Genomic DNA, 60,948 nt, shown 5'->3' on the forward strand with positions numbered 1-60,948 from the left:
ATTGTAGCTCGCAGATACAAAAATGGTAGAGAGTAAAGGATCTGACTGACAGACGATAGCACAAAATACATACAACTAAATAGGTAGTAAAATAGAGAAAATAAAACTGATAGGTACATAATACATTAGATAATTAGGATATACCAAGTTTATAACATTACGAGATTACAAAGGTGTAATAGCCAATAGGTACCTAAATAATATAGAACATATATAAAACGGAAAAAACTGTAATTTCAAAGAAGGAAATTATTATTTTTGTGTATTGATACGATTATAATAAGAGTATTCAGTATACAATTAAATATAGTAGAAAAAGAGAGTAAAATCGCCGATATCATATAAATGTCGTGTATGCTATCGTAAGTGATCAATTATTATCGTTAGTTGAATTCCGATAATATATATATTTTTTTTAATTGTATATATACCCTCGGAAACATAGGCCATTAGGCTTAAAGTGACTCGATAATATTATTTGCAATGGTTGTGCATTCATTTGAATAATATTTGAATTTCTTTTTTACGAGTTGGGACTTTAATTGTAAATAATTATAAATATAATATTATATACCTCTATATAAGTCTGATTTTTTTTAACCATTATTATGTAATTTTTCTGAATACAAATTATCACATTTGCTTTTATATTATTTATTATAAATAAATTATTATATTATTATATATTTAAAAAAAAAAATTTACACTTATTCAAACGTAAATACTGTAAATTATAGATGTAAATAATGTAATTTTCATTGTGCCCAATGGCCGATGTCACCGAGGCCCGAGGGCTTATTCTTAATAAAAAAAAAAAAATTATATATTATTTTCATGGGTATTATTTCCACGGGTATTTTTTCTATTGGGTATTATTTCTACCGGGTATTATTTCCACGGGTATTCTTTCCACGGGTATTTTTTCCATGGTTATTTTTTCCAATTACCGAATATAGATAGATTGTAGATTTATTTCAATAAAATAAAAATAATAAATAATTGTCTAAATTTCTTAAATATTATCTAACATAATACCACACTTCGTAACTTGGAACTTTTGGACAGTTATTTTATTAAAATATTGTTTATCTTTAATTTAAGAAAATAATTGTTTTAAATTTCTGTACTTGTGTAGTAAAATTACTATAAAAAAATCTCTTCTAAATAAGAAAGTGATTATTGAATGTTGTATACCAAATGTTTTTATTACCTATTAATATATGGTTTAAAATTATTATGATAATGACTTCAAGGATTCATTTATACAATTTTTTTGGAAAATTTTTAAGTAAAAAAAATGTTGATAAGAAGAAATTACTAAAATATAATCCATTGCCATTTATCCTTTTAAGTATCGAGAATTAAAATAATAACATTTGTAATTAATTGGAAAAATAAGACTATAATACCAATCGTATGACGTATACACATTTATATTGGTAAATTAGTAATTATTATAAAAATTAATATGTAACAATTCTATTCTTAATGTTATATAATATTTACTTACATCTTAATTAATGATTTTAATTAACCTTACTCAAAAAACATTGTTTATAACTGTCCAAATTATACTTATACACTATTTAAATAAATGTTGGTGAAATTAGAGAATAGGTACCTGTGGATTATTTTTTTTCTGTCTGTAATATCTTATGTAAATGTAATGAAGTTATTTCTTATCAAAAAGTAAAGTAATTAAATTGTATTATAATTGTATTCAACAAACCAGTAGAGATAGTAACTTACCCAATAATGCTATTAGACATTCTTATATTATAGAATATTTTAATAGTCAGATATTCTATTGTATCTGCTATTATGTATTTAATAGAAAAATTAAATGTATTTAAATATATTCAACAATCAAGTCCAATCGTAGAAATATTTTTTGGAGGACTTAAAAATAGTTGTATCTCTCTCATATATGATCAGATCATGGGATTTAAATAATTAAGTATTTGTATTATACTATAATGTATATCATCCAAGGCAAGGAGCCACAAATACATTGTATCCCTTATATAGATGGCTTTAATGTCAATGGATAGCATAAAAATTAATAGGCGCAGAGAAGATAAAACTGGTTATGTGGTTTTATATGTATTCTAATAATAAAATAGATACCTTAACATCTTATATTTAAATTTCAGGATTATATTTTATATTTTAATGAAATGATTTTAAAAAAAAATACAGATAATGGTTTTTTATGATTCAAATTTTTATTAGTTATTTAAGATGTTTTAAGTAAATCAAAATCATTTTCGATCTTAAATTTTGTTGAAAGCAGCAATGTCAACACTTTGTATCTAAAAACAAAATAAGAATAGTTGTAGAAATAATACATAATGTTACTGTTATACTATAAAAATATTAGTGATGTTGCAAAGAAACCCTAATTTTTGAGATCAATAAATCTGAACCAAACATTTTTAATTTAGTCCATTTTCTATTTGGAATAAAAAAAACGTCAATAAAAACAACCAGCTTTTGTAGTGCTGTGGTCAGATACTTTTCTCATAAACACTAGCGTGCGAGGCAAGGTTACAAAACAAAGTCATGCCCAAACACAAAAGTCTGCAATTTTTAACATTTCTTATTCCAAATAGAGTATAAATCAAACTTTAAATGTTTTATTTAAACCAAAACTAAATTGATTTTTTTTAATATTATTATGTTTTATTCATAAATTGAACTATTAAAATTTAATATCTAAGATCTAACCAAAATAGAATTTCAAAAATTCAAGCTTAAATGAGTTTAAAGTAAATTTTACATTTTACAACCAACTAATGATTAAATAAAACGTTGAGTGACTTTATTGCCAAAAAGTCAACAATGGCAATGCTTTCATGACCAGTGTGGTGGTAAATTTGTTGTTTATGTAACAAATTATGTAAGCATTAAAAACCAAAAAGCACCCAACGTGTTATTTAATAAGACAAAAATAATAGCAGAACAAATAATTTATTATCATTCTTAAAAAAATTGAGTGTAGAAATTAAATTATTTAGTTTAAATTTTGAACTAAATTATCATATGTTATTAGTTTTATTAGTTAATATATTTTATTTTAGAAACAAAATAAAACATCAAAAGTGAATATTAGTTCAAAAACAAACAGTTCATAACATCACTAATAATAATTGAAACATATATTATATCGTGAATTATGATTCAATTTACCAAATCATAATTTATATAATATAAGACTTTTAGCATATTACGTACATAATCTTCAATTTCTTGTAATGTCTCTTGCAACCAATCAATTGATACTTTTTCATCTTCAACAACACAACTGATCTGAAGCTTATGTATCCCATAAGCTAATGGAACCAGTTTAGCTGAAATAATAAATGTAATTTGAAGTTTCAGGTCTTATAAAAAAAAAAATTGAATTTTTTATCATATTATTAGCAACTTCAACAATGTTTAATGCATTATTATTTTTGAGCTTATGCATTAATTATCATAATTTAAATAATACAAGAAAATATAATATATTAACATTTACTAACAAATTCATATACTCCAATTTATATATTTAATCCATAGGAAAAATATTAACTATTTTTTTTCTATTATTCTTTTGACAGAAACGATTGAATTTTAGTTAATAGTTTCAACCAAATTCTGAAACATTATTTATAATTTTTTTCAGATATAATGTTACAACAACTCCTTATCCTTCACCAAGGAGGCAAGTAAGGTAAAATAGTCCCTAATTTTAAACTTTTAAATTTTACAAATTAAGTTTTCTTTATTTAAATTTAAATTTATTTAGTTATGGCTAATATAATAATTTTTTATAAATTATAGCTGAATAATTAAATTATTAAAGTGATGAAAAAACAAAGTTATACACATGGGAAAGTTTGTATTATTAAGATACAAAGTGCACATAAATGTCTCAATTCAGTTTTAGTGGTATTAATCTATTTGGTGTTTTAATAATTATGGTAGTTGTGTGTAAATTGGTCCCACTGCTAGTAAGTCAAAAACAAATAATAATCTTTTGATTAACATGATTAAATACAATAAAATAAAAGCAAATGATTTTTGAAGAGAAAAGAAATCTTAGAAATAGTGATTGATAAAAATGTATACAAAAATAAACTAATCTATATTTAACTTACATGCTCCCCATAGTAAGCCGTCAGTTGTGACTTGACGTACTGCCTTTTCTAATTCTTTCATATCAGTTTCATCATCCCATGGTTTAACATCCAATATAATATTTGACTTAGCGATAAGAGTTGGCTCTAAACATTTTTAAAAATATAATACTATAAGTATAAGAAGTTCTAGAATCAATAAATATATACTAGATGTATATATGCTTACTCTTAGATTTTCGAGCAGAATATTCAGCTACCCTCTGGGCTTTAAGTTTGGCTGCCTCTTCAGATTCTTCCTAAAAGTAATATTTATAAAATATTTATCATATAATTATCACACAAAATAGACGGCAAAATCATAAAGTTATATCATTATTCAAAATTAATATTACCAGGATTAAGCTTAAGCCTAGCCCTGAATATAGATTTAAAACAACATACTATTATCTCTTGAAGTGACATAAGTTACAGTAAACTTCTATCAACATATTTAATTAACTATACTCTATTAAGTGTGAGAGGATTTTTTTGAAATAACTTTTTCCCAAAAATCAGACTTTTAGAATAGAATAGAACACTATAGTAAATTAAGCTAATTTATTTTATATAAGTATCATAATTTTGTCTACCTGTTAGTGAATTTCAAAAGCTATATAATTGAATTTGAAAGAATTTTTGAAAAGGAATCCTATTATAACTTTTTTCAAACAATATAAAAAATCTTCAAATTAAGTTTTTATGAAACTTAAACTATTAATTTAAATAAATATATGATTTCAAAATCAGACTAAATCACAAAACATTCCAGACAATATTATTTTACAACCTGAATATAATTAACACGTAAAATCGAAAAATAAGTCTTTAAAATAATTAATGTAAAAATATTTACTTCAGATTCTGATCCAAACAAATCAACATCATCATCTTCCTTGTCATTTTTTTTAGGTGTTTCTTTTTCTTCCGGTTTAGGAGACTGTGCTGCTTTTTTGGTTTCCAATGATGCAACACGAGCTTCTAACTGTACCATAAGACTTTGTAATTGTTCAATATCTTAGTGCAAAAAAAATGTTATGTCAATAATATAAATCTCATAAAATGTAATTATATTATATTTTAAATACCTTGATTCAATGAGCTTGAATTACTTGATGAATTCTAAAACATAAATCAGTTATGATGATGTATTAGTATGAATAGAAAACAATAACACTAAATTAGGAGAGGTAAAATTTGTGAGTATTATACTGGCGCTATATATAGTTTCTTCACCTTAAAGACAAGTGTAAGAAGGTAAATACCAGACTCCATTTGTAAGGCCACTCCATTTAATTAACATATCTAACTAATAAATATCAAAATCGTTCTATACAAATCTCTTCTTCAACCAATATGAACATATGGCATCATAATCTAGAGCTATGCAAAAATTCAAATAAAAGAACTGCACAAGCTTACCAAAACATCAATAAACGTCTAATCACTGGTACACCCGAGTTTTTTTTTAAATTTCAACCTAAAATCATCGTTCATAAAAAATAAACAGCTGCAATCTTCTATTTTTCCACTTTATGCTAATAGGATAATTCTAACAAACTAATCAGCAAATAAGCTTTACTAACATTTCCCGGTAATTCAATTAGATGCCTCAAAAAGGAACTTGTGCCGCGTTTAAAAAATATCAAGATGTGTCACAAATGTGTGATTTCTTCCTTATATGTATATCAATTTGTCAACTATTTGTATATTATTAATATTACTTATTGTACAAAATTTATATTGTACTTTTTCAAAATAAAGTCGAATTTAAAAAAAAAAGTGTAAACACCTTATATCCCTATTGTGTACATCTCTCCACTCCATTAGTTACCAGCTATCCAGTACAAAATTACAATTGATGATATTAAGACATTAGATTACAATTGTTTTTATTAAGATAACTACTTCTATTAAAGTATTTAATATTGATTCACATACTATCCCAATTCCCCAAAACTACTAATAAAATATTAAGGTTACTAAATTGTTTTTAAATGAGTCATAATTACTTGCTCTATACTAAAATACATTTAGAAATTGCATTTTTTTCTGAATGTCCGAAAACATTGGTTTCCAAGCAAAAAGTTAATTTCATACACCAAAGAATTAAAAAATGTAACTTTTATTTTGCATTTTTAAGACTTTAATGCATTTTTAGAGCATTTTTTGAAATTTCTAGTGCATTTTGTGGTTTTTAAGTCATTTTTTCAACACTTTTTCCACATTCATTCTAAAAAAAAATTAAAATACCTACCTAAATGTGTATTATGTTACGAAATTATGAAATTATTGTTGACACGTGTAGACACAAAATATATACATAAAAGTTACAACAGATTATTACCTACATTAAGATAAAGATAAGAAACGATAAACTATTTATCTAAAGTTAATTAATTAAGGTTGTATTGTATTTAAATATTTTTTATTAGATTTTTCATAATAATGTGTTTTTTTATAAGTTTTGAATACAAAATTTTGTTTTTATTGAATAAAAACCCATTTTTAAAGTTTTTTAGGGCATTTTTTTAGTGCATTTTTTGATATTAAGTCATAAAATCGTATTTTTTTAAGGCATTTTTCTTGTTTTTTAGAGCATTTAAATCCGTTCCCTACTTATGAGTATATTTTCCTAACTAATTTTAATTTTAATATTATTAGAAGCTGGTTTTATGCATTTAGGGACTTATGTTGTACCAAGTTAATCCAGAATTTTCGTTTGAAGTTCTACAATAAGTAAATAGAAATTAGATTTAATTTAAGAAATACTCACAGTTGAAGGTTTTCCTTCCAACGCACTAACACGAATTTCCAACTTTTGAAAAGCATTTTTCAAATCAGAGATAGCTATAACATAATTTAATAAAAATTATAAATTATAAAAAATGCATATATTTATGTATACAATTAAATTGTGATAAATTACCATTTATTGTATTGGAACTTTCAATATCTCTTGAACAAATTGCAGATGATTCACAATTATCAATCTAAAATAATAATAATAATTTTTAGTAATTTTTATTTAAAAATTTAATTTATAAGCCATTTAAAATTGATTATGAGAGATTTCATCCAATGATATTTGTCTGAACATTCTTTACACAATATTTTAAACAAACACTTTAGTAATTTTAATAAGTAAATTATTTAAAAATGTGTTCTTATTTTTAACTACTAAAAGTTAATTACACTTCTCACTTAATTTTTATTGAAGATATTTTTAATTAAATATTATACTTCAGCACATGTGTCATTTTAACTCCTAAATAAAACCAATATTTATACAAGGCATATTATAAGGATCAAAAATTATGTTGTTAAACATTTTTGTAATACTCAAAAATATTCAGAATCAAAAATTTAAACAAAATCTCTCTCAAAAGCTAAATTAAAATCTTCTACAAAATAATACAATATGAAAATGATAAATATATGATATATATATATTCCAATATGTTAGTTTGGCCATATGTATTAAGTATGAATAGTTCATATATTTTTAACGAGTTTGTCTTACATTTAGAACTTTCTCGCGTAAAATTTGACGAGCCTTTTCAATTTCAGCTAACAGCACTTTCTTGCCAGGGGCCATACAACTGGTTTTCTATTAAAATAAAACCAATATTCTACTACATATAAAGTAATTAAAGTAGCATTAACTTATTATAAAGTAATAGGTGCTAATATTTAACTACATTATATCTCTATGTTTTAATTATAAATATGATCTACTATTTCTACTCTTGTAACATAAAATGTATATATAAAAAAAAAAATAACGTAAAGCAATAAAATTAAATGGATAACTTTAATTTAAGCATTATAGCAATTATTTGAAATTTAGCAAGTATTACAACTAATCAACGAATATTTACAACCCCAAAAATAAAACTAACATAATAATAGAAACTTTATTTATTTTAACAACTAATTTAACTAGACAAACTCGACATAACTTTACATATCATTATACACTTGATATTTGAAGATTTTTTAACAAGCATATCATTATTATTATATTAGTGATTAGTTTGTATCATATAATACTGGTATTCATCTCTAGAATTTCATTAATTGCCAAATTTTAACTGTATGAAATGTTGTACTTTAAAGTATTTACTATTTATTTATTATGTTTATTATTACTTGATTTTATTACTTATTACTACAGATTTAAAATAAAACAAGGAATTTTAAAAAGACAAGTTTCAGAATTAATTTGAAAGTTTAAGAAACTACCAAAAGGCCAAAATTATTTTCATTTCTTGGAAAAATAATTTTTCTTTGAATATCAAAATTATAAAATGTTTATAATATAACGGAGTGAAAAGTGTTGGTACACTCATTCTTGTTCCCTTGGTTAGAGGGAATGTACCTTTTGGGAATTTGCTGTCTTCAGATACAAAAACAATTATTAAAGAAAACAAACCGAAACACAAAATAATGTTGGTAATAACATAGTTTATTTTTAGAATAGTGTAATATAATAATTTAAATTGTTTAAAAATAATAATAGTCTACGCTTTTGCCATCCATAAAAAGTTTGCAGGTTTTTTTTTGAAAGACAAAAAACTTTCTGTAGAAAGTATAACTAATATTATAAGTGGAGATCAGAATTATAAACGCTTAAAAAATTTGAAATATGATGCAAACAGGCTGATTAAAAATTACAAAATATGCACAAAAACCTTTAAAGCATGAGGTTTATAATAAGCAGAGCTTGGATTTTATAGCATTTGCTAATTATTATAGGATAATGATAAAAATAGCTGAGTGAGCTATAAATTTGTTTTATACATCACAGAATCTAAATATGAAATTATATAGTGCTATTTATTTTGCTAATTTTCATTAAATAATGTTTTATTTTGAATTTTCTTGAATGTAGTTTATTTTAATTATATTTTGTTTGAATCCATCGGAAAAATGTAAATAAACACATTTTTGTTCATATTAAAATTTATTATAATGTAACCCAACAAATTAGTTTATCAAATAGTAAACAATTATAACTCTCAAGAAATTGTTCTATTCTTATGTATATATTTTGTGTAATAAATTCTGTCATATTATATTTGTACATATATTTTTTTAAATTGTTAACAGAATACATTTTTACTGTTGCTATTTTTCATGTTTTTAGTGCATATTATAGTGCGTATATTAAGATTATTTAGGAGTTAGGTGATACTATAATAAATATTTTAGTTGTTTATAGTGCTATAAAATCTGAACCTTGATAATCAGCATTAAATATTTGTACCAAATTAAAAAAAAAATTAATTAACAATTTTTTTTTATATCTATGCAACACATATATATTTTAAAGTAAGCTTTATACAAAATAGATATTATTTTCACATTTCAAACATTTTTCTGTGATAATTTTAAATTGTTGATCAACAAATGCAAATTAAATTTATCTATGAAATCAGCTAGATTTGTATCACTCATATTCTAAAGCCTTGTGATCAATGGATACACCCAGCAGGAACATGCTTGTGTCTTTAATAAATTATATTATTCCAGGGATTAATAACAACTAGCCTATCACACTATCAGACTTAAAGCATTCATTTAATCTTTTTTTTTCAATGAGATGAGACTTTTATTACACAAATATTAAAATGTGATATTTGATCTCCAGGAGTTAGTACAGTGATTCCCAACGTGGGCGCTACCACCCCCTTGTGGGCATCTTTTATTCTGAAGGGGGTGTTTTTATGAGGGGGCGCTCATCTATTAGCGAATTCGAAATCAAATTATATAATTATTAATTATTAGTAGGTATTTAAATTTAAAATTAACTAAATTGTAGCGTTAAAATGTTAAATGATATTTTGTCTTAAATTAAATACCTTATTCAATTATACATTATATCAAATTTAATACATGTATTAAAAAAAATGTTATATGTTATGTTTTACACACTATACAGAGTAACAATTTATAGTGTTTATAGTATGTAGACATATCAATAATGGAAAGTTAAATTTAAAAAAATTACAAATTTTTAACAATATTATATACAAAAAAAATTCAAATAGGAATCTAATAGGTATGTATTAACAAAAGCTTATGCAATGGATTAATAACATCTGACAAAAAAATAATTACTATTTTGAAATTTGGCACGCATAACCATGTAGGCAATATTAACTTAATAATCACAAAGAAAGCGGAATGAGTTATGAAGAATACAGCAGAAGAAAATCACAATTTAGAATCTCGAAATTGTAACTCAATTAATTGCTCGTAGCAAAAATGTATTCCAAGCAATAAAGTAATCACAAAAAAAAAGATGTTACAGGCTCTGCAGTGTAACCAGACTACTAGATGCTCAGTGCCTTACTATGCCTTACTATGTATTTGAGAGCTCCATTAATAGACATGCAATTTTAAAACATGCACTTACTGATATTTTTGTAGCATGTGAATTAGCCCCACTAGTAATAGTTTTGTCCACCTTATTCTAAAAGTTAATTGTAATAACAGAATTAATTACAAGTCTTAACTTTAATATTAATTTATAAAATATTACAATGATGTATTAGAAATGGCAATATAAAAAATTAATTTAATATGTATATAGGGTAATTCACCAAGCATGCTCACCTCCTTTTTTCTTTAATAATGCAGTTATTCAAAATTTGATTTTTGGAATTTTTAAATATACTCTAAGACCATATTTTCAAATTCTAGAGATTTTTTGTACCACTTAAAGAGTGCCTTATGGCGATATAAACTTCTTTTTTTTCAAATGAGAACCCCCCCCCTTTCTTTAATCTAAATTATTTAGTGGATAATTTTTTGAGAATTTTGAATTATTGAAATTAAAATTCTAATAAGTAATTTTATAGTTATTTAACAGTGTTCCAAGGATAAAAGGTCCATGGTTTAGGCTTATAGTAGATTTGGAAATATTAGTCATGACTCATGAATATTAATCTATCAACATAAATATTTTGTAAAAATGACCCAATTATCATAAATAAAGTTCTGATAGTACATGTATTTTATACTTTTGTAAAATAATTTTAAAGGACTATTATCTATAGTACAAACAATTTAATAACTAAGAAACTATTCATTCAAATTTTAAATTAAGTACATCAACATTTAAAAAAAAATTATCTACTAAATAATTTATACAGTAAAAAAGATGGGTTCTCATTTAAAAAACAGAAGTTTGAAATGCCAAAGGGCATTCCTTTAAGTAGTACAAAAATTCTTAAGAATTTGAAAATATGGTCTTTGGGTATATTTAAAGATTCCAAAAATCAGATTTGAATAACTGCATTAAAGAAAAAAAGTGGGTGAGCATGTATGAGTGATGCATGAATCACCCAGTATATGACAATAGAATAAACATTAATATTTTAAAACAGCCAATTTAACATTTAAGTTCAAAAAGCATGATTTCAATACACAATTAAGGTTTTTATCAGTAGGATCTTCCAGTAAAGATAATCATAATAACTGTAACCAAAAATTATCCACCAATAAAATATTGATTAAAAATATAGTATGTAAAACAATATCCCAATATTAAAGAAATAGAATGAAAAAATCAATGCATTATAAGCGATTGGGTATAATATACAGTTATAATAGACAAATAGGTAGATGTGTTATATTAAGCAGAATATTAAAAAAAAAAACAGTTACCTTCGATAGTTTTTCATAATACACACGTTCTGCATCGGCATATTTTGATTTATCGAGCCATACTTTTTCTTGAGCTAAAATCTCCAACGACATTTTATCTAAAAAAATAGTCAAGTTTATAAGAAACATAACTGATGCAATAAAGTAAATATTTAAATAATTTATCATGTAATGGAGTTTATTTCTATAAAAAGATATCTTTTACCATTATAGCCGTGTTCAGATCTAAATATCAATTGGTGCCTTAAGTATTTTTAGGCCCTCTTCCTTATTTAGGCACAGTCCTAACATGGATATTTAAGTGAGTAAATTATTATGATTTATGAATGTGTAAGTATTAATTTAATTTCTTTAGATAAATGTATACTAATATATAATAATAATAATAAATACAAAAAAGTATGACATATGGCTACTACTTAAATTATTGTTAATTAGTTTATTAGCAAATTAAAATAAATATTTGAAGCTATTTTTTATTTGTAAATAGTAAAATTAATAATTCCAATTATTAATTTTGACCATTTCGAGTCACAAAGTCCCAAATTATCTCAACAATGGTCTGTACTCTGAACCTGCCAATAAAAAATGTTGAATGTTATATTATGTATTAACAAGGAACAATTTTATCATTAACAGTATTGTTGTACAGTAATACTGCATAATATTCTCAGTCTGAATAATACAAAACATACCAAATTGTATATTCAGAAAAATAAATTTTACTCAGTAATTTTTAGTATAAGAGTGAATACTGAAGTTACTTATTATAAAACTTGTACATACCTAAGAACATAATTCAAGGTCTACCAAATAAAGAATTTTTAAGATAAATTCATTTTTAATAAGTAATAACGATTTTAAAATTGTTATTATGTAGTTACTATTATTATTATATATACAGTAGAAGCCGATTATTAGAAACATAGATAATTGATACAATCGCGTAATTAAAACAAAATGTACCAGTATAGACCAACTGTATATTAGAACATTGAGAATAAATCAAATTATTGAAACATCACATCAGTTATTTGAAATTGGACAATTGGTCAGTTAACATATTATACACCGGCTATCCATGTAATAACCAATTTTGAGCAGCATTATTCATATAAAAATATGGTCATGGGAGTACTTGACGCAAAAAAACAAACTTTGATCGACAGATATTTTAAATAATATAGTAAATATATACATTTGTACATACTTTTTTAAATTATACAATATACATACATAGTTAAATATACATGCATACATTTCTTACGTATTAAAATAAAGCATACAATTTTTTATATAATTGGTCATTTGAACATATTATGGAACAAGGACATATTTTAGGAGTTAGTAAGATGGAGTATTGTATTAACATCCTCTTAATCAAAATTTTTTTTTTTTAATGAATTTGATTTAATAACTATTAACAATAGTTAAAATCTTAAAATACAGACAACGACACAGAGGCTTTACTTTTAGGCTCACAATATTACAAAATTTCAGAAGATGCCTAAACATTAGAGACCTCCTCCTCTCTGATCAAAAAACGATATTCTGTCATCTAATTATTAAATTTTCTACTCACTTTTGATGATTGATTTAAAAATTGAGATGAGGAAACTAAAAAAACTTGTTTTAGGTGAAAAAAAAATTGAATAAAAGGCTCAAGAGTCAAGACGACACGTTTTTGAAGCTAGAGAATTTAAAAAGAATGAACCTAGAAACGTCAACAACTGAAATGATTTTCTTATCAATAATTAGAACAGAAACTGTTTCTAAGTTCAGTATATAAAATTGTTATAATATAGCCGCAAGCCGCGCCGCCGCGATTTGGTTTAAACCATATTCATTAATAGATAATATAATATAAACATTATAAACTATAAAGTTATATTTCAAAGGATTTGAATTTTTGAACTAATAATTTTATTTTAAGTTATTAATTATAACTATTAACTAATATTTATGTGGTAGTTGGTAGGTTTGTGGTTTTTATCGATTGTAAAAAAGTGACTTACATTTAAAGTATAAATAAAATTGACTATTAAAATTGAGTTTCGAATTAACTCAAACTTGTATTATTAATGTTAACAAATTCTTAAGGTATGTTTATTACTCTTATATTATGTTATACTTTTAACTTGTAAATACCATCAGCAACCATAAAATAGATTTATCATTGAACTACCTAACACCATTTTAGTAGAAAGAATTTAAAAATTAATAAATTCACTTCCAACTGTTTAGATTAATTTGACATGGAACATAGATTTTCGACTTATGAAACTGTTAGTGCAAAAGCTTGCCCTATTTACATTAAATTGAAGTTTCAACAAGTTAAGCGAAGACAAGAAACTTTAGAAGTACAAAAACAGTAAGTTCAAAAGTTAATTTTACTAGCACATAATATTATAATTAGATTGTAACTATAGGTCCATAGCTAATAAGTACTAAATTAGGATACAGTAATCGAATGTGAGAATGCACTAACATTTATCTCAAATGTAGCATACTGCTCACTTACAAATTCTATAATATGGATACAAATCATTTTGCACTTCTCCATCAATAACCAACCGTTAATTCTATCCCAGCTTAATCAGCTGATAACAGATATTTAACCGTGCAAATTCGGTCAATTAAACTCCGGTTAACTTTAATCAGAGACTGTACAACTGGCCCTTAAAGTTGTTGATGTTAAGCCTAATTTTTTCTCAACTTCGTCGGGTGTCCCTCAAAGGAGTCATCTGTCGCCAATATTGTTTTTGTTATTTATAAACAACAACCTCCATTGTATGCTACATCACTGTCAATTTCTGTGTTTTGCTGTTGACATCAAGTTATATCTGCACACAACTACGCCAAGTGATTGCACAAAACTTTAATCCGACCTAAATCGGTTCTCAAATTAGTTCAACACTTCAGGTTTATCACTTAATTTTGATAAATGCAAAATTATGACCTTCACTAGATCCCGTTCTCCTATAATGTCCCCATACTTCATCAATAATGCAACTGTTATTTGTACTATGGACTATGTCATGGATCTTGGATTCAAGCTAAGCTGCAGTCTTGACCCAACTGCTCACATCAAGTACGTGTGTTGTAAAGCTTTGAAAACTCTTAGTATTGTCATCTGGTTAATAAAGAACTTTCGGCTTGAATCGTCATTAAAAACACTTTTCTGTGCGTTTGTGCGGCCCATTTTAGAATATGGAGCTGTATTATGGGACCCTCATACTGCAGATGATGCAAGGCAAATTGAGCGTGTTCAGCACCGATTCCTATGCTATGCGGCTAGGCATGTACTTAAGATACCTTGTGCACCTCATAATTATACACCGATTGCTACTCATCTAGGTATGGCCTCCTTGACCGAATCGCTGGTATTAAATTCCTTGCGGGTCTCTTAAAGAATAATATAGATTCTCCAGTCCTTCTCTCTCAAATCTCCATTAAAGTTCCATCCTGTTTCATCCCGCTCTAAGACCCTCTTCTATGTCTCGCATGCTACCACCAACTATATGGCTAATGAGCCTTTAAGACCCCTAATGTCGTTTGCTAATGCTGAGCCTTCCTTCAACGATTAACCAAATTTTTAATGTATATATTCAGCATAAGTTATTATTGTCATCTGATAAATGTATTTTATATTAATTTAAGCTGTATAAATTTAATTTACTTTTTTCTTATTGTAAAATTTCTGATATAAAAATATATATTGTAATATCAAAAGGGCTAAGCTTGTATAACTAATAAATTAATAAATAAATACACCCTATATTCCTATGTTTATTGATAAAATATAAAATATACATAGTATGTTATTAATTTAAATAATTTTTGAAGAGAATATCTTTTGAGCACTTCTTGAGCTAAAAATACCATACCCTAAGTTTATATAAATCTTATCATATTATTACATGACAAGAGTTAGAATTAAAATTTTTATTGGTGCAAAATGTTTGCAATTTTATTTTGTTAGTATGCAAGTTTATGAATTGTATATATTTAATATTTATTATAATTAAACTTTCCAAGTATGAATGGGTGCACAGATGTTAAAGATCAATACATATTCATGAAAAAAAAAAAAAAAAAACAAATAAGTAATAGTGTTAGGTTAAAATAGTAATACTAATACCATGATAAATAAATTATACTTATTATTAGGACTTGATATCAATGCTTTCGCATCTTTACTTTTGAAATGTCTTACATGATGCTTTCCTAGCTACAAATGTATTTTAAGACTTCAAGTGCTCCTGTCGTAACTACAAAACTTTTTTGAGGCATTTTTACATATTTCATTTGTTATGACTAAAATAATTGACTTCATACAAATATAAACATTGTATCACATATTATAAATTATTTTAATTTTGAACAAAGTAACATCAGATAATCTGGTTATCTCCTATCATCTCAGTTTATGTCAGTTTATACCTAATAATAATAATAATAAGCTTATTGGTAAATAATCATTGTAATTTCAAAATATTAAAGAAGCTCTTATTGTACAGTGTTCTACAAATGTTATTTGACTAATTTAATTTTTACCCATTTTTTTTTTAACGCAATTCTCAGGGATTTTAAATTGTATGCATTTTTTGAAAGGCTGTGTTTTAGATATTCTTAAGGCTTTTAAATCTGAGTCCTACTTTTATACTGACATGGCTAATGAAAATATTGTAGTTAATATATAGTTAATTTTATTTATATTATACTGTACTTATTCACTAAGCTTTAATAATTTAATAATTAATATTATGTGTAATATTTGGATAATTTAAAATACATTTACTATTTTAAACTTACTTTGAGTTCCAATGTTTAAATATTAAGCTCTCTTTAAATTTTCTGTCATTTGAATCATTTATAGGTCATTTATATCATTTGTTTACCCACTGTGACAATATAATTCATTTTATTGTTGACATTTAATATCCAAATTTAAACAATATTATCTCAGCATTGACTTCCGTGTTTTGTGGGATTTTTGTCTTGATAAAAACTTAAAAGATGAAAAATTTGCTATATTATTATTCTTTACCTGTTGCAATGAAGATTTTGTTATCTTAGACTTTAGTAGATATTATATTTCCAGTATTTCCACTCTTCCAGTCATGTTGGCTCAATGTTTGATACTAGTATATATATAGATTTGATAATTGGGAATTTTCCAATTCATCAGATAATACAATTTTCGTACAATAATATTATGTCAACATTGCGATTTGCTTTTTAATTTTTATTAGCTAACTGGTTATAGTGTATAATGACTACAGTGACTTTAACTTAATAATATTATAGTATGGTATACATTGTGAATTTTGATTCCCTACAGTGATAATAATTTATATTTTATGGTAGTTAGTACTTTAGTTTTAGTATAGTTAGTATCATAGTTGTTACTAATTTAATAGTATATGGCGTCTTTAGTTCTGTACTCTGTTTCTGTGTACTTATATAGTAGTTTAGTTCCAGTTATACTTACCTACTACATAGTCCCTGTTTTGTGATTACTAACTAACCACTTTTAGTAAATAAGTTATATTAATTTTAAATCTTCAAGAGTCTTCTATCGTAATATACTATATTCTATATCTATTTTTTCTACAACTGAATGTTTGAAAATCAATTAAAATGGGAACATCAATGTTGAAAAGTTTTATTGAAATCATTAATAAACTTGACTCAATTGTACTCATGTAAGTTTGTTACCTATTAATTAGTATTTAGAATGTACACAAATCGCATTTTGAATTTAGTTTGAACATCAAATTAGTTAATGGCGTTAATGCTAGTATAACGCCTGACTAAATTATGCACCTTTATAAAATGTAATATTTTATTTTAAAGGTTTATATAAATCAGTTCATTTCATTTCTTATCAAACTAAAATATTGTTTCACTAATTAATTGCTTACAAATGGTTTAAAATAAAAAAAAATAACTTATTTAACCAAAATAGACAATTTAAATTAAAAATTAAGGAAGTCTCTACTTTATAGTTTTTAGTTGTACCTTGTTATTGAACACCCTAGGTCTCTATAAAGTTTAAATGTTTAAAAATGACAAGCGTATTACCTATATTATTATATAGGTAATGTGACAAGTTTTAAGTCTCTTTAATAATTTACATTGTTTGAATTAAATAAAGTGACTTATATTGTATCATATTCCTTAACTTTTTATTTAATTTAAATATTCAATTTCGTAAAAATTCCGAGTGCAACAAACACATACTAAAAAACGTTGTGATGTTATCTATTATGGAATTTTTACAATGTAATTTTTGAATGAGGTGAGGTAATATTATCTATACATATTTTATTTAAGTATTTAAAGTAGGGGCGTCATTTGGGAGGTGGCAGGGTGTGCAGTTGCACCCCTTACTTTTAGAATGTTACAATTGGCATGCGCCTTGCTGAAGCCTAAAATAAAGCACGAGCCACGAATGCACAATTATTTATATGATTAAAATCAAATTGTAATAACTGGTCTATAATGTATAGAAATAATTGAAATCAGGATAATCCGATAATATACATATACGTATGTATATCTAATCTATTTTTATATGGCCTGGTGAAATTTCAAAATGGCCTGCTTGAAACATTGCACACCCGAAAAAAAAACCTGAAATGACGCCCCTGATTTAAAATATTATCTCTGGTTATCTCCATCTTAAATAGCTGTACCTTATTCTTGTCAATATGATACTATAGTTACTATGCTTAATATTATAATATAAAATACTAATTTAAGTTCTTAATAATAGCTAAAATTGTATTTAATTTAATAATTTTTAATATTATATTTTTTATTTATTTTAGAAAACGAGATCAACAAATTAATGAAAGAAGAAATATTAAAAATGATGCCGATAATACTTTTATGGTATGTTGTTTCATTCAAAATAAGTAGTACCTAACAAATTTATAATATTACCAACAGATAAAATGTCATATAAGACTAAAAGTATATTTATAGAATGTATAACTTTAAATTAAATTATAATATTATTGGTCTTACAACTAGACAAGATACAGTTTACAAAAATTCAAATTTATTTTTTAAGCACATGCCTAATTAAATTCTTATGAAATAGCCTTTCTAGTTCTCCTAGTATTAACATTTATAATTACAACACTAATTAAGTAAGTTAGATATAAACACTATAATTACAAAATACCTATTAAAGTCTTTTTCATTAATTATTATTATATATACTTGCTATAAAGAACTGTGTTAAATTATCATTTTAATTTTTGATATTTCACATACCATATTTTTCTTGAAAATTAAAATATTGAGAAAAAATGGTCGACATTTAATTACATATAACATTCTTTTCTAAACATTTGATGAAAGGTTAGATGGTAATACTAAAACTAACAGCATACAATTGAACAAACATTTGCTATATCGTATATTTGTAAGACAGGCACAATAAACGCATGTGTGATGTTCTCTTAAATCAATAACTGTAAAGTGTGTTATATTATTTTTTTTCTATATACCTAGTTAATATTCATTATTATACTTTTAAAGTATAACCTTATGATTACTGGTATTGTAACAAAATTATAAATATTATGGGACTATTTAATTTAGTTCATGTATAATATATCAAGTTATATATTTAATTATATCGATGGTTGCACAACAAATATTACAAAGAACATTAGAGTCTAAGCGACATTTTTGTTATTATTGGTTAGTGGAGATTTAAATGTACCATAATGTATCATTGGTACATCAGTGAAACCATTTCATGAGTTATCAAATTTTTAAATTTAGAAAACAAGTGACTGTTATAATATATTAAGTCTAAAAAACAGATTAAAGCGATATTTCTGGGGTCCAAACACAAATAGCATAAATTATTAAATTATATAAAAATAGTTTTTTCGCCTTCCTGAAAACCTTTATATATGTCTCTTATCCCCTTTTATCATGCAACTATCAATATGTTGGTGTTTAATTGAAAACATAATATAAAATTAATCATCACAGGAAATTGATGAAAGAAGAAATGAAACTGTGGTACCAATTAATGAAGCATATGAACTTGCAACATCTATGATGTATTCAGAATGGATGCTTGAAGTACCTGAAGACATTGATAGTTGGATTGCAGTGTTATGTCCAGAAGGAAAACGATGTTGTGTTATTGCTCAAGATGTGAGATTTACTTAACACATTTACCAAACATATAGTTACGAAAAAAATATGTAATTATTGTTTATTTTAATTTCAGAACAAAACAAAGACGGTTAACAAATTTGGAACTACTCTCAATTATTATTCATCATTGTTTCCTTATGGATGCCGTGCATCAAATAATTGTCCATCTCATCGTAAACGTACTGTTTTAGATTGTGTATATAGTTTCAAGTTAAAAAAATATTACATTTTGGACATTATTGAGTGGATGGGTGTACCTTATACAGATTTTGATGTATGTTAAAGTTTTTGGTAGTATTTATACCAAATAACAATGTTAAATACTTTTATTTTTATTTAGGCTGAATTCAGATTTTATTTTATACAAAGTAAACTTAGTGAAATACCAGGTATCAACGAAAAATCAACAACAAATTTTTACCCTTTTGAAGTAAAAATACTTAATATTTAAATATAATAAAATATAGTCTCAATAATTACAAGATTTTAAAATGTTTGTTTTAGCTGGCTCCGCGAATGGTTACTAGAGATCTATATCATCATATTTTGGAAAAAGGTCAATTTTTTCCAGATAATATTGAATTAGATGGTATTAACTTTTACTATCCAGAAAGTTTGTACACGCCAGGTGAAACCCCATTAATGCTTTGGTTGAAACCGTTCATGATACCTGATGTCTTACAAAAGCCTGTCAATGATCATTTATTACAATTACATAGACCACCCAATTATGTTGACATATTTAAGTACAGTCAAAGTTTGAAAAAGAAAAATAGAAAATTTAAGAAGAAGAAAAATGGTACTCCTAATTGTGATAAAATGGAAGTAGAAAATTTGGTTGAGGTTAGTTGTATATATTTATATTTTTTTAGTATTAAGAATGATTTTTATTGGTTAGAAAATAAAGTCTAATAAAATATCTTGATTAATACATCATTTAAAAAGTCCATAAATTGTTTGTTAAGAGGACGCCACACCTACATGTGTTGTCTCCGTCTTACAAATGCGTAACATAGCAAATTTACGCTTAGCCGTTTACATTTTATTCCATTAGCTTAAAAATTGGAGTGAATAGACTTATTATGAAACTTGATGGTAACAGGTAAGAACATTATCTGTGTTTTGTTGGAAATATTTTTATGTTATTTCAGTTTGAAGTTAGTTTTTTTGATGAGCATTTTTATTTTGCAATTTATGATATGCACATAACTCACTTATAAACTGAATAATCGTAGAAATACTTCCAAAAAAACACATAATTTTCTTACCAACAATGTAAACCTACCGCAGGCTAAGGACCTTATTTTTGAAGCCTTATTATCAATAAGAAAAAAAAATATATTCTTACCATCAAGTTTCATAATATGTCTATTAATTCAAATTTTTAAGCTAACAGAGTAAAACGTGAACTACTGAACGTAAATTTGCTATGCTACGCTTTTGTAAGACTGAGACATAAAATACGAGTGTGACATCCTCTTAAGAGGACGTCTCACCCGCATGTGTTGTCTCTGTCTTACAAGTACGTAACATTGCAAAAACTGTTTCGCACGAGAAAGAACCGAGAAAGCTACAGTTATAACTAAGAAACGAAATGTTTACCACATAAAAAAGAGAATTTTGTCTGTGCAATATTGTTTTTATTTTTTCGATATCAGAACTACAAAAAAAGTTATTCATGCTTAAAAAACACAAAATTAATATATTATAAAACAATAAGAATTTTTTTTGTATAAGTGATATCGAAAAAATAAAAACAATATTGCACAGACAAAATTCTCCTTTTTATGTAGTGAAAATTTTGTTTCTTAGTTATAACTGTATCTTTTTCGGTTGTTTCCCGCGCAAAACAGTTTTTGTAATGTTACGCACTTGTAAGACGGAGACAACACATACGGGTGTAACTTCCTCTTGTACATACATGTGTCATCTCTTTTTTACACATGTGTAATTTGGCATATACACCTATCAAATTTTTACTTAAGTTAATATAATTTATTATCTATAGTTATTATTGAAAAGAATATACTTATTATTGAATTTATAGTGAATAATATAAAACTTCTTAAGCAAAAAGTTTCATTTTGTATTTTAATTTTAAAACAAGATTTTAAGAATTTAAATCAATTAAATTTTTTCAAATTCATGTAACTTGTTTTAAAATTAAAATTTGAAAAAAACTGCTCTCTGCTTAAGCATAGCCTACATTATCAAAAAAATTGTTTAATAATAACATAATAAACTGTAGTAAGGATCTAGTATATTGCCATATATTAGGAAACACATTTGTTTGCAACATTTTCTTAAAAACTGATCATAGTCCTAGTTGTTATAAACTATATTTTTTGATCTAGAGAAAAAGTTTTTTTCAATATCACCATTACACACAATTACTGTTGTAAAATCCATTGTTTTTGTAGCGGGGTCTGTTTTTTTGAAAATCATGTATCTTTTTGTTACTGTAGTCTTCTTGGTTCTTTCATATTCCAAAACAGTTTTTCCATATAATTTCTCAATCTTACAACAACTCAATGGTACTGTTTTAATGACATACAACAAGTTACTTTTAATCAGTATTTATAATGTTTTAAAACACAAATTTGGGAATACTAAATACTAATTAAATGATGTTACTATTATTATTTTTTAAACAGGTAGAAATGGACAAAGATCCGGTTATTGATAATGAAATTTGTATGGAAAATTAACATTGATTTTGCTACAAATCATAGCCAAAGTAATGTGATATTATGCATGTTTAAAAATTGTTATTAAGTTATAATATAAAATAATAATACAGAAACCTATTTAATGATTAAAAATAATTGTTTACATTATTTTATTTACAAACCAAAATAAATGTATAAAATATATTCAGTTATTGATAATGAAATTTGTATGAAAAATTCACATTGATTTTGTTACAAATTCCAGCCAATATAATGTGGTCTTATGCATGTTTAAGAACTGTTATTAATTTCTAATGTAAAATAAATATAATAAAGGAAACTAATTAATGATTAAAAATTGTTTACATCATTTAATCTTGAAACCATTATAAATATATAAAATTATTATATTATGAAAAATACAACTATTTAGTACAGTGTTTCCTAATCAGTATCCCACGGCATATTGCTGTGCTGTGAAACCTCAATAGTTGTGCCTCAAAATATCATGATTAATAATAGGCTTACTTACAATTTCAATAATAAGTTAAAATATTTTAACAATTATCTTACTCTGATAATAAGGGTGTGCTTGTAAACTATTCAACTATATCACTTTAAGGAGAAACTTATAATGAAGACAAACCAGTCCCAAATTTCTTACTTGAACTAAATTTTATTAGCTAAAATAATCGTAATGTAATGTCTGTTTTTCCATATCAATAAATTTTATATTTTTAGTTAATTAAAATATTATTCTACAAGAGTTTTCTTTACCTAAATAAACACACCATTTTGAATTATTTGTTAGTAATTTACTGAAATGCAACTTTTTTAATTAATATGATGAAAACCTAATTCTAATATTAAAAAAAAAAAATTTCTCTGACATTTTATAAAAGTCAGTGTCAAGTATGCTACTGCTAAATATGGTTTAGGGCTAGTGTACCGTGAGAGAAAATGGTAGGGAAACGCTGATTTAGTACATATACTGACATAAAAAATAATATGGATGGTACTGCTCTGCTATAAAGTAGGTGTCAATTATCACTTGATAATGAGTAAGTCCTATAATGTATGTGAAAACATTTTGAATATCTATAAATAACTCAAAAATAGAAAATATATTGAAAATTATGCAATGTATAGAAAAATCTAGTTTAGACATTTTGCGAAAATTTCAAGTTATTCATTTTGTTTCATACGGTTACTAAATTTTCTGATTGTTTAGTTAAATCACCCTTATTTTTAATTCACATTAGTGACTCAAAGAAATCATGAATCAATCAACAATTATCTTTGAAACAATCATAGTTATCACATTTCTAATACAGTACTAACATAGATTAAGTATGAATAATGCATATTTGCATATTTGATGATTTTATAGTGCATCAGTCCTTGCTCAAGTAAGAATGAACCATATAAATCAATATTTTGATCTCATCACTAAATAACTTAAATTTTGTTAGTATTAAGTTGCAAGGATTACCTATTCCAAATAGTCCTGTCCATCATTTCAGGTGAAAATTATGGTATGACTATTTTTGCTCATACCTCAGGCAACTTAGAATTTGGCACTAGCTATATTGTCTTGCCAATTGTATAGTAGTCACTGGTCACAGATTAAAACATTAAATTACATGTAGCTATTGAGCTTACATTAAAAATTGAAGCATTTATGTAAGTTGTAAAAATATTTGAAATTTAAATCAATATTTTAAATATTATTTATTTTTACCCATTTGATGTGGGCATTTTTAGTATTATAATAATATGATGTTTTCTTGTTACCTAAATTCTAAGGTGTTGCTCATTTGTTTTTGTCTATTTCAATAACAGACAACAGTGGAATCATATTATATAGGTGCATTAGAGTAGATACCTAGTAGCAAGGATATAATTCATAAGTTAAACAGGTCATGTACTGGCATTTTAAAACACATAAGCTAGCTTCAAGATGTCCACTTCAAGATAACAGTCATTATATCAAGTTTTTAAATTGAATCCATTAATTCAATCAGAAAGAATCCTAAAAATAATAATTTTCTATCAAAAAATAAAGTTCATTTTCAGGATTAGATTTAGAAAAAATATAAATTTATATAAAATAATTTTTGCTCCTTGCAACATCACAGATTGAAAAATAAAAGTGTATAATCTGTTTCAATTAAAACTTATTTTATAATAATAAAATATAATTAAACAATAAATATATAGATGCATATTTCAATTAAAAAATAACTAGAATCATACAAAAAAAATTATTTATGAATTTTTACTTAATTAAGTTTCCTAATTAATAATAAAAATTATACATATTTATTTATACTACAAAACATACAAACAATATACTTTTTCTTAGTTTTGTTTTGATTTTGAACAAAATCTTCTCCACATTTTTTTCCCTGCATACCACACTATTACTGTTATAACTATTCTCATGATGACTACCAAAAACAAACCATCAATTAGTAGAAATTCATACCAAGTCAATTCGCCAGCAGCTGTTTTTAAGTGATGAGCTCCATTGTGGCGTATTACATATTCAATCCAGTAAACCGCTTTATTTATTGATTTTAATGGTTGATCACGAAAAGTCAGTGATAGTTCTGTTGCTTTTTTTTTAAACCTAAAAATATTGATTAATTTTTGTAGGTATTAAAATATTATTAGAGTTTAGATCTTAAATACTTACGATTTATCATTCAACATTTTGTGTAAAGCTATTTCAAATACATTTTCAGTAAATTCACTGTATTTAATACGTATTGCTGCACCTTTGTTATGCATTACTAACGAGTTATGTAACTGATCCCCAAACACTGATATAGCCAACATTGGTACTCCAAAGTATATAGCTTCTTCAGTACTATGTATGCCTCCGTGAGTAATAAATAGAACACAATTAAAATGGCCTAGAATATCAGCTTGTGGAAACCATTTTCTAACGATTATATTTGGCGGAAAATCTATTTTAGTATCTGATTCCCATTTAAATAATACTTTTTGCTTGATCTTACCCAGTTGTTTAATAAAAATGTCAAATTCATTTTTGGGTAGTTGTGTTAGATTGAGTATAGAACCAAAACTGAAATATACGACTCCTTCAGGAGCATTATTCATAATATCCAGGAGATCCTAATGAATAATTATAACCAATGACACAAATGTGATATAGACATGGCTAATATATACCTTCTAATAATATGTGAATAAAATTAATCAATTTACTTCTGGGAGTGTAGATGCAGGTTTGAGGTGCATTCCGGCTACATCTATGTATGAAGGAACAAGTGGCCTTGGTGTTCCAACAGAAAAGTGTGTGTTCATCAACGTCAGTGAAATATTTTTTAGCATGTTTTCCATTGACGGCCGTGTTTCCCAACCAGTATAGTTGAAATATTTATCCATTAAATCCCTCTGCTTTGGAAAATAGAAAAATGAACTCAAAGCTGTATGTATAAATGACAATATAGTATTTGTCAAACGTTCTATGAAGGACATATCGTCACAGAATCCAGAGTTGATATCTGGAATATATGATCCATCATACGGATTACGATGCCATTGTGCAACACCAGCATTCGGAATCGATGGGAATAATTGTACAACAGATGCATTGAATTTATGTCCAAGAGTTACAAAACACTCATGATAAAAGTTTTCAAATAAAACTAAATCAAAATGAAGTCCTTCTGAATGAATCAATTTCTGAACAGATGGTTTGTTTAATATTGTTTCTGTAAATGTTGGCCACATTAACCAAGATCTAAACGGAACTAAAATTGGTTTGAAATGTTTAGCTACACTGAATGGATTAAAACCTATTAAACAAATTGTAATTATTATTGTCAGCATAACTATAGGTTAGATCACAGTTTTAAGGATATTATTATTTAAATTATGGTTAGATATCATAGTAATACATTTATCTCTATTTATTACTTACCCATTACAAGATCTTCATCTTCAACGGGAATATGATGGTAAGATGACGGTGGATTTTTCATTGAGAATGGTGATAAAACAGTCACATTGTGGCCTCTTTCCGCTAACTCTTTGAGTAAAGGTTCAAACGCGCCATAATGGCTACGTGCTTTGCTGGGTAAAAAGGCTAGTATATCAGATGATAAACCACTATTCACTGATATTGAGATACAAATGATCAAAACTATCATGTTCATACTTAAAACTTCTCAAAAACTTGAAGTTTAGACAACAGTTTGAATAATACCTATAAAAAGGATAAAATAAAAGTAATGTTCTATAAAATGTCTATTATTTTTACTAAACTTCTTGCTATCATATAATATAATAATTAATATACTAAAGGTAGGTAGTACTTAACAATAATTCAGTATATTTATTAAATAATGCTTACATAAAAATATAATAGTTAGAAAAAATAATAAATACTAAATACCTTGTTATAATGTTGTACTCATTATTAAATGAAATATTATTACCACACAAACTTTGATGTAAAATTGTTAGATTTCACTAATTTAGTAATTTGTTTGATATAAGTAGGTGGTACAGTGAATAGTGATCGCTAGTGATCAGTCTGTTATAGTGTTATGTAACATAAACATAATATTATCTCATTCCAATATGATTATATATAATACCTATGGGTATTTAATGAAATTACAATTTAGAAGGTCATCTACTCATAATAAATAGTAAATACTGTGGTTATAAAACCTGCTATAAGAAAACAACAAGATTAGGCGCGATTGAAATATCATTCGATCAAAGTGCAAAATTTTGCAGAAATACAACATTATATTCATGAGAACTACCAACTAAATACTCATTGAGTAGATAGTTCATAACAGTAAGTTGTCATGAGTGTTCGGGTGTTCTAACTAATTACATATTGGACTTTTTGAGATACCGATTATAGTTGAGTATAATAAGTTCAGAATAACGTATGTACTACAAGTTTTTTATTTCGAATTGATATGGCATTTTTAAAACCACTTTAGTTTTTATTTATATTTATTTTATTATTTGTTAGTTTTATCACTTTCATCATGATATATTGCAATCACACATCTAGATATCATGCTTAAAACTACTGTCATCGAAGATGAATAATCTATTACTTGAATTCAGTGATCCACACACCTTTATTAAAAATGTGTATAATTAAAGGAGTTAGTGCAACGGCCGTTACAGTGACCTATCGGCCGCGTGTGGCGTGTACACGTTCTTAATACAATAGTTATTTTTATATTTTTTGTTTTTTAAAATGCGTTCGCCTGCAGGCGCCCGTACTGGCGTACTCCCCTTTCAATTGTATGTTCATTTATTAATTTCTACCTAATTTACTTGATTTTATTGTATGAAAAATATTTTTTAACACTGATTGGGCGCACTCGCGCACTAGTGAACAAAATAAAAACATTGTACTTCAAAGTCCAAGTAATACGACTGATTGAAGCGGTTTACTGTGAAAATACCGATTGTAAAAAACTGTAGAGCAGGATTTTATTTAAAAACGTAAAAGGCCTGATTTTCAATATTTTTATTAATTTAATTAAATAATTAATCGATAAAAGGTAAAAAAAAATTTTTTTTATTGGAATAAAAGGCTTCAACATCCCAGGTCATTCACCTAAAAAAAAAATTCTTAATTTATTATGCAAAATTGGACGATTGACATACGCTGTCAAAATCCGGCCGTCTTACACTCTCAACATTCTAGAAAAAATTATCCTTTACAATTTTTACTTATGGGTATTTGTATTGTAAAGCCCTTTAATAAATCGTATTACACTAGTACATGAAGTACAAAACCCAATAAATAAATAAAAATATTTGGTAAAAAAAAATATTTAATTACGCTCTGTTACATGCCGCATAACAACGACAGCCTTGAACGGTGTTCACAGTTTCACACCTCGCGCACAATAACAACAGCACCACTAGCAATAGGTCAAAACAGGTTTTCTACTGCCACATTACTACATTAATGCATTGTTTATAAATACTCTGATAAGGAAATAATTTTTAATATTTGTGATGAATATATTATTTAATTTTGATCGATTTTATATTATTATTTATTCGCATATTAATATATTATACCATTGATTATGAACAGTACGATTTATAATCAATGATATCACTCGGGTAACTATCCTACACAAATTTATAAGTTTTTTTTCGCAACCCTTATTGATTTTCGTAATACAAAAATTTCTCAAGAGTAAAATTTGCATGACCAAACTTTCAATTTACACACATTAGCAGAGACGTACTCAGGAGTTTTCTATGGGGGGGTTGAACATTTTGTTTTTTATCACTGGGACTTTGTCACCTTCTTTTTAAAAATATTCTTACTTACCTATCTAATCTTACAGTTCTTAACAGATAATGCATGCAATCGTTGTATATTGAATGTTGACATATGATTTAAAATAGATATAGGTATTGTGTTTATTTTTTCCCTAAAAAAAAATTTTTTTTTAGAAAATTGCACCTGTGAGTTATATTATATATAGGGGAGAGGTGGCCACAGTGAGACACTAAAAATTACTTTTTAAATATTGTTTTTGTTGTAAGTGATAACCCTTCAACAGCGTTACCTATGTTTTTATTCTAAATATTATTGGGCATTAAAAAACATATTAGTATATTCTAACATTTAACGAAATTTCAACCCAGAGAAATTTTTTTTTTAAATGTCGTAGTGTCTCACTGTGACCCAGCCTTGTACACATTGAGGCTACATAATATAAAACCTTTTAAATTTGTAGTTTATCCTTTATATTTAAACTTTTCATTTCACAACATTTATATAATATGATAAAACAATTAAAGAGAATTTTTTTAACAAATTTTAAAATAATTAATTGTGTTTTTGTACAATTAAAAAAATGTAGGTGTTCACTTTGTTTATTTCAATAGTTTTATGTTTAAATTTTAAAAATTAAATAAAAATCATAACCTAATATCACTTTATTATGATCACAATTTATTTCAACAGTCTTGTTTTAGAGTTAACTGATGTTGGGTACAGTGAGACAACAGTATTTATTTGTCTCACTGTATACCGATCTATTATTTTGCAGATTTTTTATTATTCTCGTATGAATATTTATGATAAACAATTGTGCATATAACTAAATTGTGCACAAGAAAAATTTAATTTATACATACTTTAAAATACGTAACTTTGAATAAAATTAGATACCAAAATTTTAAAAAACGAAGCTCACATTTTTCACGTTTTGATAACAAAAAATAACAATATTATGAAAAGATGATATAGTATAATTTTTGACCTGAACTTACTAATAGCACGGATATAGATACTAGTATTTTTAATGTGTTGGGAGGGGGTCATAGAAACATTAGAAACGTTAAACGTATACAATAGCTAGAGTTGACGGTATTCCTACAAGCTTAGGTACAAATAGAGGGGGAGCTAACCCCCTAATGTGAATTCAGCCCCTCACACCCGGATTTATTGTCGTATTGATATAGTTTTTTTGTCACGCCTGCACCGAAAGTTTGGTTTTCGACAACGGTTGAAGCGTTCGAAAGCGTCCTTTTTCCGTCCAGCGGGCGGTAAAGTGGAAATCCCCAAAGTGCCGGGCGGAAAAGAGGAAATACCCAAAAGTGCCGGGCGGAAAAGAGGAAATCCCCAAGAGTGCCGGGCGGAAAAGAGGAAATCCCCAAAAGTGCCGGGCGGAAAAGAAGAAATCCCCAAAAGTGCCGACCGCCGGGCGCGTATCCCCTGCACAACCAGAAATTAAAATATATACCTACCACGGTTCTTACAAAACATAAACTTTTGGTTACATCTTAAATGTATAGTATAACCTCCTTGCATGACGCATAAACATTTAAACATATTTAATTTGCACTGTTCCTAGATAAGTGCGTCGAACGATGCGTTAGTAAATGTCTTCCATGAAATTGTTTTTGTAGAATAGTCTATAATTGTTGCATAGATCCCTGCATAACCTTTTCCATGAACGCAGGGGCGTGACAAAAAATAGTATGTATGGCTCGCGCGGGAAGGCCATTTCAGTCTTGGGCGAAATGCGGCACACGACGCCCGCGACTGAAATGGCTCACTTCCCGCCCTTGCCACACAATATACTATTGTAAATAAAAAAAATAAGAATATGACTAGTAGAACTGAAGCTCCCCTATTGAAATTCCCTATTTGCGCCTATGCTTACTGGCTTACTACAAGTCTACAGAACACTTATATTATTATCATATAAAATAGTAACGTGTATATAAGGACAGGTCTAAAGGCATCTTCGGCACTTCCGCTTCCGTCATTGTTCTTCTCTGTCGTTAACCGCTAACGGAGGCGGCTGCAATTGTGTCGGGATTTCAGGCCCACGGTCATGACACACACCCGGGCCACGCCACCAGTGGTCAAAGTCCTGGTAGCTCTTGGCCGGCGCTCCATCGTCGTGTAGCATCGCGCACAGCCGACAGAAGAACTTTGTGTCGATAAACTCGCCGGAACCTTTCCACCGGAAGTACTCATTGTACAAGTCGTCGTCAGCGTCTAACCGCCACAAGTGCTCGGCCAGCAGTTTGGGAGATTCGTAGTCGTCCACGTGCAAATACGATCGGTCAGGTGCTAATCGCTTGTAGTCTTCACGACGAGCACCCATCACGACCGGCAGTACATTATACCTATATATACATTATAATTCGAAACGTTTATTAATTTCTTACCAATACTCAGTGGTCATTAGTATACGAAATAATATGTTCATGTTATTTAAAGTTAAAATTGTGTATTGATAATAAACAAAATCGATCAAAATATAATTTAAGAACACTTATAACGATTATATTATACCGATAGAACTATAAAAGTTATAAATTATTATAAATAAGCTAAATTATAATATAATAATTGTTTATTTAGTGTAAAAAAATTTTTTTTTAATTATATGGATCTATGTTTTTGGACTGGGTACAACTTTTTTCTAATCGACTTACACGAGGCCGGTTTCGTATAGTTTTGTTTATTACCATAGAACGACAATCGAAAATAAAAATAAAATTTATTTAAATACCATACGAAATTTAGCATCATATAATACTAGATATTTATCCACTCCACTAAACTGACTAAACCCAAAAAATATTTGTTATTTCTAAATTTTCTTTGCAAATAAGAAAAAATATCAAGTGGTATAGTACTTATAATATATTTGAACCATATTACATTTTTTAAATACGTATTAGGTGTATTTATATTTACTGAAGTCCGTTGACAAAAAACTTTTCAGTCACGTAATCGATACAATTTGAATTCTCGAAAGCCAAGTAAAATTTGTAGTCCTGGTCCAGTATTTGTAGAAATTTTTCTGATTCGATTTTTTTTAATTCATCACAGTCACCGTACACGTCTACAGATATATATTTATTCAACTCTCTAGCATACAATAGTTCCCTGTCATTATCAATGTTGCAATCTGAAATAATCATCGCCACTTGTTTTGTTTTATTTAGTGCGTAATTTCGATTAAATTGTTCAACCTGAGTCACTGACGGATTGTAATAAGCCCATCGTTGGAAAGGCGTAACGATATCACTATCATGTCGATATGTAGCAGTCCAATTAATTAATTCATGGCTAACGTTAAGATCTGTATAATACGCAGACTCCATAACGAATAAAATCCATACCTATGGAATGCACAAAAATGTTAAAAAAGTGAAAAGTAAAATTTATTTTTATTTTTTACCTAATTTACTATTTTTATGTTTTCCCTAATAAGGTAAGTACAGTAATTTTTAATGTTGAACTTCCCCTCCTAAGTATAATATAAATGTATTCTGTTTAAATGTTTGATCTTACTTGTTGATCGGTCTTTTTGTAACCGGGATGTGAGAATTCATTTCTGAATAAAATTGAATCTACATTCGAGCTTTTTGATTTGTCTGTAGTGATCGTGCATCTATTTACTGGACAATCTTTTGAAATGAATTCGTCTTGCCCGCTATTAACTACCCATTCATTAATATTGTTGTATAATAAAATTGACTTGATTGGTGCATTGTTATAATTGTAATGTGGTGGCACAAACATTAATTGTTCTTCCACGCGATCATCGCCGTCTATCTGTTCCTTAGGCCACACTTGTGAAAGTTTCGAACTAGATCTTGATGAGAACAATCGAGCGTTGGTTGGTTTTATAGTACCATCTAAAAAAAATAAATAGCTATGCATAATAAGTACATATACTATTACACAGTAAGGAATATTTTGTAATTTTTAAAAATTATGTGTACCATAAACTTAAGGGTGGAAATAGAATATTTATATATAATTATATTAATATACGTCATAGGCAATGCAATCATAACTATGAAATATAAAATATAAATTATATAATCATATAGATTATTCATTAAAGTAAGTACCTACTTATAAAAATTATAAATCACTTACAGCAGTATAAGGCACAAGTAATAATATTTTATACGGTAAAATTGTTATGAATTTATGAACTATTATTACCTTTGAAATACCATGGTAGAGGTGGGTTTGCAATTTCATTCCATTCGGTTTCTTTATAATAAGGAGTTACGGTTATAATTGGCTCCAAATAATATGTATGGCTCTGTTAATAATTTCGATTAATGTAATTTCATATTTTCAAATTTAAATTCGTCGACTAAAAAAAATAATTTAAAAACTAAAATTTTTATTATTTTGGATTATTTAGATTGTTTTTGTATACCTACATTGGCTACATTAAATTAATTAGTTTTGTTATAAAAAAAAATACAAAGTATCATACTTATTATTCATAATTTTCAATGTTTAATTATAAGCAATCAAGCGCAATAACCCGATACCTTTCAACATTGTTTAAATTTTCTTTATAATATTTTACATAAGATATATTATTTTTATTCCTAGTGATACTTAATTTTATTAAGTATTAAACGTTAATTTTTTTGTAATAAGTTTCTTAAATTGTTTCATGATTTTTAAAAATATTTTATAGAATTGCTACCTAACTAATTTAGATAGTATATGACCCTATACTCTATAGTGTACTAGTCTCTATAGTTTTAATATTAAACATCGATTAAAAAAAAACTTATGACCGTACACATGAGACACGACGGTACTTTTACAAGACTGACGTTTAAAAATCCCACTTTTCTTAATAATTGGGGGAGGGGGAAATTAGGCAAAAACGGTAATTTATACGCAAAACTAGTTTTGATTAAATGAAATTTTTTTTGTGTACTTATTCAAAAACAAACCTAGAAATATAGAAACATAAACAGTTTCCGAAATATTTATTTTAATCATTTTCCATACATGATAACATTTTCAATAACTGTTGATTATTTTTAAGTTAATTTTTTCCATGTCAAAAAGTTAGAAAATTGAACACGAGGTTCTCATCCATATGTTTTTATTATAAGAATGCAAAAAAAGTTTAGCATAAATTCAGAATAGTTTTAAATAAGTGGTTAAAGTTTGAATACTGATGTAATTGGATGTAAGTACACCCGTAAAGTAGATAGGTAATTATTTCTCCTCAAACGATTTACTTATTTTGTTATAAAATAACCGAAGACAACTGAAATTTTCATCAAATTTTGATAGTGTATTCTATATATAGTATGATTTTAAAATAGATATTAAAAAATGCGGGTAAGTCGTGGATGTCGCTCTGCTGTACAGTAGGTTACAAGAGGGTTACTGTAATGGATGGAATTAAATTTGAATCCAATGATATTCTATCATTGTATACCAAAAACGATTCAGATCGAAGACGGTTTATCTGTCTAGGATATATTATAGATTATTAAAAATTTTCCAATCTTAGATTTCAAAAGAAAATTTTTTATGAATTTCTAGTTTGAAATAATTTGCAAATTTTCGTGATTTTTACATATGTTGTCAAAATTCAAACTTTGAATGCTTGTAAATAAAAATTGTGAATACCTACGCATTTCTTTTATTTTTCAATTGCTATTATAAAAATATAATAGGAGCTATGTATTAAATTTTCAAATCTTAGATATAAAAGGAAAATTTTTTATGAATTTATTGCATAAAATAATTTATGAATTTTCGTAATTTTTACGTATGTTGTCAAAATTCAAACTTTAAATGCTTATAAAAAAAAATCGTGCCTACGTATTTTTAATATTTTTTAACTGATATTGTTACAAGTTGTTAGAAGCCTTGTATTAAATTTTCAAGCTTTTCTACCGAACAAATAATTTTTTATCGATATTTATAGAAAAACAAACTAAAAAAGTTGAAAAATTAAAATGTCAGTAAACAGCTCAAAACAAATCTAAATATTTTGAAAAGTTTATCAAATATATAAAATGCCTATATAAACATTCAGTGAAAATTTCAAGTATCTGCGGTCATTTGTTTTAGAGTTACACCAAAATAAGGAAATCGTTAAAAGTGAAAATCCAATGTAAAAGTTTAAATTTCAAATGCTCATAAAAATTTAATTTTTATTTCCGGTGGAATTTTTATTTGTGGTAAAGATTGAAAAACTTGTAAGGAATCTTGCATTAAATTTTCAAATCTTAGATTTAAAAAGAAAATTTTTTATGAATTTCTAGCTTAAAATAATTTGTGAATTTTCGTGATTTTTACGTATTTTGTCAAAATTCAAACTTTGAAAGCTTATAAAAAAACTATGAATTTCTTTTATATTTCAACTGCTATTGTAACAATATGTTAAGAGCCTTGTATTAAATTTTCAAGCTTTTCTGCCAAACAAATAAATTTTTATCGATAATAATTTTAAAAAAACTAATAATGATCGAAAATTTCAAATGCCTATGAATAGTTCAAAAAGTCGAAAATTTTTCGAAATTGCATGGTGGATAGAATATACTTATATAAACATTCGGTGAAAATTTCATGTATCTATGGTGATTTGTTTTAAAGTTACATCAAAAACCAAAATCGATTTTGTCGAAAAATGAGTGTGCGTAAAATTTCCCGTTTTCCCTTAATTTTTAGTTTGTTTTTCTCGATTATTTAGAAAAGTATTAAGAATATTTTACTTTTGACCTCCCACAGTACCAATACTAGATTCACTTTCTGATCGAACGAGGTACTGAAGTCAAAAATCGAAGCATTTTTACTGCCCCAAAACGTGATGGCAGACACACAAAAAAAAAACACACATCATGGTAAAATCAATACATTCATCGCTCCGCTCAGAATCTAAAAATATTAAAGATCAATGGGCATACATTTTGTAATACAAGCTTTTGAAGTTCAAATTTAGACAAAATCCGTGATAAATGACCAATAACAAATATTTACAAGATATTTGATAATAAAAATTTAATAAAAAGTTACTCATAAGTCATAAGAAATTCTTACTGAAACTAAAAAATATAATATTAAAATATACGCAATATTTCGGTGAAAATTAAATCAACCTTAACCTATACCGCTATACCATAATAATTATAGACTTATAGTAATAATAGTCATATAATACAAAATATCCTAGTTTGGTTATATGATAAAATAAAAATAAAATAAACAAATAATAGGTATAAATAACAATGAAATGAAATAAACAAATCCATTACACTATTACAGTGTTGTACTTGACACCTATGACAAAAATTATAGGTATACTTAAGCAAAGTGTTACACACTTGCCCACTTTTTTTTGGTTGACTTTCTCACTTATCCCAAAGAAATATTCAATGAACACGGTATTTAAATATCAAATATATTATTTTATTTTATACTATACATTTGTTACATATAATTTTTTTATTCAAATAAAGAAATATTTACAATATATTACCAAAAAAATTAAACAATAAAAATTTATAACTACCTGTTGATTGATATTATCCTGCATATTTGTTTTCAGTATATTGTGTGTATCTGGTCGCTCTAACTTCTCGAGATTATATTTTATTTTAATAAAAAAATACACCATATAGATACTATACAAAACCAAAATATATAATACAAGAATCAGTAAACAACGTAACTGTGAGTTTGTCATGATATTTTTTTCACTCGTCTTTTTTATAATGAATGTATTAAATATGTTTGATAACCATTGGCATAATATTAATAATACTAATAAGAGTTATATTTAATATGGTCAATTTAATTGTTAATTTTTATTATTTTAAATACTTTTAGAATTAAGTCTAATAATTTAGTTTTATTGTTTTGAAAATGCATAGCTAGAAAAATATGTTTATGCTCTTCAATAGAAAATAACTAACTACATATTATACATGGTTTTCAAACTATTCTTTTATGGAACAATGGATGTTTAAACAACTGCTTTGAAAATAGTTAAGGACAGGTGATTTTTACAAATATTATAGTTTATATAGGTACCTGCACTGTTTAATGTTAATATAATATAATATTTTCATTATAAAAATGTATATAATATTATGTTTACATACTATACTCCGCGCCACGAGAGAACGCATACGGCGCGGCGGCTGATCAAAACACGTATTTTTTCGCGCATCCCCATCACTTTACCAGCACGATCGCCACCCGTCGGAGCGCTTCGGAGCACAGCGATTTTTTCGGCAGGTGTATACACTGCGATTACAATAACAAACAATTTTTTCATCACGTCGTTAGTCGTTTAATTACTTGCGATTTTGATCGGAAAATATTATAATATATTCAATTAGGTCTTGATTTACTACAGCCTGTGCGTGTTGCTGTTGTACTACTTGAGCCGCTGTATGCAGTGACCAGTTATTGAATGGTGGGGAGATTTGGCCTCGAGACGTTCGAGCGCAAATGCGCAATCATTTGGATGCGCATGCGGCGTGCCGTATGCGTTCTCTCGTGGCGCGGAGTATATACATAGAACTTCTAGTTAAATGAATTATAAGCATAATTTTTCTTAAATTTTCTACAATGAAACACAAAAATTGAAAATTCCCCATCAAAGAGTGAAAGAATAAAATTTAAAAACCAGTTTCACGGTTGTTTATTTTTAAAATCTTTTTTTTTCTCGATAAAATCGCTTAAACAAAGATGCTTATCAGCGTATATATTTAAACATTATTGGTTACGAGATATTAAAAAAATTTAATACTATGCATTATGTTAGAGAATATTTTTTTTCCTGTTAGAACCGACAGCAGAGGAGGATCTGTTTGCACAATACTACTCCAATGTTAGAGAACATATTATAGTTGGTACCTACTTAAATAAAATGCATAAACATATTATAAAACATTAAATGCAAACTATGATATACCTAATTAATAAACCTAATACCTGAGTAATAACCTATATTGGCTATTATGCATAAAGGTACCTGCGTACATATCCTTAAACATGGACAATACATTTATGGTTATACTGTATAGCGTATTTTTTAATATTACCTATATACTAATATTATGTTAAGTAAAAACTAAAAACTGTAGTTTATAGAGAAAAATATGGGGCTTGGTCGAATGTATGAAATAACACGAATGACCTAAAATGATTTTATTTGTACCTCAAATCAATATTATCGACATTAATTATGAATAGTATACCTATTGATATTTCTTTAAAAAATGCACTCATCTAATAGGTATCACTCGCTTCACGTTCATTGGTTTTGAATTTTGTACAAATTATAATAATTATTAACTGTACATTTGCCATATTAGTTATATTGGTTAGAGTGTTAGAGATATGTTATTTATAAGTTAAGAACAAAAATAATAATTTAATAAATATTAACCAATATGTTTTTTCTTTATTAATCTAAAACATTGATATTTTTTCAGCTTTAAAGCTTTGTATGGACAGATTTTGGCCCACGATCACTGCAGAAAACCGGACAAGTCTGAGCAGAAACGCCGGGGCATCAAGGAATCTCCATTGCCGATTTAGAAACATTGTACACGAAAGACAACAAGAGGATTTGTGGTGGACTTTTGGACCAGGAAGCCGGGTAGTAATATGAGCCTGCATGTGGTTCTCGCGCGTTGGGTCACGACCACTGCGCAGTGCACTATACAATGTCAGGCCGGCTGTGGTCCATCCGACATTACTCTCGACGGAGCAAGATGAAGTGGTGCTCGACGGTGATAACTATTGCATTCAGCTGCAGCAGTAGTAGCAGCCACAGGAGTAGGGGCAGGAGTAACTAGAACTTAGAAGACGAGTCCAAAAACCAGCTTTTGCTGAAGGACCATGATCACAGAAATGCTGTCCACTTCCGTGAGACGACGTTAGTTCGTTAGTTCTGCAGTGGGTAGGCCGCAGGCGGTCGGTCGGGTGTTTCAGACTAGAAAGTTTGTCTACAGATCTAAGTGTTCTTCGACGTTGTTATATTGCCTATATAATATATTGTAATACTCTCAATCCATAATCCTGTATACTTATAATTTACTTATGTTGTTATTATATTTGGTATAATATTTCAGCCATTTCGACCAACACAAATTTTTTAATTTTTTAATAATAATGTTATCAAAAAGATAATGGATAACTATAGTTACGGTGAAAGACATAAGCGCCAAAATTAGATAAGAAAAAATAAAGTCGTATCGTACAAAAGCGCCAAAATCGTATCGTACGAAAGCGCCAAAATCCTAGGTACCTGTGTGCCACGGTTAATAAATGTTAAATAACAGATATTAAATTTAGAATTATATCGTTCAAAAACTCCAACTTTTAATCTTAATCATATCATCGACATTTAAAAGATCAATTTTATTTGGCTCATTGTTCCGTCCATATAGTAATTGATGTATTATTAAAATTACAAAGTGAAACATATTTATTTATGAATTCTACTCCTAACAATAAATTAAGGCCTAAAATACCAGCAAGAACGTCAAAACACCGGATTGGACACGACCCTCGACATCGCATTGGGACCCAATGCTGTGGAGAACAATAAGATGATCCTTTTTTTGAAGTCAACAGGTCTTTACAATTTAATTTAATGATTCACATTTGTTTTTTTCTTTCTTATATAAATACTTAGAAACCATACTGTTATAACTTATCTTTAATATTGTAATCCCCTTTAAAAAAAAAAAAAAATGTTGTAAAAATCTTAAACCATGTAAACATACCACAACTGTAACTAATGGCCATGTAGTTGCCGAGTTTTTATTTGATCAATAAAAAAAAAAAAAAATAAATTAAGGGTATCTCACGAAGAGTATATCTGTATAATTGTATATCATAATTTATTATTGACATTTTTTTATAAAATCGCAACCGTTTTATTAAATTTATATTTATTTGCATGTGTATTGTATATCATAATTTATTATTGACATTTTTTATTATAAAATCGCAACCGTTTTATTAAATTTATATTTATTTGCATTTATATTATAATTTATTATTGACATTTTTTTTAACATAATATAATTATTTAAAAGAGCAATTTTTAAATATCTACTTACATATACAATTTTAATTTTGGCCCAAATTATTTGTAATTTTTGCACCTTTGGCGCCTATTTCACATGTTAGGTATACAATATTATATTGGCGCTTATGTCCTACACATTTTGGCGCAAATGATAGGTCATTTTTGTGCCTTTGGCGCTTCTGTCATATAATAGCCTATAGTTACATAGTATTTTAATTTAGTAATGTACAATATAGGTAGGTACCTGCTTTACAGTTTAAATGAATAATTAAATAAATATTCATATTGATATATTATATAGGTAAATGGATGATAAATATAATAGTAATATAATTGGTATAAATATTCATATTAAACTATATTTTTTACAAGGCATTTGAAAATTTATCAATTTATAGTAAAAATTTGTTGAAAAAATGTCCACCCAGATATTATAATATAAGGATAAAATATGAGATTTACAAGTTTACAACCCTCTACCAATAAATAAATAAATATTGTCCCTAGTAGCGCCTATGGCCATGACTAAATCTTGTGCATAAATCGCTCTCGGTGATAATGGTTGTGGTACAGACGAGTAGATAACCTCAGAAACCCTTCTGGTTGTAAAAACGCGGCTGTTAATCTTTTTGGGCACCCGAACACTCGTTATTCGACTGGCAGTGGTTTAAGGCTTAAGCCATTTCGTCGAATGATCGCACACGTTCGATGGTCGCCACCAGTCGTTGATGTTCCTGTAGTGTTTGGTCGGCGTGCCGTCGTCGTGCAGCATCGCGCACAGTCGGCAAAAGAACTTCGTATCGATAAACTCGCCGGTGCCTTTCCACCGGAAGTACTCGTTGTATAGGTCGTCGTCGGCGTCCAACAGCCACAGATACTCGGCCAGCTGTTCTGGCGACTCGTAGTCGTCCACGTGCAAATACGACCGCCTAGGTGCTATCCGCTCGTAGTCTTCCCGGCGCCCACCCATCACGATTGGCAGAACGTTGTACCTGCAAATCGAAAAATTATTGCTGATTAATATTTTAGTTACCAACTATGACAGTTTTAGTATCCTTTGTAAATTACTAAATTACTAAATAAATTTTCTAGTAATAAACAAATTAAAGTAATAAATAATAATACAATTATTTATTATTATTTATTCGTATGATATGAAAATCAAAAATTAATTTTTTATCTAATAGTTACTTTGAAATATTTAATATTTTTAAAATAATAGGTAAGAATGTTATAAGCTTACTGAAGTCCATCGATGAAAAACTTTTCTGTCACATAATCGATACAGTTTGAACTCTCAAAAGCTAAATAGAATTTATAATCCCGGTCTAATATTTGTAAAAAGTTATCAGGTATGTTTGTTTTTAATCCTTCACATTGACCATAAATGTCAACAGACATATACTTCCCCAATTCTTTAGCATACAATAATCTTTTGTTGTCAGTATTACAATTAGAAACTACCATCGCAACCCGTTTCGTTTTATTTAGAGAATAATTCCTATTTAACCGTTCAACTCGAGTCACTGAAGTATCGAAATATGCCCATCGTCCATATGGTACAACAATGTCACTGTCATGTCGATATGTAGCTGTCCAGTTAATCATATCATTTATTCCTTCAAATCCCCAGTAATATGCTGACTGAAGGAAAAATAATATCCATATCTGTTAAGAACAGTCACATTTATTTAATCATAATTACGATAATTTTATTTTGTCACACCTACTTGTTTATTACTCTTTTTAACACCTGTTTCGAAAAAAGGATTCTCAAATTTGTCTCGAAATACAATTGCATCCATTAAAGAAATTAAATTTTTCTTAATTGAAATTGTACATCTATTCACTGGACAATCGTTTGAAAGAAATTCACTTTGACCTATATCAGCTACCATCCAATTAGTTAAACCGTTATATAGTAAAATATTTTTCATTGGTGCATTTTCATATTTATAATTGGGTGGTATGAACATTAGTTGTTCTTCTATACGGTCACCACCTTTTTTTTCTTCAGGCCACAATCGTGAACTTCTAACTCCAGTCGTAGGGTCTACCTTCGCTTGATTAGGCTCTTGTATTCCATCTAACAAAATCAGTTTCTTTATTTATGTTAATCAAATTTAGTTTTAAGATAATACGAAATATTTTTTTAGTTTGATCAAAATTAGGTAATATAATAATATATATCAAGGTACGCGGAGAAGTCATTTCGGCTGTTCTATGGAATGGTCGAACGCATCTTCTCATTTAAAGAAGAAGAGGAGTGAATCCGCCAGGCTGCGGATGTACGGCGGTGAGAAATGTTGTTGTATAAATTGTTGTTGTAAAATGGTTGTTGTAATATTAGTGAGTGGGGGATTGTCCCACCACTAATAATTGTCGATGTTATTGTTATCAATAAACGACGGGAGTCAGAGGAGAAGTAATGCTAACGCGGTTTTCCTTCTCTGGCTCTCGATACAAAAGGAAAAAAAAAGGTAATTATAACAATTAATATTAAAAATATTTATAATTAATATTTTATCATATATGTATTATGTATTATAATCAATCATTTATTGAATTATTTATAACACACAGCATATAATGATTAGGGTAAACCAGTGATACTTTTTGTGTGTATTAATTGCTATAACTAAATAAATATTAGAATAATGTTTTTTAACCTTCGAAATACCACGGTAAATTCTTAAAAGTGTTTTGTTTTATTGAACGATCGGGATTTTTGCTTAGGATTGGTGATTTTAGAGTTTCCACAATCTGTAATTTCAAAGACATTGGTTAATAAATGGAAAATATAGGTACGTACATATAATATGTCGTATGAAACGGTGTTTAATCGTTTAATGTCTTTATATCATTGGTTACTTATATGTTATATCTATTAAAATTATTTGAGTTATTGAAGACAGTGCGTATTAAAAGATAAATTTAAATATTTTTTAAATGTCTAGTATTATATTTCGTTGTATTTTATACGAAAGCATGCTATACAGTACATAATAATTTGTCATTTTTTCTAAGTAAATTTCCTACAATCTACAACCTATCTTATACACCTATTAATTACGAGTATTGTACTTTAAATTTAAACCCTACCTGTTCATCATCATTTGGTTTCATTTTCATTTTCTTTTCATATCTGAATGACTGTCTTGAATAATGTCTATTCTTAACCGGACAATAGGCTATAATGATATTGTAAATAACAATGCTAAAGAACATAAGGATTAGCACCCCATTTAGTAATTGATGTTTTCTCCGGTCCATTCTGTTTTTTTTATACCTATACTCTTTTCTTTTAAGATTTCAGTTATCTATAATTATTAGTACTAAATCATTTTATTTCTTCAATCAATATAATGCATTCGGGATTAATAATTTTCAAGCATATTTATATTTAAGATATAAATAAATCGATTTTTAGATACTTAAAACTCTATAAAAAGAAGTAATCATTTTAATTTTGAGTAAATACTTATACTATATACTTATATTATATAACTATACGTAGCAGGTAACTAGTAGCTTTATAATTTAAAATTAACATTAATAATATATATATTACGAATGTGTACCTACCTACCTGTTTTATGTTTAGACAACTGTTTCAAAGTTGGAAATGGGAAATTTGTATACTATGTAAAGAGTATTATTTATAGTTTTTAATGTGATTCATTAAAATATATGATGCATATTATTTTATAATTTCATATTAATTTAGTTACCAGTCTAAGCTTTATAGCCTATCAATTTGTGGGAAAAATGGAGGAGCTATAGTATATCCGAAAAATATTATTACAGAAACGTATTAAATCCGAAAAGTATATACTAAAATGTGATTATTTCAGTTTTTTCAGTAGATATACCTATACCTATTTTTAGTGAGTATTTTATTTTTTAATTATTTTGATTTACAATTGACATTTTATTATTTGACTTAAATATTGATTTATTCCTGCAAAAAAAGACCCATCGGGTGTGCATGTTAGTTTGCCGACCGGAAAATTTACAGGAGCAACATTGTTCTCCAGCATCACCGATGGGTGTCCGTTCACTTTTGTGGACATATCTTGTATTATTGTTTATAACAAAATGGTGCAATGGCTGTGTTTATTTATTATAATACTATCATAAAGTATTAATGTATGTATTTATTTATTTATATAGAATTTTTAATTATAATATATAAATACTATTATTGCTACAATTGTGTTATTATTATTATAAAAACTAAAATAAAATCATACATAATTTGATTAAAGCTTAGTAGATAATTAAGATTAATTTTTTGATTAATTAAATTTAATAATATATTGCATTACTTTTCTCATTGCCGTACACGTTTAAATAACACCGCTCAACATCAACATTATGTTTTGATTTTCACTGTTTTCACGATAACTGTTTATTATCTTGTTTCATTAATCGATGAATTAGTATAACTTTTGTGGCGACACACGGTTTGAGCAACACCAGTTTTCGATATTTTGTCAGGTATTTGAGGTATTGTATGTCTTTTCGTCATGATATCAGTTTAATACTTATAAAAAATGAACAGGCGTCCATACCAGACTATACCCAGTTAAGGGGTAAATTGAATACTGGCAAATAAAACAAGCAACTATAAGTTCTGTAAAATTAGTGAAAACTGCTAACTCACCAAAATCAACTCGTGTACTGCAATTGGTAGCTAGATTGAATTCTTCTACACAATGCATGGCTTATGGGTGATAGTGACATCTTTATATTTTCATCTGATTTTTTCCGAGAAATTTTATTTTTGATGACATTTGGAAAACTTACAACTAACTACTATTACAGTGCAAAACCGTATTTAAGATTTTTTTTTACTAATTATTGGAAATTAAGTGTGTCGAATACGAATAAATGGATCTGTTAGTTTTTCAAACTTATGAGTTGAGAATGAAAATGCTATTCTCCGAGGAAACTTCGCCGCTATTCTCGTATTTATATCGAATTCTAAAAGTGCTTCGGCTATTCATAACGTGGAATAAACATTGTACACATCAAATATCACAAAAATCTGAACGTGCAATATTGTTTATAAATTATAACATGATGACATTAGAAGGTAATTCCAGATACTTAACACAGTACTATTACCAAATTTTATAAAATTGTCATTTAATGTTTATTAATGTTAAATAAATATATAGCTATAAACTCTACAAAATAATTTTATTTCCATAATAAATTATATAACTACATGATACAAAATACACACAATGTATAATAATTTATATATACAACTATACATTTATTTTAAATGCAATAATTATGCAAGATTTATTTTTTTATTTATAACAATTTTTTAACATAAAAACAATAAAACAATTCCATTCGATGCTTTTCAGTACCATGTTGAAAGTTTATTCTAATATTTAACTTTATAGGTAACACTAAACTTAATGTAATTTATTATAGTAATAGTATGTAATTTTAAATTATATCGAATGGGCGCTAGTATTGATGAGAAAATCCTCATGAGTAATTCTTTAGTATAGTCTTTACACACAAAATGTGTTATTTTTATATATATTATAGATATTAACATATAATATAATAAATATTATATCGTATAATAAAAGCATTTCAGAATTATTTTACATACATGATACATTTGCTTTATTTGCGCCTAATTTCGTAAATAAAAAAATATCACTTTGTTATCACAGGAGGTATAAAATAATATATTGTGCAATAAAGTATTAATAACAATAATAACCTAAGCGTCACAATGTAATATTGGAAAAAATACTACTTAACGAACAATAATATTATGCGTATATTATTATATGTTGATACAATTTTCTAAATATTATCGCGAATAATTAATGTATAATATTTATATAACGCGGTGTTATGTAAAATGATTTTTATATCAGTGAATAAATATGTTTAAATATGTCTATAATTCAGTCGATAATAAAATTTGATTAGTTAAAAATACATTATAAATAATATAATATTGTAGAATTTCCTTAAACATCATACCAGTGGAAGATGTTCTTATGATCACTCATATTAAAATATTTATAATGGAACATATTATGCACTGAAATCCGTTGTAGACAGAAATAAATAATTTTATACTTGTTGTTAGACAAATAATTGTTCTCAATTATTCTATTGTACAATGTACAGGTATTTTGTACTTTAACAGAACGAATTTGTACTTTTTCGATTTTTGACAACAGATTTTACTCAAATAATCAACATCATGGAATAATAGCATTATTATTATTGAAACGCTTCAATTGTGAATGTACAGATATTTGTGCAAGTCTGTGTGCATTGACGCAACGACGTCGTCTTATAGTCTCGGAGAATCAATAGTATCATATTATTTGTACAACAAAACGAATCGAATCGATGCTCATGACATGTGAATACAGGATAGGTGGAGGGTGGTCGATTGAACGAGGCGCCTTCGTCAGCCGCCAATCGGATCGCCTCTGATCGACCCTGCACACAGCCGCTTGTATATAACTTATTCCATATATAGGACGTATAGTTTAAAGTACGAATGTGATCGGCTTAGGCGGACTGCATATCACTAATTTCGCGTGATGCTGGGTTGGCAGTGAGAAATATCGGTTTTGACGAATACACTATACCGCACTATATGATGAGGATAATATTATACGGATATTTCGGCGCCGTGCACTTGCTGCAGCTGCAGGTTAGATGCATCTGTCGTATACCGTCGAGTCGTCTACGCACGACGAGAACGTGCTGCAGCAGCGGGCCGAGACCCGTCGCGAAAGTTCTTCCGACGACCTCTGCGTCGTCTCCGCGCAGCGTTCGACATACGTACGTGAGGCGGCGGCGGTGGCACCGGTGCTGACTGCTGTTTCCGGACTTTGGGTCGTGCAGGCGGCGGCGGCGGACCCACCGCGGTGGCCGGAAACGTCTTCCGAGCGGCGCCGCCGGGTGGCCAGAAGTCGACTTTTGACGACGACGACGGCTCGCCAGTGATCCGGCGGCGGCGTCGGCGTTGCCAGCGACCCGTGATATAGTCGAGTGCCGCGGCCGCCGCCCGCGGTAACCGCTAGTCGCCTCTGAGCGCCGGTTGTGGGACAGACGGCTCGCCGGCCTCGAAAGGTGACTCGATGAACCGCCGCCACGGCATAGCGTTGTTGCAGACGCCTTGACCTCGCCACCAGTCGTTGATGTTCCTGTAGTGTTTGGTCGGCGCGCCGTCGTCGTGCAGCATCGCGCACAGTCGGCAAAAGAACTTCGTATCGATAAACTCGCCGGTGCCTTTCCACCGGAAGTACTCGTTGTACAAGTCGTCGTTGGCGTCCAACTGTCGCAGGTACTCGGCCAGCCGTTTGGGCGACTCGTAATCGTCCACGTGTACGAACGATCGCTTGGGCGCAATCCGATCGTAGTCTTCCCGGCGCCCACCCATCACGATTGGCAGAACGTTATGCCTGCAACAAACCGTTTCGTCATCACAAACTATTATATATTCACTGCTATGAAACTTATAATACGCATCATAACTTTTGTTTTGTCGATTAATGGTAGATTGGTAGAATAAATACACCTTTTAATACCCAGATATTTATAAAGTCAAAAACAAAATAATAATAATAATAAAGTGATCTCAAACTAAATTATTGATTGCGACTTTTCGATTTGTTTGAATTTCATAAAAGAAAATAATTTCTCACACACATAAGAGCTACCGAACATGGATAAAATATAAGAAAAGTGTTTCTTTAGTTTTAGATAACTGTTTCCAAGATATTTAAAAATTTCTGGAACTCCAACAGTATCAAATTTAGATTTTAAAACTAAATTACATTGCAAATAAATTAACTCGAGTTAATTGAATTTAGTATAATATCTTCCCTTACATGTTCTACGTTTTTAGAAAATTACTCATTAAAAATAGAAAATCATCTTTATATTTTTTTAAATCTGCAAATCTTTTCATAAATTAATTTTTTAGTAGAAAAATGTGTGAAATTTATTTTTTACTATAGTTACTATCTGTGGATAACTGTTTTAATATAGGAAAGTTTACCAAGTTATTTAATGAAAGTCGAGTTTCCCATAATCAATGAAAAAAAAATACATTTTTAAAATGTTGTCGTATATTTTTGTTCAAATTGTATTTTTATTGCGGTCCGTATGTTTGCGACCACTGGTAAACGGGGTGATCTATTTTGATTTTTTGATTTTTATTACTCGAAATTCACCAAAAAGTCTGCTGCTTTCGAATAAGGAATTAAAAATATATATCATCATTAAAAAAGGTAAAATAAAAAAAATTTTAACGATAAAAAAATATTGTTTTTAACGACTTACAATTATGTAGAAAAATTATTTTCTAGCATGTTGTATACTAAAATAATTATGTAATACAACTCAATAATCATTTTCTCTTTTGCCAATTTCGTTTATAACATACTTTTCATCAGTAATATATAGGTAGGCATATAGCGCTTTATTACCATCGTGTCGACCCGTCTTAACCCGACAAGAGTGATGGCGAAAGCAGTGATTAGCTGATCTATTGTGTATAAAATATCTTGTATATTAATGTTAGTTGTTACATACAGTAGATGAATATATAGGTAGTAGGTAAGTTATATTTTATAAGATTCGTAGGTATATTGTCGCAATCTTGCAATGCATAATTATGGAACATACTCGTACATGTGAAATAGGTACTTATAATACTTCATTTTTTATTTTTGAATGAATGTATAAATGAACAACAATAATAGAATATTTTTAAGCTTTTTCTAAAAAAAACATTTCATAAAAATCAAACCAACTATAGTGGCTTCGGAGTAAGTAACCCAACTCCCTCCGTACATTTACGCCACTGGTTAGTATTGATATCGTTCAAAGGTACCAGATAAAGCAGGAAATAGTAAGTTAAGTAAGGTTTATCTGCAGTTGAAAAAATGCTATGGAACATGACGCATGCAGCGTCTAGACGCCGACCTATGTTCTAACCGGTGGTTTACGGTACACGTGGTAGGGAAACGGGAATATTAAATATGGGTAATTTGTAAGGTATTGTTCGGTTCAAAATACATGCTTCTAATTACACTGTTTTTTTTTTCAGAAATGTTTTTTTACAAATTATTCTTTGACACGGCATACGGTTCGTTTGAGGGATTCAAAAACTAATAATGTTAAAAGCATTAAACATAAATTATTGACGACTTACTGGAGGCCATTAACGAAAAACTTTTCAGTCACGTAGTCGAGACAGTTGGAATTCTCAAAAGCCAAATAAAATTTGTAATCCTTATCCAGCATTTGGAAACACTTGTCCGATCTAGGGCACTTGGATTGCCCGCACACGCCGTATACGTCTACTGATATATATTTAGCCAATTCCCTGGCATATTGTAATCTGCCATTCTTGGCGCCACAATTTGATACAAACCACGCCACTTGTTTCGTCTTGTTCAACGCGTAATTCCGTTCTAGTCGTTCAAATTGTGTCACTGACGGATCGAAGTACGCCCATCGTTCGTATGGCGTGACGATATCGCTATCGTGTCTGTATGTCGCTGTCCAGTTGAACACATCATTGTAAGTGATCAGTTCTGTATGGTACGGCGACTCGAGAAAATATAAAATCCATACCTGTAATGTTAAATACGTTATAAGTATCTATTTTACAAATATATTATGATAATTATTGAAATTATAGTATTTTATAGACTTATAGTTATAGATCAGCGGTTCCCAACCTTTTTAGTTTCACGGACTACTAATTTTGTAAAAAAATATTTGAGGCCCACCCATAGCATACCTATATACGTTTTCATAAAATTATAATATATATTATATAAATATATACACGTATATATAGTTATAAGGAATAAAAAATTTAAAAAATTTTTATTACAAAAAACCTTAATTATTATATATTATACTATACTGGTACTACAGCTGATTAGAATCCGTATAATATGTATAATATTATTGCGGTTAAGTGTTAACACGTCTTATATACGCATAATCGTATATAGCTGGTTGCACGGTTTATATATTATAATTGATGATCTTACTTGTTTAGCAGTTTTTCTGTGACCGGGATGTGAGAAATGATCACGAAATAAAATTGCGTCCACATCTGGAGCTTCTGACTTTTTCGAAGTGATTGTGCATCTATTTACCGGACATTTTTGCGAGATAAATACATTCTGCCCATCTTCTATCATCCAACTACTTAAACCATTGTAAAGTAAAATTTTTTTTTTCGGTTCATCGTCGTATCGGTAGTTAGGTGGTATGAACATTAGTTGGTTTTCAATGCGGTCACCGTTTTTTTGTTCTTTAGGCCACACCTGTGTAATTCTTTGTACAGTCTTTGTATTCCTTTTAGCACTGCTCGGCCTCCGTAAGCCATCTGATAAATATATAAACACGTAACATCATATTATGTTAGTTGGTAAAACAAAATTAAAACTATTTTCTTGCCAAGTTTGGTTCATAAATTTTCTACATTAATAATCTTTTAAATAATATCCATCGCCATCTGCAGTTATGTATCTTTTATACGTGTTACATTAATACTAGAAAATAAAATGTTTACCTTTAAAATACCATGGTAATTGCGATTTTGAAATTTCATTCGGTTCCATCATTAAAGAATTGTATGTTTGTAAAGTTTGAATCGGTGACTCCAAATATTGTAAGTTCTGTAAAGTTGTTATAGATTATACAGTAATATTAACAACACTTAGAACTGACATAATTAATTGAGTTTACTTAATCAAGTAAAAAAAAGCGGGCAAGTCGTGGATGTCGCTCTGCTGTACAGTAGGTTACTGTAATGGATGGGATTAAATTTGAATGCAATTATAGGTATCATTGTATACGCAAAACGATTCTGAACGGAGATGATTTGTCAGTCTAGGATATATTATATTTAAATATTTTCATATATTCAATTTTGAAACAAATATTTTATTTTTCAATTAAGACGCATTTTGCATAAGGCATGGTTGATCAATTAGTGTAGTTATCATGTAGTTATCATAATTCATAATACCTAATATTATAATAGATAGGTATACATATACCTGGTTCGAGGATAAATCGTTATCATTAGGTACGCGATTTCATAAAAATTTAAAACTCAAACGCTCAAAACATTTTTCCTATAATGACGCTTCAAATTTTCTCTATATAGCTATTTGAAGCAAAACTTATGGAAAACTTAGTGTTGAATTTTATAACCTTAGATAAAAATACAAACAATATTATGAATTTTGAACTACAAAATAATTCGCAAATATTCATGGTTTTGACGAATTTTTGTCAATGTTTGAAATTCAAATGCTTATAAAAATTTAATTTGCATTTCCGGTGGACATTTTTTTTGTGATAAAGTTTGAAAAACTTGTAAGGAATCTTATATTAAATTTTTAAATCTTAGTTTAAAAAAGAAAATTTTTTATTAATTTCTAGCTTAAAATAATTTGTGAATTTTTGTGATTTTTACGTATTTTGTCCAAATTCAAACTTTGAATGCTTATAAAAAAAAATTGTAACGATGAATTTCTTTTATTTTTCAACTGCTATCGTAATAATATGTTAAGAGCCTTGTATTAAATTTTTAAGATTTTGCAAAAAACACACATCATTGTAAAATCAATACATTCATCACTTCGTTCAGAATCTAAAATTCTTTGATGGTGTGCCGTAATGAATTGATGCAATTTTTATTATGTAAGTTAAAAATACTTTTTTTTATATAAGTCAATATTTATACAAACACGAGAAGTTATTATATACAATAATTAAATATACTTACATATGTTATATAGGTAGATAGTAATATCTATACAAATAATTTATGTTATTATTATTGAATACACATTACTCGTAGTATATTGATACTTTATTATGACCTATATAATTTTAATTGTTTTGCATAATTATATTATATGTAATGGCGCAATAAAATTGACCCTTATAGTAGCTTGATACAAACATTTTTTTTTTCATACACCTAACAACTTCATAAAACGTAATTATTTTATTTATTGCCAAATTATATAAAAACTTTGCTTGAAATCCACTCTGCTATAAAATGATTACCTACTGTTTTTTGCTTTTTACTTTACTTAGTAGGTATAATAAATTTAATTTTAATTTTATAATACAAATATCATATTCTACGATTGGAGTGTTATAATAGCTGTTCTAAAATAATTGTTTGTGATGTACGTCATAATATGTATTATACCTCTATATCATAGGTAATAAGTAGACTTTTCTAAATCACGGCACCATTACACCGCAAAGGGTAACCTCGCCGTGTGGCGTGTACCTAACATAGACATAACACTATCATAATGTTTATAATATAAATAATAAGAAGTATGCTCAATGATAAGACTGTGCATATTATTTAAAGGGCAATGTGTAATTAATTTATGTGAGCAACCAACAATAAACTAAAAGTGACGTCACACATATAAACTTAATCTTTTGCAATGCAGCTAATATGCACAAAAACAAACACAAGACGATATACATGTTTGGAAGGTGGATAAAAACACAGTTCGTGTTGAGCATACTTTTTATATTTTGATAGACATGATAAAAACTGAAACTGCATTGGACTATCAACACAACGGTCATATGCCCATCACCCTTCCTGATTTCCTTCTACCCACCCACCACTATTTACGAGTTACACCTGATCCAAATCCATCTGTTTTTATGATGCATCCTGATATCTTGACATCTTGTACCGATAAAAGTAGTTTCAATTTTCAATTTTAAGCAATATTTTGTGATATAAAATCATATATACTTGAAAAAATATATGACGGACTACGTTGATGGGAAACTTACAGGATTAAAATATTTTGTGAAAGTTTTCCTATAAAGCTTAATAAACTTAAATTTAAAATTTAGCTTATTAACTGATATTTTAATTTTTAATTATTATTAGTTATAATTTGACAGTCCTTAGCCTGTACAAAATGGGAAGTGAAATGTATGTAGTCGGTCATCTTATACAGTGGAAAGCGGAAACCAACTTGACTTGCAGTAGGATGTAGACATGTTGGAGGATACGTCACAAATTTAATCGTGAACTAATCTGGGTACAGCGATGATCTATTCCCGAGGGAGATGTAGATGCAGACACAAGTAAAATACAGCTACGCTACTGTTTCCGCGGTTTTAGTTATATATATACAGGAAATAATCTTGATTACCTGTTGTTCATTGTAATCTAGCTGATCTTCGGTGGGAATGTGTGGTTGTCCTGAGTAATGTCCATCCTTAGCCAGCCAATATGCAGTACGACCACTGTGTAAAACAATGACAAATAATGCTAAAATCAGCAGTCCGTACAGCAAACGACGTATCTGCCGACCCGTCATATTTTCTATTATTATCTTAAATAATCAACAGTTTTCTGAAACATGGCATTTAATTTGTTAATTGTATTATATTATAATATAAACGTATGAAAAATATTATCCTATTCAAAGACGAAAAAACGATTTGTTAGTTATAATATTATTTTATATGACGTGTCTACGAGAGTATTCACAACTATTTTATACACGGTCGCAGTTATTTCATGAATAAAATGTGTCTAGCTATTTATTTTTAAAACGAAAAATAACCTAGATCCTTAAAGAAATACATTCTTAACACATATATTATATCGTTCACATTTAAAATTTTTAAAGGTACTGTTCAGTTATCAACTCTATATAAAATATAGAAATATTTATTAAAGTTAGTATATTTATATCACTTAAATTTTTTTTTTAAGTAGTTAATGTAGTATGGACTTTTGAAACGATTAATCCCACTTGTATGTGGTGAAAATATACACTATACAATATACAGTAATGAGTAATGACTAATGAGACACTTGTTAAATAATATAGTCAATAAATTTTACAAAAAAATTAATGTTTTCAAAATGAATATTTTAAATATTTAATGGCATTATGCCAATTTAGCTTACGAATAACGTTCGAAAAATATCACTCTTACTCGAAGACTATAATAACTTATTTTACATAAGTATACATAACTCATCAATACGTAAAAAAAAAAAAGTATCTATTATTATAATTTATAATGTTTATTCCACTCGAAATGACGTTGTAGATAACATTTATCTTTTTATAAATATACATTATAAATAAACTCATAAAACACAACAAATTTACTTAAAACTGCATCAATGACAGAAAAATTAGGAACATCTATTGTCACCATTTAACTAATATGTCACGTACTATGCATTAACGCACATATTATTATAAAAAAATAAAAATAATGAGTGGTTTGATATTATTTTCTATCAAACGTTTAAAGGTTATTACTTATGGATTATGTACGAGTGTTATTAATTTATTTAAAAATTTAAATATATAGAATTAAAATAGTATATTTATTTACGGGGATCGGTAATTAATATCTATTTTCATAAAATATATAATTTACTAAACATTTATCGAGACTCCCGAAATGTATGGAAAAATATTTATACAATATGAATAAATACGTAAGTAAAAAATATACCACACTATAATATAAGATAATATGAAAAAATATAAATAACAAATTATAAGAAAATTAGAGTTTTGACTAACTCAGTACTTGTGGCAACTATGTAGTCACTAACAATATGAAGTAAATTGATAAAACATTCAAAGTTATTGTATCAATAAATATAAATAACATTTTCCTCAGTATGACATGGCTCATCTAACTTTATATCATTTTAATGAAATAAGTGATGAACTGACAAGTCATGATTGCTAATAATGTCGAATGTCGATGGTAAATAAATGATTTATTAATCAAAATATTTAATATATAATAAAAAATGCTGAAAATGGTTTATAGTAAAATAATTTTTGTATTTAATCTTTGTAAATTGTATATGAAAAAAGTCAGTTCTATCTGTTACACCTTGTATATATATATTTCGTAATTAATTTTAAATCATTTAAAGATAAATGCTGTGCTATTAAAGATAAATGCTTTTCTTCGTTTTGTTATAAGTTTAAAGTTTCAGAAATAAGTTTAAATATTAAATAAAACAATGACATGGAAATAGCAGAGTGAAGAGGCCTCCCAGTGGAGGTACATTATCGTAAAATATTAGTTGTAAGTTATAACTAATAGTATGTTAATAATAAATATATATTATTAATGATAATATATTAAAAAACAATAGTTATGTTAAGATGCTAGTAGTGATCTATAAGATTATAATTTTTAAATTACCCATGTACCCATGTACAGAGTACCCATGTCATTAATCCAAATATAGACTTTTATTCTTGAAGCATTTATAAAGTTTAAAAATTCAGAAACTACTTGTATAAATTTCGATTTTTAATAATTATATTAGTATTTTATATAATAATACAACTAAATAAGAAATTTGACGAATCACACACACTCTCTCTCTATACATATATTGTACTGAATTGATTATCTGCGAACTTAGTTTTAATCTTTTATTTACATTTCATATTTTAGTCATGCAATATCGTAATTGTGTCTTTATTGTTACCTACCAGAAATTACTTATAACAATAATTAGTAAGAATCATATTGTGTACAGAGAAATGAAGATAATTTCAATTAATTATTGTCGGAATAATATAATTTAAAAAGCTAATGCAATCTATCTCTCAAACTTTTGAGTATGTTTAAACTAAAACTAGTTAAGATTTTTAATTACTATGCTACTATAGCCAATTATTTTATTTGAATTGTTTAAATAATGACAGAGACACACGTCACACAGTAATAATAGTATTATAATGTATAAAATATATAGATATATTGTCATAATTAAATAAAAAAGGCGCTTTGAACTTCGACCTTATCGTCACTCTTAATTCAAGTATGGAAGTTTATTGATTCTTATAAAAAGTATTTCTTTACCTGAATTCAGAATATATTAAAAAATATTAATTTTTACCGAAAATGTTATTTGCTGATTTCGAAAAATAAATTAAGCAATTTTTTTTAGCTTTTTATTTTAAATCTAGCTCAACAATTACAATAAATGAAGCAATTTACTCAGCAGTATTATTTGTTTGGCCATTTGTTGATTTAAAAGGATGCCAGTTCCATTTAGACCAGAGTTGGTCAAGAAAAATACAAGCTCTGGGTTTGAGTAATAAATATAATCTAAAGTCAGAAATAAGTTATTACTTGAAAATGCTTTTTTGTATCCCCTTATTGAAACTTGAAGATGTAGAAAATTGTTTTATCGATGATATAGTATCAATTTTACTGTACAAACATAGATAGTTTATATTTTAAATACATAATATATAGCTTCCGATTGAGACTTTCCTCCTTTTTTATGGACAGTGATTTAGGTTCAATTTCTACAAATAGCTGTGAAGTTTTCCATTCAAAATCTAACGGTATGTTTCATTCTGTTAATCCAAATATTTACAAATTTATTGATGCACTTAAAACTGTATAAAAAGATACTTAGAGCGAAATTATTGATGCTGCAAAGATGTGAAAAACAAAGAGACACACTAACCACTTAGGACATAATTCGTTTGTTTCGTTTTATAAAGTCAACACTCAACACTGAAATAAAACTCTACACCTATAATAACTATCAATGAAGCATAATTTAGTTTTAGTTTTCTTATTAAAATGAAAGTTTAAATAAACATTAAAATCAATAATATATTTTATAATATTATAAATATTATTTTAATATTGTATATATTGTATATAATGTCAATTCTCAACATTATTAAACATAACAAATACGGTTAGCTGCACATAAGAAATTGTTGAAATAAAAATATTGCGAATATTTAATGAACACTTAAAAAAAAATCATGAAACACGAGTAATACAATATTAAGTTATATTACATAAATTGTAAGTTTTAATGTAGAACACGTAGGTCACTACATATAGGTATGTTGTTTTAATTACTCGGCAAGTAGTGTAGTGACGTTAATACAAAATTTTGTTGGAGGATTAAATTTCATTACTTAAAATTAGATTATTACAATATACAACATGTACGGTCAATTATCTATAAATTATTAATTTACTTAAAAAAAATAATATAAACGGATTGGTTTCAAAACTAACTATAGTAATGAATGAAATTCGTTCAACATAATATAAATTAATAACAAATATATTATGTAGTATTTACCTGTACTAGATGTTATTATATTTAAAACTCAACTCGTGGACATTTTAAGATAAATACAAATTTGTAGAAGTCAACCACATTAACTAACAACAAGCTAGTAAACTCGAGTGAGCGTAAAAAAAAATATAATAATAATGATATGAATGGCATGCCGACCAGTTGCTCTTAAAAGTGCACGTTTGAAGTGTTTTTGATATTGATTCCCTAATCGGGAGGCATGATATAATAACAAATTCTAGTGCTATTTCTCGTGCACGGTACACACATATTATAATAAAAGTATCGTATTTATGTAATAGTAGTAAGGAAAGTATGAAGTACCTTATTTATAAAAAAAAAAATTATTATTATTATAAGAGTTGTCGTGTTTGAGGGGCTTGTGCGATATAATTTATTATACTAATACATTAATATTATGTTGAATAGTTTCGTTGTAACTATAAACTATATTGGGGCACTGTACTTTGTCTTTTCATATAAAATTTCGTGTGAAATAATTATTAGGGCGTAGATTTTAATGTCATAAAAAGTCGTATTATGTAAATATTTATGTTGTTACTTTTGCCAAAATATGCATTAAAAAACATCAAATATTTAACAAAAAAGTTTTTATTTAACATTAATTTTTAAAATTAAAATTAATAATTACAAGAAAATTAGATAGGAACTGAATATTGAAAACCAAATAAACGAACGAGAACAAATATTTACTTGGGTATTAGATTTTCAAGATCGGTACCTACTTATATTTATATCTAGTTAATAATTGCTATGAATATCTTACTTAATTTATTATAACATTTTCTGTTACGACTTTCTACAAAATGTTAATTATTTTAAATATGTCCGTGAATAGGTACGAAGTATTTAGTAAAATATTCAAGAATATTAATTTACTAAAACAATATAGGTACGTGATCAGAATTAATGAAAACATTTCATTTAATAAAATTACGAATTTAGATAAAACTCTGGGCTCTAAAATAACAATCAGCAAGTGTACAACATATAATTTATTGCACATAATTATTGGCCTATTGGGGCCCTCGCATTTTTAACCGTTTCAATGATTAATTGCACGCTTAACTATACTATATCAATAAATAAGGTGATCTAAACCTGCTAACCCCCAGTTCTTTATTTAATAATGAAATTATTTAAATTTAAATTTTTGTAGTTTTTATATTAACATATCATTTTTTTCAAATCCTAGATATGCATGGTGACACAAACTTAGTTTTTCAAATGAGAATCCCCTTTTAAACTGTAAATAATTTGGTGGATGATTATTTTTAAAATATTTTTTGATTAATAGAATTAAAAATTTGAAAAAAAAGACTTTTAGTTATTAAAATGTTTGTACTAGGTATACTATACGGAGATATCTTTTAAAATCTCCAAAGCCCTAATACCTATTTTCTAGACTGATTATCACGGACCTATATTATTCTTAATATACAAAGTTAAATAACTCAAAAACTATTCGTTCAAATAAACATTTCTTGAAATATTACCTCCTGAATAATTTTAACGTGTAAAAAGGTAGGTTATTATTTGAAAAACAGAAGTTTTTGTAGGACAGCTGGACACTGCTGAAGTAGTATTACAAACAATCTAAAGAACTTGAAAGTATATGCGGTATTTGAGTATAATATCATTTATTTAAAAATCCGATTTTAAATGATTGCATTATTGAAGAAGAAAAGTTTGATTATTGAATCACTCTGTATGTATAAACTTTGTAGCCACCAACATTTTTGCACGTGAAAACAAATACCCATATACTTCGGAGAATTCTCCAGGATATCCGTTTTTAAATAATTTTTTTTTCATCTCGTATCCGAGTATAGTCTGCACTTAAGTCGACGACGGACGGTACCGCGCAGACGTGTTGTCATTATTATTATTAGTATATTATTATTGTAATTAGTATCGTACGGTGGAATAGTCGAACTGTGTCCGAGATGAGCGTCCGTCCGGAAATCCATGGCCACGAAGAGTCGCGCAAATGCCACCGCCGGTCAGCGTGGCCGTTGGTGATCGTGATAGTGTTGTGATGCTGTCCGCCGTCGCTGGTGCTGCAACCGACCCGCGGTCGTCCCCGTGAACGTCGTCGCCGTGGCCGTGTGCCGCGCTGCGATGTGCGTGTGCGTTTGCTGTGCTATGCTCCGCGGCGACATCGGTGGACGACGACGCCGACCCGCGCGCGCACGCACGCGAGCGGCACGGCAGCGGTGGGAAGAAAGTTTCGGGCGCGCAGGGACGGCGGCGGCGGCGGATAACGCGCGGGCGCCACTCGTCCAGGGCAAAATCTATAAGGGCCTCCACACCGCCGCCATCATTCACCCACTCCGCGGAACTCTACCCCCCGCGCACCAACCACCCGTAGCCGGCACCCCACGCGGTGGTTTCCAGCCATGGGTCATGCGCAGTGAGCGCCGCTGAAACTGGACAAAAACTAGTCGGAATTGAGTTGCCGCGAAATTCGCGATTCCGCTGTGCTCCGCCGTTTCAACGATATCATATTTTTATTCCTCTATAATACTTATCGCGTATTGTGTATAACCATAATATGACGTCATGCGTGCGCACGATTTACGCAATAAAACTCCTTCGCAAGTCGTTTTTGCTTGATACGCGTACAATAATTAATATTTTATTGTATACGATAAAATGTAGGGAGATTGAAAATTATAATAATATAAATATTTTAATTTTAAACGCACACATCGGCAATTGGGGAATGTAAGCGTCGACAAATACTAAGTTTTGTATTTTGTGTACACATCATAGATAACATACTGTGTACAATTTATATTTATTTAACACACGTGTTTTAGATAACAATTGGATATTTACATCTGCCATACTGCAACCATTATAGTGCAATAATATTACTATCTGTAAATCATAATAATAATAAAAATAATATAATTTATAGGCTATAAAATGACATGTATAAGTGGGTCAATCGCTCGATGTTGAAACCGTATAACAAAAATACTTCAGAAAAATAAATTATCTGCAAACGATAAATATCTTTAATCTGTCTTAGTGCCTATATATTGTGTCTTATTGTTTTATAGGTTTAAAATACATGCAGTAGTCTTTGATAAATTTAAAAACTAACTGGATAATCTCTTAGAAGTATTAAATAGAATTTATTATTACTAATTAAATGCTACATTTATAACTAATTACTTATTAAATATATAGGTACTTTAGACACCTCATACAGCGTGTTCTTATTTACCGATTACCAAAGTGACGATTTGTGACTATACATATTATACCTACTGTTCGAATATTAGTATGTTTGCTATATTTAATATTTAAATGTTACGTACTGTACCTATAGATTGTAAATTGCATATAAAAATGTTACGTATGGGTATATCCAGAGTCCTGACAAGGGGGGGAGGGAAAGAGCTGTTGGACCTACAGTTCAAGGGCCAGGCTATTTTAAAGTCCATTTTTTTAATTTTTAATTTTTAAAATTTTAAAATTGTAATAGGAATATTTATTTTATATTTAATAATATTTAATACAACCCACAAAAACATTCAGTACAGGAGCCCAAAATATTATGTAGGGACCTAGGTATATCTCATTAGTTTCACTCAGAAAAAGTTATGCATCTTTAAAATAAATAATATTTT

General features: G+C 27.8%; 6 protein-coding genes and 1 long non-coding RNA gene across 15 annotated transcripts; 2 read left to right on the forward strand and 5 right to left on the reverse strand.

The window, feature by feature from the left end:
• Nucleotides 1–2,203: 2,203 nt before the first annotated feature.
• On the reverse strand, nt 2,204–13,556 carry eEF1delta (elongation factor 1-delta). Of its 4 annotated transcripts, XM_089222705.1 has the most exons (12): nt 13,417–13,556; nt 11,835–11,932; nt 10,582–10,638; nt 7,684–7,770; nt 7,090–7,153; nt 6,937–7,010; nt 5,249–5,282; nt 5,017–5,177; nt 4,351–4,420; nt 4,143–4,268; nt 3,235–3,350; nt 2,204–2,312 (listed from the first exon to the last, which is right to left on the reverse strand). In XM_089222705.1, the coding sequence occupies exons 2-12, from the start codon at nt 11,925–11,927 to the stop codon at nt 2,274–2,276; spliced, it is 921 nt and encodes a 306-aa protein (XP_089078831.1). In that variant the 5' UTR covers nt 11,928–11,932; nt 13,417–13,556; the 3' UTR covers nt 2,204–2,273. The 4 variants fall into 4 exon arrangements, with proteins under 4 accessions (XP_089078831.1, XP_089078832.1, XP_089078833.1 ...); XM_089222706.1 differs by lacking the exon at nt 10,582–10,638; XM_089222707.1 differs by lacking the exon at nt 7,684–7,770.
• Nucleotides 13,557–13,707: 151 nt separating this feature from the next.
• Snup (snurportin-1) lies at nt 13,708–23,051 on the forward strand. Of its 3 annotated transcripts, XM_089222703.1 has the most exons (8): nt 13,708–13,934; nt 14,079–14,205; nt 18,671–18,734; nt 19,854–20,021; nt 20,098–20,298; nt 20,365–20,454; nt 20,529–20,867; nt 22,679–23,051. In XM_089222703.1, exons 2-8 carry the CDS (start codon nt 14,090–14,092, stop codon nt 22,730–22,732), a joined length of 1,032 nt encoding a protein of 343 aa, XP_089078829.1. In that variant the 5' UTR covers nt 13,708–13,934; nt 14,079–14,089; the 3' UTR covers nt 22,733–23,051. The 3 variants fall into 3 exon arrangements, with proteins under 3 accessions (XP_089078829.1, XP_089078828.1, XP_089078830.1); XM_089222702.1 differs by lacking the exons at nt 13,708–13,934; nt 14,079–14,205 and adding an exon at nt 14,330–14,925; XM_089222704.1 differs by lacking the exons at nt 13,708–13,934; nt 14,079–14,205 and adding an exon at nt 17,122–17,542.
• Nucleotides 23,052–24,834: 1,783 nt separating this feature from the next.
• On the reverse strand, nt 24,835–27,274 carry LOC107173286 (UDP-glycosyltransferase UGT5-like). Its single transcript, XM_015523762.2, has 5 exons — nt 27,120–27,274; nt 26,646–26,930; nt 25,928–26,520; nt 25,392–25,834; nt 24,835–25,325 (listed from the first exon to the last, which is right to left on the reverse strand). The coding sequence occupies exons 2-5, from the start codon at nt 26,878–26,880 to the stop codon at nt 25,055–25,057; spliced, it is 1,542 nt and encodes a 513-aa protein (XP_015379248.2). The 5' UTR covers nt 26,881–26,930; nt 27,120–27,274; the 3' UTR covers nt 24,835–25,054.
• A 2,040-nt stretch (nt 27,275–29,314) lies between these two features.
• LOC107173073 (core alpha-(1,3)-fucosyltransferase-like) lies at nt 29,315–36,931 on the reverse strand. The gene is made up of 5 exons (XM_089222701.1): nt 36,544–36,931; nt 33,207–33,309; nt 32,544–32,890; nt 31,944–32,371; nt 29,315–31,366 (listed from the first exon to the last, which is right to left on the reverse strand). The coding sequence occupies exons 1-5, from the start codon at nt 36,715–36,717 to the stop codon at nt 30,997–30,999; spliced, it is 1,422 nt and encodes a 473-aa protein (XP_089078827.1). The 5' UTR covers nt 36,718–36,931; the 3' UTR covers nt 29,315–30,996.
• A 3,482-nt stretch (nt 36,932–40,413) lies between these two features.
• On the reverse strand, nt 40,414–43,581 carry LOC107172392 (core alpha-(1,3)-fucosyltransferase-like). The gene is made up of 5 exons (XM_015522679.2): nt 43,186–43,581; nt 42,753–42,846; nt 41,814–42,169; nt 41,327–41,751; nt 40,414–41,075 (listed from the first exon to the last, which is right to left on the reverse strand). The coding sequence occupies exons 1-5, from the start codon at nt 43,354–43,356 to the stop codon at nt 40,751–40,753; spliced, it is 1,371 nt and encodes a 456-aa protein (XP_015378165.2). The 5' UTR covers nt 43,357–43,581; the 3' UTR covers nt 40,414–40,750.
• Nucleotides 42,165–49,789, forward strand: LOC149057535 (uncharacterized). Its single transcript, XR_016190832.1, has 4 exons — nt 42,165–42,563; nt 43,811–43,970; nt 44,057–44,232; nt 49,199–49,789. It is a non-coding gene; the product is annotated as an uncharacterized LOC149057535 (long non-coding RNA).
• On the reverse strand, nt 45,272–59,470 carry LOC107173609 (core alpha-(1,3)-fucosyltransferase-like). 4 transcript variants are annotated; one of them, XR_016190831.1, is made up of 7 exons: nt 59,228–59,470; nt 53,325–53,527; nt 50,684–50,789; nt 50,157–50,497; nt 49,304–49,728; nt 48,430–48,634; nt 47,576–48,331 (listed from the first exon to the last, which is right to left on the reverse strand). XR_016190831.1 is itself a non-coding variant. In XM_089222698.1 (6 exons), the coding sequence occupies exons 2-6, from the start codon at nt 53,490–53,492 to the stop codon at nt 47,162–47,164; spliced, it is 1,425 nt and encodes a 474-aa protein (XP_089078824.1). In that variant the 5' UTR covers nt 53,493–53,527; nt 59,228–59,464; the 3' UTR covers nt 45,272–47,161. The 4 variants fall into 4 exon arrangements, 3 of the variants coding, with proteins under 3 accessions (XP_089078824.1, XP_089078825.1, XP_089078826.1); XM_089222698.1 differs by lacking the exons at nt 47,576–48,331; nt 48,430–48,634 and adding an exon at nt 45,272–47,546 and having other exon boundaries at nt 59,228–59,464; XM_089222699.1 differs by lacking the exons at nt 47,576–48,331; nt 48,430–48,634; nt 59,228–59,470 and adding exons at nt 45,272–47,546; nt 57,290–57,495.
• Nucleotides 59,471–60,948: the final 1,478 nt, after the last annotated feature.

This window comes from Diuraphis noxia, unplaced genomic scaffold (assembly GCF_037042655.1).
Source record: "Diuraphis noxia isolate RWA-SAM2 unplaced genomic scaffold, SU_Dnox_SAM2 contig0003, whole genome shotgun sequence".
Classification (NCBI taxonomy): Eukaryota; Metazoa; Arthropoda; class Insecta; order Hemiptera; family Aphididae; genus Diuraphis; species Diuraphis noxia.

What these genes read in the sequence shown, in the direction of transcription:
- eEF1delta (XM_089222705.1), bottom strand. Translation starts at nt 11,927, where the DNA reads ATGTCGTTGGAGATTTTAGCTCAAGAAAAAGTATGGCTCGATAAATCA. An exon ending in TACGCGAGAAAGTTCTAAAT is followed by an intron (nt 7,154 to 7,683) that starts GTAAGACAAACT and finishes TTATTATTTTAG; the next exon opens with ATTGATAATTGTGAATCATC. An exon ending in TTCTGCTCGAAAATCTAAGA is followed by an intron (nt 4,269 to 4,350) that starts GTAAGCATATAT and finishes AAAAATGTTTAG; the next exon opens with AGCCAACTCTTATCGCTAAG.
- Snup (XM_089222702.1), top strand. Translation starts at nt 14,789, where the DNA reads ATGACCTTCACTAGATCCCGTTCTCCTATAATGTCCCCATACTTCATC. An exon ending in GTTGTGTTATTGCTCAAGAT is followed by an intron (nt 20,022 to 20,097) that starts GTGAGATTTACT and finishes TTTTAATTTCAG; the next exon opens with AACAAAACAAAGACGGTTAA. An exon ending in CAAATTTTTACCCTTTTGAA is followed by an intron (nt 20,455 to 20,528) that starts GTAAAAATACTT and finishes TGTTTGTTTTAG; the next exon opens with CTGGCTCCGCGAATGGTTAC.
- LOC107173286 (XM_015523762.2), bottom strand. Translation starts at nt 26,880, where the DNA reads ATGAACATGATAGTTTTGATCATTTGTATCTCAATATCAGTGAATAGT. An exon ending in CTGCATCTACACTCCCAGAA is followed by an intron (nt 25,835 to 25,927) that starts GTAAATTGATTA and finishes ATTATTCATTAG; the next exon opens with GATCTCCTGGATATTATGAA. An exon ending in AAAATGTTGAATGATAAATC is followed by an intron (nt 25,326 to 25,391) that starts GTAAGTATTTAA and finishes CAATATTTTTAG; the next exon opens with GTTTAAAAAAAAAGCAACAG.
- LOC107173073 (XM_089222701.1), bottom strand. Translation starts at nt 36,717, where the DNA reads ATGACAAACTCACAGTTACGTTGTTTACTGATTCTTGTATTATATATT. An exon ending in TCTACCATGGTATTTCAAAG is followed by an intron (nt 32,891 to 33,206) that starts GTAATAATAGTT and finishes TATTTTTTTTAG; the next exon opens with ATGGTACTATAAAACCAACC. An exon ending in ACAAAAAGACCGATCAACAA is followed by an intron (nt 32,372 to 32,543) that starts GTAAGATCAAAC and finishes TGCATTCCATAG; the next exon opens with GTATGGATTTTATTCGTTAT.
- LOC107172392 (XM_015522679.2), bottom strand. Translation starts at nt 43,356, where the DNA reads ATGGACCGGAGAAAACATCAATTACTAAATGGGGTGCTAATCCTTATG. An exon ending in TTTACCGTGGTATTTCGAAG is followed by an intron (nt 42,170 to 42,752) that starts GTTAAAAAACAT and finishes TGATTTTGTTAG; the next exon opens with ATGGAATACAAGAGCCTAAT. An exon ending in TTTTTCATCGATGGACTTCA is followed by an intron (nt 41,076 to 41,326) that starts GTAAGCTTATAA and finishes TTCGATTTGCAG; the next exon opens with GTACAACGTTCTGCCAATCG.
- LOC107173609 (XM_089222698.1), bottom strand. Translation starts at nt 53,492, where the DNA reads ATGACGGGTCGGCAGATACGTCGTTTGCTGTACGGACTGCTGATTTTA. An exon ending in TAGATTACAATGAACAACAG is followed by an intron (nt 50,790 to 53,324) that starts GTAATCAAGATT and finishes ACAACTTTACAG; the next exon opens with AACTTACAATATTTGGAGTC. An exon ending in ACAGAAAAACTGCTAAACAA is followed by an intron (nt 49,729 to 50,156) that starts GTAAGATCATCA and finishes TTAACATTACAG; the next exon opens with GTATGGATTTTATATTTTCT.